The sequence below is a fragment of the Bos mutus genome, chromosome 3 (assembly GCF_027580195.1).
Source record: "Bos mutus isolate GX-2022 chromosome 3, NWIPB_WYAK_1.1, whole genome shotgun sequence".
Classification (NCBI taxonomy): Eukaryota; Metazoa; Chordata; class Mammalia; order Artiodactyla; family Bovidae; genus Bos; species Bos mutus.
In genome coordinates, this window is record NC_091619.1 from 58,659,035 (window position 1) to 58,731,123 (window position 72,089).

The following is a 72,089-nucleotide window of genomic DNA, read 5'->3' on the forward strand; positions in this document are numbered from 1 at the left end:
GAATATTCAGGGTTGATTTCCTTTAGGATTGACTGGTCTGATATCCTTGCAGTCCAAGGGACTCTCAAGAGTTTTCTCCACCTCCACAGTTCAGAAGCAACAATTCTTTGAGACTCAGCCTTCTTTAAGTTTACTCTGAACCTTAAAAAAAAATTATAGTTAAAGAAAAAGCATAAAATAAAAAGGAATATGGTGAATTTTTTTTGAAGAAGATAAAACAAAGTCACTTGAGAAATTAAAAAAAAATGGAAAACTATCTAAAAAAATACAAAATTCAACAAGAAACTCTGGAGAATATCCTGACCTCAGGATCTAGTCTAGGTTCCTATATGTTATTCACAGGATATTCTTTACTCTTGTCTCTTGCCTGCCTCTCTCCTAGTATCTCATTGTGGTACTGCTGATAGTTCCTTTCACCTTTTAGGCTGTTTCTTGAGCCTAAGCCTTTGCTCATTTCCTCCTATACATGAAATGCCACTCCTCACTAACTCCCATACCAGGCATGCATTCACCTATCTGCAAAGAAACGTACCTTGATTTCCATGCTATCCTTCCAACTCCCTAAACTCAGAAAGAATTATTCTCTCTAATACTCATATAATACCTCCTAATTACTGAACAACATACATTTATATAGCTATTTATTTATGAGATTGCTTCTTTTCCTGTGTGAGGAAGATCCCTTGAAGGAGGAAATGGCAACCCACTCCAGTACTCCTGCCTGGAAAATCCCATGGACAGAGGAGCCTGGTGGGCTACAGTCCATGGGGTCTCAAAGTGTCAAATATGACTCAGTGACTGAGCACACACACACCCCTTCTTAGACTCTGAGTTTACCATTATTATTACTTTTGGTTTCTTTAGACCTAGTGCTTGACACTAAGTAAATCCTCAAAATATTTGTGGAATAATGAATGAATATATCTATAGATACTAGGGATTCAGAGTCAGTATTTATGGGGCACGGCCATCCAAACTGACATGAACTACTTTTTCATCCTTATTTTGGCAGCTGAATTCCAGGGGTGATGACACAATGACATCTACATGAAATCACAGGTTAAAATATTTCATTTATGAACTCACATCAGTTCATGTTTTCCAAAATGTGAAATGGCAGTCTTTTGACCAAATCCATTACTTGCACATAGGATGGATCAAGTCTATGCATGTTGTGACTGGTGTCTCGCAATGATGATAGATCACATTGCCTAACAGGCTGTCACTTCCTGACATGATTTACAATTCACAGTAGAGACCACAAGGGAAGATGGACGGCCACTTGGGGACCACCTGTTATAGGTGAGGAATGCAGTATCATGTTCAGCTGTTATAAAATCACCTCATCAGGAGGATTTGGAAGCTAGTCAATAGGCAGTGGGTAAACAAATATGTCGGGCAAAGTAAACACCACCACATGATGGATTTCAGACATGGGAGTTCAAACAAAGCTAGGGGTTTCACACTGCTCCATTTTGTATTACTAGAACTATGCAGGGGACTGTGTCATTATGAAATCCTGCTGTAAGTTGAAATGAAGCCACAAAGATGAACACTATTTCCCAGGGCAGTAATATCAAGCCAATACCATTCTATACAGTATATATGATTCATTTGTTTCAAGGCTGTAAGGATTATGATTGAAAACAAAATGCATAGCAAATGTTCAAACAAACTGTGAACATGAACATGTTATTTATTCACAACCATACAGTATTATAATAAAACATTTTAAAAATTGTAGAAGGAACAATGTGCAACCTTATGGTTTTTTTGGTGTGGACTCTCACATTGCTGAGTAGAATTCCATGCAACCCAGTAGGGCTATCTATTTCAGATTTGTGGAGAGAACAGTAATGTCTTCCTAAAAGTTTGTTGAATGTCTCCAAAATGCAGAGTCTGGCTACACAAGGAACTGGAGCTTTTATTGGTGATAGCATGGAAGTTTAATTGTTCTTGCTCTGGTTTTTACAGATAATGCTTAAAGATGGCAGAGTAACAAAAAACCTTTTCTGCTCTGTTCTTTGAAACCAACTTAAAACCAAAACACAGAACCAAGAAGCAAAACGCAAGCTTTGGAACACTGCCAAAATGTTGGGAAATTTATATCTAAGTGAAATGAGGAAAGCAGCAGTAAGTGTGTACCTCCATGTTTGCAGGAAGTATGCAGAATCCAAAGGTAAACTGCACTTTCTGAAAGTTCAAATCAGCGCAAATCTCTGCAACACAAAGACTCAGTTGCTTTGTGAGATGTTTGTCCATCACTAACTTTATTGGTCACAATAGAATGATAGGGAAGGCAGAACTAAATAAAGTGACTACATATCAGCTTAGCAAAAAAATAAAGAAAAGAAGGGAAAACATGGCTGATGGGAAATCTTTTATCTAATTATTTAGTATACAAAAATAATATAAACTCCAAATCACCACTCAAAAGCTGGTGGCATATTTTGTTGAGAGAGAAATTTATGCTAGCCCAGAGAGTAATCAAAACTCTAGGACAATCATTAGTTGGGAAACATGTCAAGACAAAGGTTCAGAATTCAAGCTACTTAAAATATCTAACTCACTCCACTGGTGTCCTTTCTAACATGATTTCCTTGTGCATAGTTAGCTTGAGGGAAAAACAGCAAGTACAAAAAGAAAGCAAAAGAGTGAGGCACACAAGTTTCTGGAAGAAAAAATAGAAAAAAGGTAAAAACACATAAAAAATATTTTGTCATAAAACACATATAGATCAATGGAACAAAATAGAAAGCCCAGAGATAAATCCACGCACATATGGACACCTTATCTTTGACAAAGGAGGCAAGAATATACAATGGATTAAAGACAATCTCTTTAACAAGTGGTGCTGGGAAATCTGATGAACACTTGTAAAAGAATGAAACTAGAACACTTTCTAACACCATACACAAAAATACACTCAAAATGGATTGAAGATCTAAACGTAAGACCAGAAACTATAAAACTCCTAGAGGAGAACATAGGCAAAACACTCTCTGACATACATCACAGCAGGATCCTCTATGACTCACCTCCCAGAATATTGGAAATAAAAGCAAAAATAAACAAATGGGACCTAATTAAACTTAAAAGCTTCTGCACAACAAAGGAAACTATTAGCAAGGTGAAAAGGCAGCCTTCAGAATGGGAGAAAATAATAGCAAATGAAGCAACTGACAAACAGCTAATCTCAAAAATATACAAGCAACTCCTACAGCTCATCTCCAGAAAAATAAATGGCCCAATCAAAAAATGGGCCAAAGAACTAAATAGACATTTCTCCAAAGAAGATATACAGATGGCTAACAAACACATGAAAAGATGCTCAACATCACTCATTATCAGAGAAATGCAAATCAAAACCACTATGAGGTACCATTTCACACCAGTCAGAATGGCTGAGATCCAAAAGTCTACAAGCAATAAATGCTGGAGAGGGTGTGGAGAAAAGGGAACCCTCTTACACTGTTGGTGGGAATGCAAACTAGTACAGCCACTGTGGAGAACAGTGTGGAGATTCCTTAAAAAACTGGAAATAGAACTGCCTTATGATCCATCAATCCCACTGCTGGGCATACACACTGAGGAAACCAGAAGGGAAAGAGACACGTGTACCCCAATGTTCATTGCAGCACTGTTTATAATAGCCAGGACATGGAAGCAACCTAGATGTCCATCAGCAGATGAATGGATAAGAAAGCAGTGGTACATATACACAATGGAGTATTACTCAGCCATTAAAAAGAATACATTTGAATCAATTCTAATGAGATGGATGAAACTGGAACCTATTATACAGAGTGAAGTAAGCCAGAAAGAAAAACACCAATACAGTATACTAACGCATATATATGGAATTTAGAAAGATGCTAACAATAACCCTGTGTTCGAAATAGCAAAAGAGACACTGATGTATAGAACAGTCTTATGGACTCTGTTGCAGAGGGAGAGGGTGGGAAGATTTGGGAGAATGGCATTGAACCATGTATAATATCATGTATGAAACGAGTTGCCAGTCCAGGTTCGATGCTCGATACTGGATGCTTGGGGCTAGTGCACTGGGACGACCCAGAGGGATGGTATGGGGAGGGAGGAGGGAGGAGGGTTCAGGATGGGGAACACATGTATACCTGTGGTGGATTCATTTTGACATTTGGCAAAACTAATACAATATTGTAAAGTTAAAAAAAAAAAAACACATGACAATTATGAAAGTCTTTTCCCTGAGAATTAAAAGATAATCTAAAATACATAGTCCTCTGAAATGTACACAGTCAAGGTAACCATCAGAAAAATTTAATGATGGAAAATATACTTTCCAAATGATAACAATAAAACATGAACACACAAGAAACACAGACATATAGCAAAACAAATAAATAGCACTGAACTATAAAAATCATATCATTAAATAAAATGTGAGAGCTAATTTTTATATCAGTAAATGTAATTGTGATAAAATTTCTCATTAAAAATAAAAGACTCAATTAGAGTAAAAAAAACCACAAACCACAGGTGGTATATATGATAAAAACAAAAAGATAAAAACCCCAAATTATGCTTTGTTTGAAATTTTATGTTAAATAGCATCAAAATGCCCAAATTTCAGCAAATATAAGCAGTAAACAAAAATACAATAACAAGAAGAGGCTTTAATTAACCTCTTTCAGCCCTTAATAGATATAATTGAACAAAGATGTATTAAACAATGATAGATATATAAAACAAAGATAAAGTTATGTTTAGAGGAAATCAAACCTAATTCAAATAATTATTCTTAATATACAATAAAATTTATCCCTGTAATTAGAACAGAACCTTTTTCAACTGCCATTAAACATAATGTTTCATCCCACAAAAATACCTTAATAAATTCCAAGTAGATAATATATACACCACATTCTTAAATCATAACAAAATATTATCAGAAACCAATAGCAAATACAGTGTAGAAAACAAACCCTAAACTACAGGAAATTAAAATGCATATTAAATATAATATTGTAAAGTAATTAGCCTCCAATTAAAATAAATAAAGTAAAAAAAAATACATATTAAAACAACAGTTGGGTAAAGAATCAAAGTCACATTATAGAAAAAGTAAGAATATTAATTGTAAATCTCTGTAACTCTATCAGATCTTATAAAACAGGTGTAGTTTCAGTGCTCAAGTGTAATGCAGTAAATGCTTGTTATTAAATATATAAATGAATTAAAATTTTAGTATAAGTGAAATAAAGTCCAAAAGAGCACTAAATAATCAGAAAGAATATATGGAAGTATACAGGGTAAGACAATAAATTGGAACTATAGCAAACAAATATTTACTAAGGAAATATAGTAAACTAACATATAAAATGAAGAGTTGTTTTTTGGTATGTGAAACTTAATAACAAAAATACAATTATCCATTAGATAAGTTAACTATGAGTAAAAGGAATAAAGATACTCAAAATACAAACTGAAAATGGCTATTTGATCACAGAAAAATAATCACAAAATAATATATTTCTAAACTCTATGTAAATAATTTATAAAACCTGAATGAAAGAAATGATCTTTTGGGAAAATAAAAATTACCAAAACTGATACCAGAGGATTTATAAAATCTAAAAAGGCTTATTATTCTGGAAAAGACCACCAAACCATAAAGCTTCATAGGGAAGTTCTATGAGAATATTCATCAAGGAGAAGGAAAACTATTCTATTAGAGGGGAGAGAGAGCAAAAAGAGCATGAGAGAAAGGAAAAGCACCTTGATGCTAAGACTTAGGAGAGTAGACACACAAAAAACTAACTAATAGTACATATGAACAATGCCTCAAGAATCTTAAAACTTCATTGTCAAATAGAAGCCAAAAGCACTTTAGAAGAATCATCAATTCAGTTCAGTCACTCAGTCATGTCCGACTCTTTGCGATCCCATGAATTGCAGCACACCAGGCCTCCCTGTCCATCACCAACTCCCAGAGTTCACTCAAACTCACGTCCATCGAGTCAGTGATGCCATCCAGCTATCTCATCCTCTGTCGTCCCCTTCTCCTCCTGTCCCCAATCCCTCCAAGCATCAAAGTCTTTTCCAATGAGTCAACTCTTTGCACGAGGTGGCCAAAGTACTGGAGTTTCAGCTTCAGCATCATTCCTTCCAAAGAACACCCAGGGCTGATCTCCTTCAGGATGGACTGGTTGGATCTCCTTGCAGTCCAAGGGACTCTCAAGAGTCTTCTCTAACACCACAGTTCAAAAGCATCAATTCTTTGGTGTTCAGCTTTCTTTACAGTCCAACTCTCACGTCCATACATGACCACTGGAAAAACCATAGCCTTGATTAGACGGACCTTTGTTGGTAAAGTAATGTCTCTGCTTTTCAATATGCTATCTAGGTTGGTCATAACTTTCCTTCCAAGGAGTAAGTGTCTTTTAACCAACCAGTAACGCTGAAGTAGCTGAAGTTGAACGGTTCTATGAAGACCTACAAAACCTTTTAGAACTAACACCCAAAAAAGATGTCCTTTTCATTATAGGGGACTGGAATGCAAAAGTAGGAAGTCAAGAAACACCTGGAGTAACACGCAAATTTGGCCTTGGAAATTGGAATGAAGCAGGGCAAAGACTAATAGAGTTTTGCCAAGAGAACGCACTGGTCATAGAAAACACCCTCTTCCAACTACACAAGAGAAGACTCTACACATGGACATCACCAGATGGTCAACACCGATATCAGATTGATTATATTCTTTGCAGCCAAGGAAGGAGAAACTCTATCAGATCAGATCAGATAAGATCAGGCACTCAGTCATGTTGGACTCTTTGCGACCCCATGAATCGCAGCACGCCGGGCCTCCCTGTCCATCACCAACTCCCGGAGTTCACTGAGACTCACGTCCATTGAATCAGTGATGCCATCCAGCCATCTCATCCTCTGTCATCCCCTGTTCCTCCTGCCCCCAATCCCTCCCAGCATCAGAGTCTTTTCCAATGAGCCAACTCTTCGCATGAGGTGGCCAAAGTACTGGAGTTTCAACTTCAGCATCATTCCTTGCAAAGAAATCCCAAGGCTGATCTCCTTCAGAATGGACTGGTTGGATCTCCTTGTAATCCAAGGGACTCTCAAGAGTCTTCTCCAACACCACAGTTCAAAAGCATCAATTCTTCAGCACTCGGCCTTCCTCACAGACCATCTCTCACATCCATACATGACCACAGGAAAAACCATAGCCTTGACTAGACGAACCTTTGTTGGCAAAGTAATGTCTCTGCTTTTGAATATGCTATCTAGGTTGGTCATAACTTTCCTTCCAAGGAGTAAGCATCTTAATTTCATGGCTGCAGTCACCATCTGTAGTGATTTTGGAGCCCAGAAAAATAAAGTCTGACACTGTTTCCACTGTTTCCCCACCTATTTCCCATGAAGTGATGGGACCGGATGCCATGATCTTCATTTTCTGAATGTTGAGCTTTAAGCCCACTTTTTCACTCTCCTCTTTCACTTTCATCAAGAGGCTTTTGAGTTCCTCTTCACTTTCTGCCATAAGGGTGGTGTCATCTGCATATCTGAGGTGATTGGTATTTCTCCCAGCAATCTTGATTCCAGCTTGTGTTTCTTCCAGTCCAGGGTTTCTCATGATGTACTTTGCATATAAATAAGCAGGGTGACAATATACAGCCTTAATGTACTCCTTTTCCTATTTGAAACCAGTCTGTTGTTCCATGTCCAGTTCTAACTCTTGCTTCCTGACCTGCATACAGGTTTCTCAAGAGTCAGGTCAGGTGGTCTGGTAATCCCATCTCTTTCAGAATTTTCCACAGTTTATTGTGATCCACACAGTCAAAGGCTTTGGCATAGTCAATAAAGCAGAAATAGATGTTTTTCTGGACCTCTCTTGCTTTTTCCATGATCCAGCGGATGTTCACAATTTGATCTCTGGTTCCTTTGCCTTTTCTAAAACCAGCTTGAACATCTGGAAGTTCACAGTTCACATATTGCTGAAGCCTGGCTTGGAGAATTTTGAGCATTACTTTACTAGCAGGTGAGACGAGTGCAATTGTGCGGTAGTTTGAGCATTCTTTGGCATTGCCTTTCTTTGGGATTGGAATGAAAACTGACCTTTTCCAGTCCTGTGGCCACTGCTGAGTTTTCCAAATTTGCTGGCATATTGAGTGCAGCACTTTCATAGCATCATCTTTCAGGATTTGGAACAGCTCAACTGGAATTCCATCACCTCCACTAGCTTTGTTCAAAGTGATGCTTTCTAAGACCCACTTGACTTCACATTCCAGGATATCTGGCTCTAGGTCAGTCATCACACCATCGTGATTATCTCTGTCATGAAGATCTTTTTTGTACAGTTCTTCTGTGTATTCTTGCCACCTCTTCTTAATATCTTCTGCTTCTGTTAGGTCCATACCATTTCTGTCCTTTATCGAGCCCATCTTTGCATGAAATGTTCTTTTGGTATCTGATTTTCTTGAAGAGATCTCTAGTCTTTCCCATTCTGTTGTTTTCCTCTACTTCTTTGCATTGATTGCTGAAGAAGGCTTTCTTATCTCTTCTTGCTATTCTTTGGAACTCTGCATTCAGATGTTTATATCTTTTCTTTTCTCCTTTGCTTTTCGCTTCTCTTCTTTTCACAGCTATTTGTAAGTCCTCCCCAGACAGCCATTTTGCTTTTTTGCCTTTCTTTTCCATGGGGATGGTCTTGATCCCTGTCTCCTGTACAATGTCACGAACCTCATTCCATAGTTCATCAGGCACTCTGTCTATCAGATCTAGGCCCTTAAATCTATTTCTCACTTCTACTGTATAATCAATCATAAGGGATTTGATTTAGGTCATACCTGAATGGTCTAATGGTTTTCCCTACTTTCTTCAATTTCGGTCTGAATTTGACAATAAGGAGTTCATGGTCTGAGCCACAGTCAGCTCCTGGTCTTGTTTTTGCTGACTGTATTGAGCTTCTCCATCTTTGGCTGCAAAGAATATAATCAGTCTGATTTCGGTGTTGACCATCTGGTGATGTCCATGTGTAGAGTCTTCTCTTGTGTTGTTGGAAGAGGGTGTTTGCTATGACCAGTGCATTTTCTTGGCAAAACTCTATTAGTCTTTGCCCTGCTTCATTCCATATTCCAAGGCCAAATTTGCCTGTTACTCCAGGTGTTTCTTGACTTCCTACTTTTGCATTCCAGTCCCCTATAATGAAAAGGACATCTTTTTTGGGTGTTAGTTCTAAAAGGTTTTGTAGGTCTTCATAGAACCGTTCAACTTCAGCTTCTTCAGTGTTACTGGTTGGGGCATAGACTTGGATTACTGTGATATTGAATGTTTTGCCTTGGAAACGAACAGGGATCATTCTGTCATTTTTGAGATTGCATCCAAGTACTGCATTTCAGACTCTTTTGTTGACCATGATGGCTACTCCATTTCTTCTGAAGGATCCTGCCCGCAGTAGTAAATATAATGGTCATCTGAGTTAAATTCACCCGTTCCAGTCCATTTTAGTTTGCTGATTCCTAGAATGTCAACATTCACTCTTGCCATCTCATGTTTGACCACTTCCAATTTGCCTTGATTCACGGACCTGACATTCCAGGTTCCTTTGCAATATTGCTCTTTACAGCATCGGACCTGGCTTCTATCACCAGTCACATCCACAGCTGGGTATTGTTTTTGCTTTGGCTCCATCCCTTCCTTGTTTCTGGAGTTATTTCTCCACTGATCTCCAGTAGCATATTGGGCACCTACTGACCTGTGGAGTTCTCTTTCAGTATCCTATCATTTTGCCTTTTCATACTGTTCATGGGGTTCTCAACGCAAGAATACTGAAGTGGTTTGCCACTTCAGTAGAAAGACAAACTCTATATAATCAGCAAAAAACAAGACCTGGAGCTGACTGTGGCTCAGATCATGAGCTCCTTATTGCCAAAATCCTACTTAAATTGAAGAAAATAGGGAAAACCACTAGACCATTCAGTGGTCTAAATCAAATCAAATCCCTTATGATTATACAGCAGAAAGGAGAAAAGGAAAGATATAAGCATTTGAATACAGAGTTCCAAAGAATAGCAAGAAGAGATAAGAAAGCTTTCCTCAGTGATCAATGCAAAGAGATAGAGGAAAACAACAGAATGGGAAAGACTAGAGATCTCTTCAAGAAAATTAGAGATACCAAAGGAACACTTCATGCAAAGATGGGCTCGATAAAGGGCAGAAATGGTATGGACCTAAAAGAAGCAGAAGATATTAAGAAGAGGTGGCAAGAATACACAGAAGAACTGTACAAAAAAGATCTTCACAACCCAGATAATCACGATGGTGTGATCACTCACCTAGAACCAGACCTCCTGGAATGTGAAGTCAAGGAGGCCTTAGAAAGCATCACTACGAACAAAGCTAGTGGCGGTGATGGAATTCCAGTTGACCTATTTCAAATCCTGAAAGATGATGCTGTGAAAGAAGAATCATATATATGACCAAAAAATGGCTTTCCTTAGGAAAACAAGATAGTTCAATCATGGGAAATATTTACATCTAATATACAGTAAAAGAGAAAAAACCAGTTATTTCTAAAGACTATGAAGCATAATAAAATGCATTAAAATTTTTAAAATAAATTTTAAAATTATAATAAGATACTAGTTGACAATGAAAATATCAACAGACATAAATACACACAAAAACACAAGCCAGCATCACCCTTATTGATGAAACACTAGAAAAATTCCCACTAAAGTTCAGGACAAATACAAAATCCAGAATCATGATAGACCAGGTTAATAAATTCACATATTCAAATAGCAAGGAGTCATATCCTTATGCAGCAAAGATATCTGAAAAAATCCAACACCCATTCATGATAAAAATTCTCAAGCTAAAGACAGAGGTGAACTACCCTGACTTGAGAAAGACAGTCTATAAACATCTTGAAACTAGCATTATATTAATAATTAATAGTGGAAGATATAATGCTTTCCCTCTAAGACTGATGGAATATCCATTCCCATATCACCACTCTTGTACAAAAGAAATTATAATACAGGAAGTTCTAGCCAACAAAAATGAGGCAAAGAAAATAAATAAAAGACACACAGATAAGAAATGAAAAAATAAAACTGCTCTTATTGACAAGATTATCTATATGGAAAACCATGAGGAATCTACAAAATTAAAAGAGAATTCTAGAACTAATGTGATTTCAGTAAAGTCTCAGTATACAAGGCCAACACACAACAATCAATCTCATTTATTGTATTAACAATAATTATGTGAAAAGAAAAAAATATAAACCACAATACTGTTTGCAATGAAATTAATGACAATGAAATCCTTAAAAAAAACTTCAGAAAATATGTATAGGATCTCTGTCTTGAAAAATAGAGAATGCTGATGAAAGAAATCAGCGAAAACCTAAATAAATATACTGTGTCCAGGAAGGGAAGACTCAACAATGATAGATGTCATTTCTTTCCAGATTGATGTATAATTTCAATATAATTACTATAAAAATTCTAACAAAGATTTCATAATGTAGACAAGATCATTCTAAAAAATATGTAGAAATGCAAAAGAACTGAATATCCAAAATCACTTTGAGAAAGAATACCGTTTGATAAGGAACATCATTGGAAGACTCGATTTTATTATAAGTACATGTCAGAACGGTATTGTATTGGCAGGGGGACAACTACATGGATCAGTGGAACAAGATGGATAATTCAGAGTAGATGGACACTAATAGATCCAACTTATATTTGACAGAGATGCACAGGCAATTCAACTGAAAGAAGATAACTTGAGCAATTGTACCTCCATAGGCAAAAAAATGAACTTCAACCTAAACCTCACCCTTTATCCAAAAACTAACTTAAAATGGATAAAGATTTAAGTGTACAACATAAAACTAACAACAAAAAAAGAAACCTCTAGAAAAAAATTATAGGAGAAAATCCTCAGAATCTCTGGCTTGGTAAAGATTCTTAGACTTGACACCAAAAATTTGATTTATGAAAGGAAGAGTAAGTAAATTACATCATTCAAATTAAATTAAAAGGGACTCTCAAGAGTCTTCTCCCACACCACAAATCAAAGTCATCAATTTTTCAGTGCTCAGCTTTCTTTATAGTCCAACTCTTACAACCATACGTGAATACTGAAAAAACCATACCTTTATTTGATGGACTTTTGTTGGCAAAGTAATGTCTCTGCTTTTTAATATGCGTCTAGTGATTATAGCTTTTGAGCATTTTTTTCACTGAAGAGGATATAGACACATGAAAAGATGTTCAAAATCATTAACCACGAGGGAGATGCAAATTAAAACCATAATGAGATATCACTACAAACATTAAAATTCAAAAATAAAAATGTAACCAAAAATACTGTATGACTCAGCTCTGTTGAGCATTGTGAGTGTTTATCACAGAGAGTTGTAGAAACATGCTCATGCAAAATTCTGGACATAATTGCTTTATCAACTTGATTTGTAATAGATCCAAACTAAAAACAATTCAAATGCCTTTCAGTAGGTGATCATCCCCATACCGTAGACTATTATTCAGCAATATAAAACAAAGGACTGTTGACATATACTTGGAAGGATCTCAAGGGAATTATGCTGTGTGAAAAAAATCCGTTCTTATAAGACTGTATACTATATCAGTCAGTCAGTCAGTTCAGTCGCTCAGTCGTGTCCGACTCTTCAGGACCCCATGAATCGGAGCACACCAGGCCTCCCTGTCCATCACCAACTCCCGGAGTTCACTCAGACTCATGTCCATTGAGTCAGTGATGCCATCCAGCCATCTCATCCTCTATTGTCCCTTTCTCCTCCTATCCCCAATCCCTCCCAGCATCAGTGTCTTTTCCAGTGAGTCAACTCTTCGCATGAGGTGGCCAAAGTACTGGAATTTCAGCTTTAGCATCATTCCTTCCAAAGAAATCCCAGGGCTGATCTCCTTCACAATGGACTGGTTGGATGTCCTTGCAGTCCAAGGGACTCTAAAGAGTCTTCTCCAACACCACAGTTCAAAAGCATCAATTCTTTGGCACTCAGCCTTCTTCACAGTCCAATTCTCACATCCATACACGACCACAGGAAAAACCATAGCCTTGACTAGACGGACCTTTGGTTATTACAAGATAATGGGTATAATTCCTTGTTCATGCAGTATATCTTTTTGCTTATCTATGTTATACATAGTAGTTTATATCTGTTAATTTCATATCCCTAATTTATCTGTTTCCCCTTCTCTCCTCTTTTGTAACCACAAGTTTATTTTCGTATTTGTGAGTCTGTTTCTATAGATCCTGAAACTAACACAATAACATAAATAATCCATGTAAAAATGGAAGTTGCTCAGTCATGTCTGACTCTTTGAGACCCTGTGGACAATAGAGTCCATGGAATTCTTTAGGCCAGAATACTGGAGTGGGTAGCCTACCCCTTCTCCAGTGGATCTAAAAAACAATTTTAAAAACAGTTTTTTATGATAAAACTGATAAAAGAGATTTATGGTAAAACTCTTCTGTAGTGATGGTCACATAAATCTATACATGTGATACAATGATCCAATTGCATAGAATTAAATGATTGCCAGAAGAAATATCAGTAACCTCAGATACACAGATGACACCACCCTTATGGCAGAAAATGAAGACTAAAGAGCCTCTTAGTGGAAGTGAAAGAGGAGAGTGAAAAGTTGGCTTAAAACTCAACATTCAGAAAACTAAGATCATGGCATCTGGTCCCATTACTTCATGGCAAATAGATGGGAAAAAATGAAAACAGAGAGACTTTATTTTTTGGGGTTCCAAAATCACTGCAAATGGTGGCTGCAGCCCATGAAATTAAAAGATCCTTGCTCCTTGAAAGAAAAGCTATAACCAACCTAGATGCATATTAAAAAGCAGAGACATTACTTTGCCAACAAAAGTCCATCGAGTTAAAGGTATGGTTTTTTCAGTAGTCATGTATGGTTGCAAGAGTTGGACTATGAAGAAAGCTGAGCACCAAAAAATTGATGATTTTGATCTGTGGTGTTGAAGAAGACTCTTGAGAGTCCCTTGGACTGCAGGGAGATCCAGCCAGTCCATCCTAAAGGAAAATAGTTCTGAATATTCATTGGAAGGACTGATGCTGAAGCTGAAATTCCAGTACTTTGGCCACCTGATGAGAAGAGCTGACTCATTTGAAAAGACCCTGATGCTGGGAAAGATTGAGGGCAGAAGGAGAAGGGGACGACAGAGGATGAAATGGTTGGATGGCATCACAGACTCAATAGATGTGAGTTTGAGAAAGCTCCAGGAGCTAGTGTTGGACAGGGAAGCCTGGCGTGCTGCAGTCTACGGGGTTGCAAAGAGTTGGATATGACTGAGAGACTGAACTGAAACACATATTCGGGTAAATGTAAAAATGGTGATATCTGAATAAGGTTGATGAAGTTTATCTGTGTCAGCTTCCTAGCTGTGATACTGTGCTACAGCTATGAAAACTATTACCAGTGAGCGAAACTGAATGATATATATATATACAAAATGTTACATTTTATAGAAATGTATATGATCCCACAATAAACTCAAAGTAGAAAATTACCATGGCTAAAAGAATAAAATTGAAAAAAACAAGGTAAAGAAAAAAAAAACATGACAAGACATACGGCAATGGCTCATCATTTGTAACATACTCCTGTTTTAAAAAGTAGAGAATCAGGCCAAGATTATGGACTCATAGAAAGGGAAACATAAAATCCTTTTAAAAATGAGAAAATATGCTCATATTTTTTATAAGACCAGCACAATTCAAACTACAATGAAATATATTTTTAGAGAGATCAAAATGGTGTGATAATAAATGGCATTGGCAGGAGGTATGAGGACAAAAGCATTTTTCTGCACTGTAGGTCAGAATACAAATGGATGTAATTACTTTGAAGGCTACTTGGCAATAACTATCAAAATTAAAAATCCACTTGCCACTTAAAAGAAATTTCAATTCCATAAATTTGTATAACAGGTATACTAATTCATGTATAAAACACATTATAAGTATTGTATGTAATAAGGAAAGACTGGAAACTGCATAAATGTCCATTAACAGTCAGTGAGTCAATGAATTATTGCAGAACAATGCAATAAAATATGCCATTAAGAAAAATGAGGTAGGTTTGTTTATTCTAATAAGGAGTAATCTCCAAATTGCTGTATTAAAAGAAAGTCACAAGGTCGTGAATAGTGTAATAACGTACTCAACTGTGTAAAATTAAATGTACATAAAAATGGTATGTTTATACATAAACATATATATAACCTGGCATAAAAACACACATATACTTTCACATACACCTGTTTCTGGAAAGTTCACAAGATAATAGTGGCTGCCTTTAGGAAGGCAGCAGGTTTCTTTTTGAAAAGCTGTATACATTCTCTCTTAATGGCACTGTCCAGGTTGAAATAGTTGATGCATGTCTGTCGTCATTATTCATGTTTCCCCTCAGAGCCTAATATGTGCTTAGTACATTGTAGTGTGCAGTCAAAGCTGTGATTTTTCCAGTAGTCATGTACAGATGTGAGAGTTGGACCATAATGAAGGCTGAGCACTGAAGAATGGATGCTTTCAAATTGTGATGCTGGAGAAGACTCTTGAAAGTTCCTTCGACAGCAAGGTGATCAAACCAGTCCATCCTAATGGAAATCAGTCCTGAATACTCATTGAAGGACTGGTGCTGATGCTGAAGCTCCAATAGTTTGGCTATCTGAAGCGAAGAGCCGACTCATTGGAAAAGACCCTGATGCTGGGAAAGATTGAGGGCAAGAGGAGAAGGGGACAGCAGAGTGAGATGGTCAGATGGCACCATTAACACAATGGACATGAATGTGAGCAAACTCAGGGAGATGGTGAAGGACAGGGGAGTCTGGAATGCTGCAGTTAATGGGGTTGCAAAAAGCTGGACACGACTTATCGACTGAACAGCAACATTGTAGTGACTCAGTAAATATTCGTTAAGTTGAACAGTATTTTTGCTATTCACCCTCAAAGAATAACTTTTAACAATGCAGCCGTTAATTATTTTTATTTTTAGAAAGCACTGTAATATTCACGAACATTTTTGATCCATGGTCTTATTTGCTCCTCAAAGTTTTTCAACTTACAAAGGTAATTGTAAGTTTTGCTTATGTGCATGTTTAAATTATATCCTACAATTCAATGATGGGTTCCTCTACAACAATTGCAACCTTTTATATACTCTATGTTTACCTCTCGTTGCTTTTTCCTGCTTGCTTTACAGTTCTCTCTTCTGTATGCCTTTCACCCTTCTGAGCAGTTTTTCTCTTTACTTTTAGGCATTAATGACTTACCACTCTCTTATTGCCACTTTTAGGATTTATTGTTCTTTTTCTCTCTGTTTTCTTTTTATTTACAAAAACATTCTATTTTTTTAGCAACTGTACTTTAACTAGTTATCTTTGTGTCCTTCAGGTGTTCCTTTGAAATGTATTTAGAAAATATGTGTTGCAGTTTCTCCTGCCCACCCCCACCCCTACCCAGTTTCTTTAAAGCAACAATTCCTTCTCCAGCCCAAGAATTATTGGCTTAGGCCAGCAGTTTGTCATAAAATATTCTACATGACATCCATGCTTTGTCCTAGCTCTTCTATTTCCTGCAGACTCTTAAAGATCTTTTTTAATATCCTTATTCTCAAATCCATCAATTTCCTTGTTATAAGGGGAAAAGGCCTTTGCAATTATTCTATGTAATACTTTCCTGACTTCTTTTTTAAGGATCTCATCCTGTATTCCTCTTTCTGCTGCATTTAATATATTCTTTTGAAAAGTTGGCCTTTTCTGTTTAGCTCTATTTATTAGTATTATTTACATTTCTATTTTCATTTTCTGAGACTTTTCCCTTTCTCCTAAATTCTCTAAAAGTGGGGGTACTCCACTCCTCAAAAATATGATCACACTGTGCTTATTTCAGGAGTGATTAATTTTTTTCCCCTCAGTTTTTGATCTGTTTATGGTGAGTTAACAACTTTGTACTTTTATCAAGTTAATATATTAATTTCAAAATAATTTCCCAAGAAACAAACACATAAACAAAATCCACAACAAACCCCAAAAGCTCTTTGACAATTTGCAGTTTCTCTTTGCAACTTATCTGGATCTGTCTTTCTTTTTTATCTCTCTGGCTCAGTGCTCCAGACACCCTGACAACTCTGGAGGTTTCTAGAAATTCCTCTGTCTTTCTAGTCTCATTTGTTCTTTGGGTTTTCAAAAGTTTGCTTACACTTTTCTCATCATTTGTTTTCTGTTTCTTTAGGAATCATGACTGTTGATAAGATCTCTAAAAACTTCTGTTTCACTTGTGACCTGAGGTCTGGCTGCTATAATGGCCACGATGCTATACGGCAAACCACCTTAAAATGCAATGGTTTTTAAAACAAGCCTTTATTGTTTTAAAGACATGTTTCCACTCTGTCATGTGCCTGTAGGTCAGTAGAACATTTCTGTATTAAGCTGAGTGTTGGGCCAAACTTTGGCATTGATTTTGGGTTTGCTCCACATCTCATTTCTTTGAACCCATAATTGCTGGTCAAGCCCTTCACATAACGAGGCCCGAAAGGCCCATGCAAACAAATTTAAAGCCCCCTTCTCTCACTTTTCAATCACAGATATACCCTCTTTCCTCTGCTCCACTGCACAGGAAGGAGTGTAGAACTGAGAACAAGTATGCCATCCACCAAAGTTTTGTATGGTCCTCTCCTTTGGATACCTTCTCTCTATGCACCCCTTCTTCTTCTTTAAATAGAAAAAACCCTTATGTTACCCTTGAAGTTGTGGCATTCTACTCACAGTTTGATATTTGGCTCCTCATGGTTTAGTTAACTAGATACTTTTATTAATTTAAAGACACGAAAGGCTATGGTTTTTCCTGTGGTCATGTATGGATGTGAGAGTTGGACTGTGAAGAAGGCTGAGCACTGAAGAATTGATGCTTTTGAACTGTGGTGTTGGAGAAGACTCTTGAGAGTCCCTTGGACTGCAAGGAGACCCAACCAGTCCATTCTGAAAGAGATCAGCCGTGAGATTTCTTTGGAAGGAATGATGCTAAAGCTGAAACTCCAGTACTTTGGCCATCTCATGTGAAGAGTTGACTCATTGGAAAAGACTCTGATGCTGGGAGGGATTGGGGGCAGGAGGCGAAGGGGACGACAGAGGATGAGATGGCTGGATGGCATCACTGACTCAAGGGACATGAGTCTGAGTGAACTCCGGGAGTTGGTGATGGACAGGGAGGCCTGACATGCTGCGATTCATGAGGTCGCAGAGAGTCGGACACGACTGAGTGACTGAACTGAACTGAAGGTCTCTCTGGTGTACAACAATCAACAGATCTTGCTGAACAGAAATGCTGAAAACTTCACCCACTGGCTGTGGACTGAGCTCTTTAATTTGTTCATCTGGTAGCCCCAGTTCTATTCTTTAGGAGGAACTCCCTTATTTCTTTTCTTTGCTAGTCCCTGACTTTGCCCTGTGGAAGAGTCTTCTTTTCCTATCATCCTGTGGCCCCATCTGAAGTGGACATTCAGGGGCATCTATTTTCTAAGGCTAGCACCTATACAACAAACCACTTCTTGTTAGTATGGGTTTAGGATCCAGTGGATTATTTGGGGATGGTAAATTGCCCTCAAAAATGTGGTATGCTTTCAACACAGTGGCATTTCGGTTATTTTAAATGTGAGTACACAGAGTCAAAGTTCTTGGATAAATGGAATTTTTAAGCTCAAAGCCTCTGGTCTTTTATTTATAGAGCTCCGTGCTTTGCCCATCCAAATAATTCTCAGCCTGCTGCTGTCTGCTGCATTGAAAACATCTGAAATAATGCAGTATCTTTGCCAGCAGGCTCACAACTTCTGTATGGTGAGGCACCAGTCATATTTATTGCTAAGACTGGGATTTGCAGACACTTCTTTTAACTGTTTCAATTTGGGGTATAAGCACTTGGCCTTTTCTACCCTTTTTAAATTTCCACACTGTCAGTCAGCTGAGATTATAGGTTGTAGGCAAAGAGTATTTCCCTCAACAAAGATGCCTCTCTTTCTAATTGAACTCTTAAGTCTGGCCCACTAGTTCCACCTTGAATTTATCATTCTTTCAGGATTTTGCTGACAACCCATGTCAACATTCTGCATATATTTTACCAATTCTCCTAATATCACATGTATCAACGTATGGCAGGTGCTAGTAATGATGATGGTTCTGAGATTTTCAGTTTTCATTAGTTGAGTCATTATTTTGCACTTACCTGGTTCTTTGTCCAATCCAGTTTCTATTTGTTGAAGCACCTCACTTCTAGGTTCTAAATCAGTTGGATTAAGGTTGGAATCAATCTAATCAGAAAAAAAAATAGTGGAAATGATAGTCGCTTAGCCAACACAGAAGTTAATTTCTCTCTCTTGCGAAAGATAAGTTTGAAGATAAACCAACTGAAATTACCCTGGCACCACCAGAATGCTATCAGGGTCCAACCTTTCTTCTTCCTGTTACTTTTCTTTTTAGCATGAAGCTTCCTTCTTTGAGATAACTTCATAGTTTAAAATGACTGTTGTCACTTTAGATGTCACTTCTGTGGTAACAGGAAGAGTTGGAGAGAGGTCAAACTATCTCTCTATCTTAAATCAATTAACTTAATTAACTCTGAAAAGTAGCCTTTTCAGAGACCTCTGTAAAATCATAAGCTTATATCTCACTGGCAGGACATAAACATATAATTTCACCTTGCTACAAGAGATTATGGGAAATGTAGTATTTTATTTGTGCATTGAATACAACCGGGCTTTGACTATTAAGGAAGAAGATGATCATAGGTATTGCTGCTGCTAAGTCGCTTCAGTCTTGTCCGACTCTGTGCGACCCCATAGACAGCAGCCCACCAGGCTCCCCCGTCCCTGGGATTCTCCAGGCAAAAGTACTGGAGTGGGTTGCCATTTCCATCTCCAATGCATGAAAGTGAAAAGTGAAAGTGAAGTCACTCAGTCATGTCTGACTCTTAGCAACCCCATGGACTGCAGCCTACCAGGCTCCTCCCTCCATGGGATTTTCCAGGCAAGAGCACTGGAGTGGGGTGCCATCGCCTTCTCCGGATAATAGGTATTAGAGTTCTGCAATTAACAATCTCTACCAGCAAATTTTACATGAGATTTTCATTTTCCTTTAAAAAATATATTCTGTTAAGATTCTGTATCTTGAAAGAACAGAAAACATTCTCAACTTTTTATCATCCTTATATCATCAGTTCAGTTCTGTTCAGTCACTCAGTCATGTCTAACTCTTTGTGACCTCATGAACTGCAGCACGCCAGGCCTCCCTGTCCATCACCAACTCCTGGAGTTCACTCAAACTCACATCCATCGAGTCAGTGATGCCATCCAGCCATCTCATCCTCTGTCGTCCCCTTCTCTTCCTGCCCCCAATCCCTCCCAGCATCAGAGTCTTTTCCAATAAGTCAACTCTTCGCATGAGGTGGCCAAAGTATTGGAGTTTCAGCTTTAGCATCAGTCCTTCCAATGAACATCCAGGGCTGATCTCCTTTAGGATGGACTTGTTGGATCTCCTTGCAGTCCAAGGGACTTTCAAGAGTCTTCTCAAACACCAAAATTCAAAAGCATCAATTCTTAGGTGCTCAGCTTTCTTCACAGTGCAACTCTCACATCCTTACATGACCACTGGAAAAACTAGCATTGATGGATGGACCTTTGTTGGCAAAGTATCTCTGCTTTTTAATATGCTGTCTACATTGGTCATAACTTTGCTTCCAAGGAGTAAGCGTCTTTTAATTTCATGGCTGCAATCACCATCTGCAGTGATTTTGGAGCCCCCCAAAATAAAGTCTGACACTGTCTCCACTGTTTCCCCATCTATTTGCCATGAAGTTATGGGACCAGATGCCATGACCTTCGTTTTCTGAATGTTGAACTTTTAGCCAACTTTTTCACTCTCCTCTTTCACTTTCATCAAGAGGCGTTTTAGTTCCTCTTCACTTTCTGCCATAAGGGTGGTGTCATCTGCATATCTGAGGTTATTGATATTTCTCCCGGCAATCTTGATTCCAGTTGTGCTTCTTACAGCCCAGCATTTCTCATGATATACTATGTGTATAAGTTAAATAAGCAAGGTGACAATACACAGCCTTGATGTACTCCTTTTCCTATTTGGAACCAGTCTGTTGTTCCATGTCCAGTTCTAACTCTTGCTTCCTGACCTGCATACAGGTTTCTCAAGAGGCAGGTCAGGTGGTCTGGTATTCCCATCATTTTCAGAATTTTCCACAGTTTATTGTGATCCACACAGTCAAAGGCTTTGGCATAGTCAATAAAGCAGAAATAGATGTTTTTCTGGAACTCTCTTGCTGTTTTGATGATCCAGCAGATGTTGGCAATTTGATCTCTGGTTCCTCTGCCTTTTCTAAAACCAGCTTGAACATCAGAAAGTTCACAGTTCATGTATTGTTGAAGCCTGGCTTGGAGAATTTTGAGCATTACTTTACTAGCATGTGAGATGAGTGCAACTGTGCAGTAGTTTGAGCATTCTTTGGCATTGCCTTTCTTTGGGACTGGAATGAAAACTGACCTTTTCCAGTCCTGTGGCCACTGCTGAGTTTTCCAAATTTGCTGGCATATTGAGTGCAGCACTTTCACAGCATCATCTTTCAGGATTTGAAATAGCTCAACTGGAATTCCATCACCTCCATTAGCTTTGTTCGTAGTGATGCTTTCTAAGGCCCACTTGACTTCACATTCCACGATGTCTGGCTCTAGGTGAATGAGCACACCATCATGATTATCTGGGTTGTGAAGCTCCTTTTTGTACAGTTCTTCTGTGTATTCTTGCCACCTCTTCTTAATATCTTCTGCTTCATCCAATTATAGCAGCAGTTAACTTATCCTCCATATGCCTTTGCCATATTCCCAACCTTCGTAAAAATTAATTTTGGTCACTGCTCTAGTCTTACGTAAAAAGACAATATTTTTCTTTATATAGCACAGCAATAATTCTTTTCATGGATCTTGTCAATCTGACTGGTTCACTTCCTTTCCTTTTAAGAACACTCCAGACTACTACTCTATTTTTCTAAATATTTTTTTAAATTGGAATTGATTTTAGAGATCATCTAATTTAACCCTCTCATTTTGTGGATGATGATGCTGAGGCCTGGAAAAGGTACATTAAGCCACTTAGGTCACAAAGCAAGGGATAAACAGTCTTTATTCTTACATTCTTGACTTTATTTGCAATCAAATTTGTCCACATATTAATTTGGGGGTCTTTTCCTCTTTCAAATTCCCTTCTATCTTTTTCAGTTAGTCAGTCAAAGTCTCCTTCCAGCCATTCTTCTTATATGCAGGAGATATGTCATGACTCCAAATGATGTTTCCTTCTCAAATTTCTCTCATGGGTTGGGATGGAACATAGTATATTCATAAATCTGATATTTCCTCTCACTCAGGAAATCATGTATACCATCATATATCTTCCACTTCAAATCTCATATATCTTTGAATATTTACATTTGTGTGGTTGGCAAGTCTTCTTCCTTTAGGAGGTTTTTTTTTTTTTTTTTTTTTTTTTGGTCAGTTTAAAGAGTTCTAAATCAACCTCTTATCTATGCAAAAGTAATTTCCCCACTTAGTCCTTCTTCTGAAATTAATTGCATTTTCCCACTCTCTCATTCATTCAATTTGTTGATAAAGTTAACATTTGCAGAGTCTATGACACTTGGTACTGAGAAATCTTATGACTTAAAGTGGGAGTATGCAATACAAATAATATGAAACATGCATTTAGCTGGATTCTAAGAGGTTTCCTTTCAACCCTACAGTCTGTTTCCCTACTGTGATTTTCCTCCTACTGCTTCTTTTTATCACAAGAACACAGCAAGTAGTAAGCAGCCATACATGCCTTTTGTGTTGTGCTTAAGCTAAAACTCTGCTATGATACAATCCCTTTCTGCTTTCTTCTTTATCCTTCAGCATCTAATTTATAGCAGATAAATGATTTGAGGCAGTTGTTTCATAGGGAGAGAGGAAGTTTGGTTTCCCTATGCATCACAGAATGAATTAGGACTAACCACATGCATACTTATAGGTTATGTTTTTGGTAATGTTGCTACTGCAATTTTGTTTATTTATATTAAATTCACTTGACCTTGCTCACACATACTTTCATTTTTGCATATATCTCTTGAAGGATATACTTGAGCTTGAACCTCTCCAGCCATTTTCACTTTCCTAATTCTTTCTCCTTCCCAAGCCCCACTCCCTATCCCTTTTTCCCCACATGGCATTGACTATATTTGAACTTCTCTATTGGTTTCCACAATAGACATCATTGTGAATCCCCCCCTCCCCATGTGTTCAATTGTGTCCAACTCTGCAACCCCATGGACTGTATCCCACGAGGCTCCCCTGCCCATGGAATTTTCTAGGCAAGAATACTGGAGTGGGTTGCCATTTTCTACTCCAAGAGATCTTCCCAACCCAGAGATCAAACCCACGTCTCTTACATCTCCTGCACTGGCAGGCAGATTCTTTACCACTAGCACCACCTGAATGCAGCCCAATATGATGACCAGGACTTAGTAAATGGAAATTGTTCTTATCTTGATTGAGTGATGGTCACATACTTCTGCATGATGGATATGACTGGCATGGAATGAGCTAACCAAAGTGTAAGATATTGATATGGTGAGTTAAAAACTATCCAACAAATTCTTAGTGAACCAAAGCAAATAAGTTTAAAGTCTTCCTAATTGGCTTAGACAAAATGAATGATTACTCTTGTAAACTTCACACCATTCACATAACACTGTTCCTCTTTTAATACAGAAGAAGACAGGAGAAGGACAGAAGAAGAGGTGAGGAGTTTGCAATAAGACACGTTTGAGTAGAAGTTCTGACTCTATCAGCAACCATTATGTGAAACTGGCAGGTTACATGAGCCCTTTGGAGCTCAGTTTCTTTTGGGTGTGAATAGGGAAATATAATACCTACCAATTGAAGTAATCATATTCAACTTGCCTGGTGCACAGTAAAATGCTCAAAAGTTAGTTCTATTTTTTTGTCGCACTCATTGGTTACTAAACCATTAGCATTTATTGGATAAGTTTTTATATAAAATATGTATATATAAATATATTTTCTTTCCCAATCCATTCATAAAAATCTTACTAATTGTTTTTCAGTTATATTTTTAAGAGTTCATATGGAAACATAATCTTTCCCACTTTTCACACACACACACACACACACACACAAAGACTTCAAGGAAAGAGAACATAAACTGTAATTTTGAACAAGAAAACAGCTTTTAGCCTGGATAAAACCTATTGCAAGTCATACCTTCTTCCCTGAAAGTCTGATATAAAATATACTGCTTCCTGGTAGTAAAAAATTGATGTGACTTTATTTTGAATAAGCTTTAAAGAAGAAAAACCACATTTTTCAGCATTTTCTCATCTTACCTGTATAAAATGGCAACTGATTTAGGTAAAAGCTCTTCAGGAACTGGTCTTTTAAACTTAGCGCTAATAAACTAAATGTCAATGTGATAAAAAAAAAAAAAAAGAATCCTTACTAAAGAAAAAGAAAAAAAAAAATCTACTTCTTGCCAATTCTGAAAAATGTGCTTTGCTTCAGTTCCGAGAGGCTATATTGTATGCTCTTGGGATCCACTCACTCACTTGTTTTTGCATGAATTTCCAGGGAGAGTTTGAGTGGAACAGCCACAGCGTTTCTCTTAGTGCGTGTGTATGTGTGCTCAGTCACTCAGTCATGTCTAACTCTCCATGGACTGTAGCCCACAATGGAATTTTCCCAGCAAGAATACTGGATGGGTTACCATTACCTCCTCTAGGGAATTTTCCCAACCCAGGGATTGAACCCACTTCAGTGTCTCCTTTATTGCAGGTGGATTCTTTACCACTTGAGCTACCTGGAAATCCTGTTTCTCTCCGTAGATGGTGGCAAGGAGGCAATAGCATTTGTGTTGATTTTAGCTTTTTATTGTGTTAATTTACCTCTTTATGAGGTAACATTTTACAAACAATGATGCAACATCTTGTAATCAAAGGTCAAAATTTGACTCTACATGTACAGTGTAATAAAGATATGTCTGGAGAAAATACCTGCTTTACTGTATAACTATTCCAGATACTTCTCAAGCCCTCTGTTGCTGAACAGAGCTCCTGACCTCCTCTCAGTGACTCAATATTTTGCTATTACTGGTCCCACTGTCATAACACCCATATTTACATTCTTACTTTCTGGAACATTTTCTGTGCTCTGATTTGACCAGGAATCTTGTCTGGTTATTTCCTCTTCCTGGAACTTTCTGCATCCTGTTCTTTTGCAAGAGATACTTGGTCAAAGTCTCAGATTAAATGCCAGAGAAAGCTACCAGATCTCTACACCCCCATTAGGTTATGTGCCTAGAGATGTAGACTTAAAAAAATATTTGCAAAACCTAAAAGTTGAGAGTTATGTTTTATTTGGCAGGGAATTTTAGGACTTCAAATCTGGGAGGCAGTATCTCAAGTAAACCTGAGAGAAATGCTCCAGGTTATATAGATGTTTTGCAACAAAGGGAAAGTAGTCTGAACACTGCAAGATTATTGTAAATTAAAGAAAACCAGATATCTCCAGTAAAGGAATTTAGCTCTTTGCTTTTTGGGGGGAAGATGCAAGAATTTGGGCTCACTGAATTCCTTTGATATGCATCTCAGCTACCTGGGGCCAATATACAGATTTTCACATCCTGAGTTTCCTCAAGGCTCACCCGGGGACTGGCTGCAGGGAGTGGTTGTAGTTTGATGGCTTCTAGATAGCAGGTATTCTTTTCCTTCCTGATCCTTTTCCTCAGGGCTCTCCAGCTAGCCTTGGAGGGCTGCATCCTTTACTTCCTGGTGGCAGGAAATATTCCATTTCTCACAGAATGTCCACAGCTCATTCATTTTATAACCAAGACCTGCTTTATCATTTTGGAGGAGGGCATGGCAACCCATTCCAGTATTCTTGCCTGGAGAATCCCATGCACAGAGAAGCCTGGTGGGCTACAGGCCTTGGGACCAGAGAGTCTGACACTACTGAAGTGACTTAGCACAGCACACATGCTTTTTCATTGGCAGGTCCTTGTGTAAAATGAAAATACAGGGCCCCAGAAGCATCAGGGGAAATCAATCTCCCTTTCGCATGAGCTGCCATCTCCACACAAGGTGGACAGGTAGCCTGCAAACAACTGGATTCTTTGCCCTTGAACACGTCCTAATGGAGGGTGGATGTGAAGCACCTTGAGCCTGTTAGAATCTCCATAGAGGGCAGCAGTGATTTGGGGCATCAGAGAAAAGAAAGCTGGGAACTAAGAATCTTCCTAGGGAGGTGCGAGAAGCAGTGAGGCATCAAACTGCAGATGAACTGGCACAAACCCTATTGTCCCCTTGGACTTAATTTACACAACATCAAATCCAAGGTAAAAGTATTAAACCACTGCAGAGCTTTAAACTTCGGGAGCTTGGCTGTCTGAGCACATGACCCTGTGTCACTGTACTGGCCTCATTCCTATGAAGCTGGCTCTGTTTATAATTTATCCTACTTTATTTTTATTCCCATTGAATTGAATCCCCCCTCTTCCCACCCACTCCCGCCCCAGACTGTAAGCTGCGTAAGAACAGGAACCATATCTACAATAAACACTTAAGAATATTTGTAGAGTGAGTAAATGGATTAATGAAGCCCTCTGGTATTTAGTTCTTGCCCCTAATCCAGCTAAGATGTATTAGGGCCCTGCACTTCCTCTTTCCTCTTTGTTTATGCCAGCTGTCTTTAATTCTGTTTCCCCACTCAGAACACCAATGCTCTAGTTCAGGTGCTCATAGCTTTTTTTGGAGACAACTGGAAAACACTTATAATGGGTTTACTACCTTTTAGTATGGGCTTCCCCAGTGACTCAGCAGTAAAAGAATATGCCTGCAGTGCAGGAGACACAGGAGTCACGGGTTGATCTTCCTTTGGGTAGGGAAGATCCCTTGAAGAAGGAAATGACAATGAACTCCAAATTCTTGCCTGGAAAATCCCATGGACAGAGGAGCCTGGTGAGCTACAGTCCGTGGGGTGGCAAAGAGTCGGACCACTTAGGGACTAAACACACACACACACACCCCCCTTCAGCGTCATTTTCTCAACTATAGATATGTTCATTCAACTTTTCTGCTTAGAAAACTTGTTGGCCACTATTGTCTGGTGGTTGAAATCCTGACCTCTTGTGATATTCCAAATCTTCCATAACATATCCTGATGTATTTTGTTGGATTTTTCTTACCACTTCTGCTTTGTATGGAAACATACTTGTTCTCCCAATTCCAGACTTGAAAACTGATGGCCTGTTGCCTCTCAGGTGAAATCTATTTGAATTCTACTTAGGTTAGAAGTAAGTGTCTCCCTCTCCTCTGTAATTCAAGAGTCCTTCCTTATACAAGAACACTGACAGAATAAATGGTCAAGTTGAACTATAACCATTTTACTCTGGAAATTTAATTTCTATTGTTAAAGATCAACTTTTTGAAAGCTGTTTAACAGTGTCAAATTCAATTAATATTCTCAGTTCAGTCACTCAGTTGTGTCTGACTCTTTGTGACCCCTTGGACTGCAGCATGCCAGGCTTTCCTGTCCATCACCAACTCCCAAAGCTTACCCAAACTCATGTGCATCGAATCAATGATACCATCTTACCATCTCATCCTCTGTCATCCCCTTCTCCTCCTGCCTTCAATCTTTCCCAGCATCAGGGTCTTCTCCAATGAATCAGTTCTTCACATCAGGTGGCCAAAGGATTGGAGTTTCAGCTTCAGCATCAGTCCTTCCAATGAATATTCAGGACTGATTTCCTTTAGGATGGACTGGTTGGATCTCCTTGCAGTCCAAGGGACTTTCAAGAGCCTTCTCCAACACCACACGTCACAAGAATCAATTCTTAAGTGCTCAGTTTTCTTTAAAGTCCAACTCTCACATCCATACATGACTACTGGAAAAGCCATAGCTTTAACTAGATGGACTTCCATTGGCAAAGTAATGTCTCTCCTTTTTAATATGCTGTCTGGGTTGGTCATAGCTTTCCTTCCAAAGAGCAAGCATCTTTTAATTTCATGGCTGCAATCAGTGATTTTGGAGCCCAAGAAAATGAAGTCTGTCACTGTTGTCATTGTTTCCCCATCTATTTGCCATGAAGTGATGGGACCAGATGTAGTTTTGGAGTTTAACAAGTTATATACTAGTATTTTTATATTCCAAGATCTATATTAGTTCTCAAAGAAACAAACAAGCAAGAAAATTGTCATGAACACCTTCCCCTCAACACACATGCACACACACACACACACGAGTACATAATCTAATAGAAAAGATAGTTAAGTAAACATAAAATCAAATGCCATATTAGAAGCACTGAATGAGACACAAGAAAAAAGATATCTTTGGCAGTTTTTGTATTTCTGGGGTTAGGAAAATCATGATGGTGAGGTGACTAGAAACTGAAAATTTTGAATATTTTGGAAAGACAGTTTCTAGAACAGATATTACTATGAAATAGTTTTGAGTCCTTTAGTTTAAGAATTTCATTTATTTTGAATTTTTTACAGAGATAAAAATAATAAAAGGAAGTTATGAAGAGGTGAATTATGAATCAAAGAGAAGATCTTTCGAAAAATGAGAGTGTTGAAAAACAGAATAGATTTCCTTGGATGTGAGAACTTCCTCATTGCTGGAATTTTTCACAAGTGAAACAAGAATATTTATGATGAAATTACTTGGTATAGCAGACAGTTGCTCAGCAGACACTGTTGTTGAACATCAGAAAATAGGAATTGTATTCCTGGCACTTCATTTTCCTGATCATTTGACATAGGTGCTGACCTTTTCCTCTTAAGAAAAATGGAGACATTTTTCTGCTTCAGAGAGTTGTGGTGAGAATTAAATGGGATAAAGTAGTTTATGGTACTTTCAAATTATAACTACTATGAAATATGTTATTATAAATTTATGTTAATAGGAAAAATAATAATCACATGCATGATTTCAGTCTCTGTGTGTAGTTCTAGAAGACAATGATTATTTTCTGTTTCTTCCGTATAAGAAAAGAAAAGCTTCAGATTACAAGTGACCATCCCATAGAGACATAGCTGGTCAAAGAGTGGCAGAGCAGAAGTCGTGACTTCTCCCATAGGGCAAGAAGTGTGTCCCCTGTAGTGCACTGCTTTATGAAGAAACAGAGTTTATGACTGCGTACAGTTCCCCAGGTACTTTGGACTGAAGTCATTCAGGTAATAATAGACTCTGTGTAGACATCTTTCTCTAAGTGATATGCTTATGTGATTTTTCCCTCAAGGTACTAGGATAGAAATCACAAATGTTGGCCAGGTCCACCTTTTTTAATAAGCAATACCTTTCTTTAATAAACATTCACAGGGCATTTTTTAAAATAGGAGCTTTAAGAAGACACAACAGGAGATTAATCAAGAAGAGCTGAATATGAAATGTAGGACAACTATTACTAATTTTGAAGCCAATTCAGTTCAGTTCAGTCGCTCAGTCGTCTCCGACTCTTTGCAACCCTGTGAATCGCAGCATGCCAAGCCTCCCTGTCCATCACCAACTCCCAGAGTTCCCTCAGACTCACATCCATTGAGTCAGTGATGCCATCCAGCCATCTCATCCTCTGTCGTCCCCTTCTCCTCCTGCCCCCAATCCCTCCCAGCATCAGAGTCTTTTCCAATGAGTCAACTCTTCGCATGACAGGGCCGAAGTCCTGGAGTTTCAGCTTTAGCATCATTCCTTCCAAAGAAATCCCAGGGCTGATCTCCTTCACAATGGACTGGTTGGATCTCCTTGCAGTCCAAGGGACTCTCAAGAGTCTTCTCCAACACCACAGTTCAAAAGCATCAATTCTTCAGTGCTCAGCCTTCTTCACAGTCCAACTCTCACATCCATACATGACCACAGGAAAAACCATAGCCTTGACTAGACGGACCTTTGTTGGCAAAGTAATATCTCTGCTTTTGAATATGCTATCTAGGTTGGACACAACTTTCCTTCCAAGGAGTAAGCGTCTTTTAATTTCATGGCTGCAGTCACCATCTGCAGTGATCTTGGAGCCCAGAAAAATAAAGTCTGACACTGTTTCCACTGTTTCCCCATCTATTTCCCATGAAGTGATGGGACCAGATGCCATGATCTTTGTTTTCTGAATGTTGAGCTTTAAGCCAACTTTTTCACTCTCCACTTTCACTTTCAATAAGAGGCTTTTGAGTTCCTCTTCACTTTCTGCCATAAGGGTGGTGTCATCTGCATATCTGAGGTTATTGATATTTCTCCTGGCAATCTTGATTCCAGCTTGTGTTTCTTCCAGTCCAGCGTTTCTCATGATGTTCTCTTCATATAAGTTAAATAAGCAGGGTGACGATATACAGCCTTGATGTACTCCTTTTCCTATTTGGAACCAGTCTGTTGTTCCATGTCCAGTTCTAACTGTTGCTTCCTGACCTGCATACAGATTTCTCAAGAGGCAGGTCAGGTGGTCTGGTATTCCCATCTCTTCCAGAATTTTCCACAGTCTATTGTGATCCACACAGTCAAAGGCTTTGACATAGTCAAAAAAGCAGAAATAGATGTTTTTCTGGACCTCTCTTGCTTTTTCCATGATCCAGCGGATGTTGGCAATTTGATCTCTGGTTCCTCTGCCTTTTCTAAAATTGAAGCCAATTACCATCCCCCATTTTTTGATGACTGGTGAGATTGTCTCTCTGCTCTTGCCTTTTTCATCCACTCTCCCTGTTCTGCATATTCTCTTATTTAAATGTGCTAGTTCTCCATCCCATGGTGGCACAGGATGAACCAACATTTTATTTGTGACAAGGAGTCATACTCTTTACAGGATGTTCTCAGCAGTGATTCACTGTTAAGTTGCATAAATATAGAAGCTTTCTGCCTAAACTATTTGCAACTTAGAAACTATTCTGATGTTTATTCTTAACTGCTGTAACATAAATATTACAAGGAAGGAAATGTAGGAGATGTGACTCATTTTGTTCTTTACGAAAACCCCATGCTCTTTCTGAGAATTTTCTGAGACTTCAATTACAGGGTTTTTATGGTTTTCCTTACATTTAAGGGTAGAAATGAATATCTTCTAGGCTGGGTGCTACGCTATATACTCTGTACTATTATTTAAATGTTCCTTCTGTCTTTGACCCGTTTCTTACCACCCAGAACGCTGCTTACACACACCCATTTACAGAATTGGGGATTAAAAGCTCTTTTGCTGCTACAAAATGTTTTCTCAACATAATCTTGCTGTTTAACTATTTGAAGACCGCCAAACACGAGTTCATCTTTTATATATTTAATCTCATAAATATACAACAGAAAAATTGAGAAAGTGGTTGCATACAATTAATCCTTTGAAAAATGCTGCCTTTGATTTTCTTTTCCTGTTAAAAGCTCACTAGCTAAGTAGTTTGTGAATATTTTTGCATTCTTTTCATCTGTCAAAATATACAATTTTAAAGCACTTATGAATTTTTTAATCACATGGAGTTTTAATGCTAACTCTGTGCTGGTGTGCGGTAGCATGAGAATTGGGTCAGTGATGAAGTTTTAGCCCCACCTACAATTCAAAATCTCAATAAATAAGGAAAACGCCCTTCCCCAAGAAGATATGGCAGGACCCTCGATTCCTTTAAATAAATATAAATTATTTATTTATATTATATATATAAACTTATATATATAAATTTATATAAATTATATTTATATAAAATAAATATATTTATTTAAAGTAGTACTCTTGCATGGAAAATCCCATGGACGGAGAAGCCTGGTGGGCCGCAGTCCATGGGGTCGCTAAGAGTCGGACACGACTGAGCGACTTCACTTTCACTTTCTACTTTCATGCATTGGAGAAGGAAATGGCAACCCACTCCAGTGTTCTTGCTTGGAGAATCCTAGGGACGGGGGAGCCTGGTGGGCTGCCGTCTATGGGGTCGCACAGAGTCGGACAGGACTGAAGCGACTTAGCAGCAGCAGCAGAGCTTATTAATCAATTGGAAAAGGAGATATACATATATTTTGTAGCAATAAATGTAGTCATTGCCTTTGACTTTAGAGTAGAAAAGAGGAAAAACAAAAATTCTTCTATTTTAATTAACGTGGAAGAAAAAGACTAAAAATGGCCCCAAGCTCAGCCATTTATTTCTCTTTTCTTTTCTGAAAGCATCTGACCGTGAAGAAAAAAGCCCACTTTCTCCTGTAGGCGGCGGTGCTGTACATCCGTCACAGTTTTCACTTTCATGCTCAGGGGCCGTTGCAAGCACTATCCACTTATATTCCATTACAATTGATTGAATATTATACATCAAAAAGTGGAGAGAAAATGTTTAAGATTTTATGAATGCAAGAGAAATGATTAGAGCTCACAAAAGCTTTGAATTCTGAAGCTTGGCTTCTATCTTGTTCTTACATAAGCATCTTTGATCTTCTTTGCACCCGGCTTTTTAGATGACTTTTATGTGGTCTTATAATTGTTTTATTATTTTAGGAGAATTAGTCATGTCCACTTTTTTTTTTCTTTAGAGGTTATTTTTAAAAGAAAATTTCCACTCCATTACAAGTCAGGGGATTTCTCAGACCAAATAGAATTAATGGTTACTCTTCTCTGTGTTATAAGGAATAGAAGTTTGAAGACCCAGGTTTTAACTTTGAGTCTTCCATAAAGTAATTTGAACTTCGACAATAAATTCATCTGATATGCTTCATTTTTTTTTTCCTTTCTTTCTACACAGGGCTACTTGTCATCTCTTTCAGGATTAATGCAGTTAATCAGTTTAGAAGAGCTGAAAACTGTTTTATAAGTATGAGGCCTTATTCATATAAAAATCCAAGTTTTAGGGTTAGATTTATAATAAACATTCTATAATAAGCAAGAAGACATTGCACAAAGGACACAGCCTTTTACATTGTATTGTCTTTCCATTAGTAACCATCCCCAGCTGTGCGGTCCTGTGCAGCGGCAGGTTGCTGAGGCTGTGCAAACTTTTCCTGTGGGAACCCCTCAAGTGTAATCTCTCAACATCGAGGCACGGTTAGGAAACATCTGGAAATCTTGATTTCTGCACATAAGCCAACCATTGGGAAATTTCCAAATGATATAAGTTTAGTTATTGTGGTTCTACCATCACTGATTTACTATTTGATAAATAAATTTTGAGCACTTTCTCGAAGACAGACAAGACACTGCTTGACACACTGGAGACACAGTGACAGGCAAGAGAGCAGATCCTGCTACTTGGAAATGGAAACAGACACCAAGAGAAATTTTGGTGATGCAAGTAGCAATTTCCCAGAAAATCAATAGTAGGCTCTATTTGTAATACAAAAGAACATTATCTTCCCCCTCACTTATCTTCTTTCCCTCCAGCTGCATACCTGAGCTAGAGTTTTCATTCTGTTCTCACTTTCACTTCTTCTGACTGGTGTGATGTAGTTAGCACAGCTAGGGCACTCTGCATCACCTCCATCCTGACTGCTGACATATTTTGTCCTGTGTCTTTTGTGCTCCTTGCGTCAATGCATTTAAGGTATTTTTTTTTTCCCCTAAAGCATTAACCATGAAAACAAGTTCAATAAAGGCTCTTATAAGTCCTATAGTAAGAAAAAACTCTCTTTAACTCAGTTTAAAGAAGGGTTTTCCAAAATTATTTGGCCATGAACTGTGCTTCCCCATTCCCCTAACACTGTCTCTTGATATTGTCAGAGTATCACTTTATAGGAATTGCTTCATTTAACAATCTTTACAAACACCTGCTGGCTTCTTTCCTATAATTCTCTCTCATGAGCTGGGTCTTGGTGAAAAAAAAAAAAAAAAATTGAACCAAGACTATTTTTCCTCCTTAGGAATGAGTTTTCAAATTAAAAAAAAAATTATAGAGCAGAAATATAACTATTTGTTTTAATTACTGAAAGTTGAGAATTATAATGTATCATTTTGTCTTTTAAGATTAGCATATTTATTTAAAATAAATTGAGAGCAGAACTAGATAGATCAGTAATCACTATAGTATTCTAATATGCTGACAATATGAGGGAAAAAAAAGATTCATTGTATGAGAAAGCTAGTTGAATAGCAGCTATAGAATTATATAGCTAGTTGAATCTAATAATATTTCTAAAATTTTTGAAGATACTCCTTGAAATAAAATATTGCTACTTATCACACAAAGCTCTTGTGGGATATTAAGATAAGGTGTTTAATTTGTGAGTTTATTCCATTTTCTTCTTTTGTTTTAACTCTTCTGAGGAATAATTGACAAATATAATTGTATATTTGTAAAGTGTACAGCATGGCAATATGATATATATATATACACACATATATATATACATATATATATATATATATATACACACACACACACATTTTGAAATGATTACCAAGATCAAGATAATTAACTTTTGTGGTGAGATACTTGAGATCTAATCTCAGAAACTTTAAGATAAGGTGTTTAATTTGTGAGTTTATTCCATTTTCTTCTTTTTTTTTTAACTCTTCTGAGGAATAATTGACAAATATAATTGTATATTTGTAAAAGTGTACAGCATGGCAATATGATATATATATATATATACACACACATATATATGTGTATATATATATATATATATACATACTTTTGTGGTGAGATACTTGAGATCTAATCTATCTATCTATCTATATATATATATATATACATATGTGTATATATATACAATCTCAATATATATATACATATATACACATATGTATATATATACACATATATATATATACATATATACACACACACACACATTTTGAAATGATTACCAAGATCAAGATAATTAACTTTTGTGGTGAGATACTTGAGATCTAATCTCAGAAACTTTCAGGTAGACAGTACAGTATTTTTAACTATAGCAATCATTCTGCATATTAGCACCTTAGAACTTATTTTTCTTATAACATAAAATTTGTTCCCTTTGATCTATATCTCCCCTTTTCTCCCTTCTCCCAGTCCTGACAACCACCAGTCTAGTCTCTGATTTTATGAAATCAGCTTCTTCTATTTAAGATTCCACATATAAGTGATACCATACAATATTTGTCTTTCTTTATCTGGCTTATTTCATTTGGTATAATGATGCCCTCAGGTTCACTATGTTGTTTATAAATGGAAGAATTTCTTTTTATGGCTGAATAGTATTTCTTTGTATATATGCCACATTTTCTTCTTCCATTATCCACTGAACGATATTTATTTTTCATTCATCTATTTTTTCTCATTTGCTTTAATAAAAGTTCTATAAAAATTTCCTGATCAGGTTTTCAATTCAGTGAGGTTTTTACACAGTATTGTGAATAGATTTTACCCAAGTCTTTTCTGGTGTGTGGTTTGATTTTTTAACAAAAAACTGCTTGCAAAACTGTGAGACTTTTGATGAAATCTATTCTCTCAATAGTAGATGAGGAGGCAGTCCTCCATAGGAACTGGCATCCAAGTCCCACTCATCCCTTACTCTTCCTTAACACTGCTTTTCCTCCAGCTCTACCTTTTTGGGACCTTTTATTTTTCACTCTAGACATCTCTCTGGGAAATCTAGCTTCCCATGACTTCAAGAGATATTTACTTAGGATGGACTCTAAAAAGTGTATCTATAAATAAGATGTTTCCCTTGAGCTCAAGGTCTAAATATCCACCTGGGCATGACCCTTCCCTATGCCACAATCAGCTCAATCACAACATATTGAAATTGAATCCTTCATATGTTACCTTCAGTCCAGTTTAGTTCAGTTGCTCAGTCGTGTCTGACTCTTTGTGACCCCATGAATCGCAGCATCCCAGGCCTCCCTGTCCATCACCAACTCCCGGAGTTCACTCAGACTCACATCCATCGAGTCAGTGATGACATCCAGCCATCTCATCCTCTGTCGTCTCCTTCTCCTCCTGCCCCCAATCCCTCCCAGCATCAGAGTCTTTTCCAATGAGTCAACTCTTCACATGAGATGGCCAAAGTACTGGAGTTTCAGCTTTAGCATCATTCCTTCCAAAGAAATCCCAGGGCTGATCTCCTTCAGAATGGACTGGTTGGATCTCCTTGCAGTCCAAGGGACTCTCAAGAGTCTTCTCCAACACCACAGTTCAAAAGCATCAATTCTTCGGCGCTCAGCCTTCTTCACAGTGCAACTCTCACATCCATACAGACCACTGGTAAAACCATAGCCTTGACTAGACGGACCTTTGTTGGCAAAGTAATATCTCTGCTTTTCAATATGCTATCCAGGTTGGTCATAACTTTCCTTTTAAGGAGTAAGCGTCTTTTAATTTCATGGCTGCAGGCACCATCTACAGTGATCTTGGAGCCCAAAAAAATAAAGTCCGACACTGTTTCCACTGTTTCCCCATCTATTTCCCATGAAGTGATGGGACCGGATGCTTTGATCTTCGTTTTCTGAATGTTGAGCTTTAAGCCAACTTTTTCACTCTCCACTTTCACTTTCAATAAGAGGCTTTTTAGTTCCTCTTCACTTTCTGCCATAAAGGTGGTGTCATCTGCATATCTGAGGTTATTGATATTTCTTCCAGCAATCTTGATTCCAGCTTGTGTTTCTTCCAGCCCAGCGTTTCTCATGATGTACTCTGCATATAAGTTAAATAAGCAGGGTGACAATATACAGCCTTGATGTACTCCTTTTCCTATTTGGAACTAGTCTGTTGTTCCATGTCCAGTTCTAACTGTTGCTTCCTGACCTGCATACAGGTTTCTCAAGAGGCAGGTCAGGTGGTCTGGTTAACCCGCCCTAATACTAAGCAAACAATATAGACCAGACTTTATCTCTTTCACTTTGTCTTTTATAGTTCTATCCCAGCACGTACAATGTTTCATTCTTATCTGTTCAGTAGCAGTCTTCCTTTATTTTGTCTTAACCTTCTCAAGAGTGGTGATTATAAAGATATCTTTTTATCCTTTTTTATCCTTATGAATATAGTTTTCTCCTCAGAGCATAGCATAAGACCTGGTACATAGAAAGTTCTTGATGTATATTTGGACTTAGTGGGTGAGTCCAAGCAAAGAGATGAAACCATTTTATATGGAAAGTGCAACACTATGGCCTGGGGATGGTATTATCATGAGGAGATATATCTTCAAATATGGAGTCTCCAAATCCAGAGGAAAATGTTGGATCTTAGTTATATTATAAAGGTGGATGCCAGTGAGGTTGATAGTCTCCCATCAAATATGAGTCAGGCTGCTATAATAAACTTGCCAGAGTTTTGCCTCTCCTGACCTTGGCTTCTATTAGTGTCTATTAACTCTGTGTAGTGACCTTCTCTCTTAGAGACTGAAACTTCATAGAGGGCAGAAATTCCAGCACAGTTATTTTTTGTGTCCACGGCTCTTGGCTTAATGCCTAGAACATAATAAATACTCAGTAAATAATGTCATATAAGTAAATGGCCTCATTAGTAGAACTTCTTGAATCTCACATTTCTGATATATAACATAGGGTTCATAATAACCACCTCAGTGGTTATTTAATGATTAGATGGGAATGTGTAAGTAAAACAACAATTGTGATGCTTGAATGGAAAGTGAGATAAACATATGTCACTTTCTTCAAATATTTGTCACTCTAAGACCAGAATTTTTTTCCTGAAGTTTGGAAGAAAATAAAGGAAATAAAGGAAAAACAAAAGGAAGAAGGGAATGATCATATGTTTTGATGGCATGCCAAATATTTGTGCTTTCATATGTTTGTTTCAGGACATAAGCCACTTTCCAGACAAGAAACTGATGCTTCATGAAATTAAGTGACCTGCACAAAATCAAATACCATAGTTAAAAGTAGTAGCAGTAGGATTGAAAACTATAGCTTCTGACACTGACTCATGAGCTCGTTTCACTGTAAGGAGATGGAATATAAATGTCTTCAAGGATAGTGGGTATATAGGTTCATTCATGGAGAGTGTGAAGGAGAATGTTTGGCTTTACGTAAGATAAGCTGATTATACTAATTGTGCAAAGAACTTTCAAACACAACCAAGACTTTTCAAAGAAGTTAACATTAATTAATACTTGATAAATCTCCTCCTTGCAACTTGTTTTTAAATGTTCCTATTCTCCCAAGTGGGATTCCCTGGTGGTCCAGTGGTTAATACCCTGAGATCCCAATGGAGGGAGCATGGGTTTGATCCCTGGTTGGGAAACTAAGATCCCACATGCTGTGTGTCTACTACTGCGGGCAGGAATCCCTCAGAAGAAACGGAGTAGCGATCATGGTCAACAAAAGAGTCTGAAATGCAGTACTTGGATACAATCTCAAAAATAACAGAATGATCTCTGTTCATTTCCAAGGCAAACCATTCAATAACATAGTAATCCAAGTCTATGCCCCAACCCGTAATGCTGAAAAAGCTGAAGTTGAATGGTTCTATGAAGACCTACAAGACCTTTTAGAACTAACAACCAACAAATATGTCCTTTTCATTATAGGGGACTGGAATGCAAAAGTAGGAAGTCAAGAAACACTTGGAGTAACAGGCAAATTTGGCCTTGGAATACGGAATGTGAAGCAGGGCAAAGACTAATAGAGTTTTGCCAAGAAAATGCACTGGTCACAGCAAACACCCTCTTCCAACAACACAAGAGAAGACTCTACACATGGACATCACCAAATGGTCAACACCGAAATCAGACTGATTATATTCTTTGCAGCCAAAGATGGAGAAGCTCAATACAGTCAGCAAAAACAAGACCAGGAGCTGACTGTGGCTCAGACCATGAACTCCTTATTGCCAAATTCAGACTGAAATTGAAGAAAGTAGGGAAAACCACTAGACCATTCATGTATGACCTAAATCAAATCCCTTATGATTATACAGTAGAAGTGAGAAATAGACTTAAGGGCCTAGATCTGATAGACAGAGTGCCTGATGAACTATGGAATGAGGTTCGTGACATTGTACAGGAGTCAGGGATCAAGACCATCCCCATGGAAAAGAAAGGCAAAAAAGCAAAATGGCTGCCTGGGGAGGCCTTACAAATAGCTGTGAAAAAAAGAGAAGTGAAAAGCAAAGGAGAAAAGGAAAGATATAAGCATCTGACTGCAGAGTTCCAAAGAATAGCAAGAAGAGATAAGAAAGCCTTCTTCAGCGATCAATGCAAAGAAATAGAGGAAAACAACAGAATGGGAAAGACTAGAGATCTCTTCAAGAAAATCAGAGATACCAAAGGAACATTTCATGCAAAGATGGGCTCAATAAAGGACAGAAATGGTATGGACCTAACAGAAGCAGAAGATATTAAGAAGAGATGGCAAGAATACACAGAAGAACTGTACAAAAAAGATCTTCACGACACAGATAATCACGATGGTGTGATCACTGACCTAGAGCCAGACATCCTGGAATGTGAAGTCAAGTGGGCCTTAGAAAGCATCACTACTAACAAAGCTAGTGGAGGTGATAGAATTCCAGTTGAGCTATTTCAAATCCTGAAAGATGATGCTGTGAAAGTGCTGCACTCAATATGCCAGCAAATTTGGAAAACTCAGCAGTGGCCACAGGACTGGAAAAGGTCAGTTTTCATTCCAATCCCAAAGAAAGGCAATGCCAAAGAATGCTCAAACTACTGCACAATTGCACTCATCTCACATGCTAGTAAAGTAATGCTCAAAATTCTCCAAGCCAGGCTTCAGCAACATGTGAACCATGAACTTCCTGATGTTCAAGCTGGTTTTAGAAAAGGCAGAGGAACCAGAGAACAAATTGCCAACATATGCTGGATCATGGAAAAAGCAAGAGAGTTCCAGAAAAACATCTATTTCTGCTTTATTGACTGTGCCAAAGCCTTTGACTGTGTGGATCACAATAGACTGTGGAAAATTCTTCAAGAGATGGGAATACCAGACCACCTGACCTGCCTCTTGAGGAATCTGTATGCAGGTCAGGAAGCAACAGTTAGATCTGGACATGGAACAACAGACTGGTTCCAAATAGGAAAAGGAGTACGTCAAGGCTGTATATCATCACCCTGCTTATTTAACTTATATGCAGAGTACATCATGAGAAATGCTGGACTGGAAGAAACACAAGCTGGAATCAAGATTGCCGGGAGAAATATCAATAACCTCAGATATGCAGATGACACCACCCTTATGGCAGAAAGTGAAGAGGAACTCAAAAGCCTCTTATTGAAAGTGAAAGTGGAGAGTGAAAAAGTTGGCTTAAAGCTCAACATTCAGAAAACGAAGATCAAAGGATCTGGTCCCATCACTTCATGGGAAATAGATGGGGAAACAGTGGAAACAGTGTCAGACTTTATTTTTCTGGGCTCCAAGATCACTGCAGATGGTGACTGCAGCCATGAAATTAAAAGACACTTACTTCTTGGAAGGAAAGTTGTGTCCAACCTAGATAGCATATTGAAAAGCAGAGATATTACTTTGCCAACAAAGGTCCATCTAGTCAAGGCTATGGTTTTTCCTGTGGTCGTGTATGGATGTGAGAGTTGCACTGTGAAGAAGGCTGAGCGCCGAAGAATTGATGCTTTTGAACTGTGGTGTTGGAGAAGACTCTTGAGAGTCCCTTGGACTGCAAGGAGATCCAACCAGTCCATTCTGAAGGAGATCAGCCCTGGGATTTCTTTGGAAGGAATGATGCTAAAGCTGAAACTCCAGGACTTTGGCCACCTCATGGGAAGAGTTGACTCATTGGAAAAGACTCTGATGCTGGGAGGGATTAGGGGCAGGAGGAGAAGGGGATGACAGAGGATGAGATGGCTGGATGGCATCACTGACTCGATGAACGTGGGTCTGGGTGAACTCCGGGAGTTGGTGATGGACAGGGAGGCCTGGCGTGCTGCGATTCATGTGGTTGCAAAGAGTTGGACACAACTGAGTGACTGATCTGATCTTATCTGATTCTCCCAAGTTGGCTCCGTGGTAAAAAATCTGCCTGCAAGTAGCAGACACAGGACACACAGGACAGATGAGCCTGGTGGGCTACAGCCCATGGGGTCACAAAGGGTCAGACACAACCAAACAACCACACTACTTTCAATTATCTAGCTGAGCTTTATAAAATATATCTTTCTAATATTAATCACTAGAAGAAAAGGGTATTATGAAGAAGTAGTGTCAATATGTAAAATCCCTGCTCTTGGGTCTGTGCCTGAAAACCAGCATATTTTTTCCCAATTTAAGGAGATTTTCATTCTATTTCCTTGCATGTTATCAATTCCATTTTTGTGGATGATGGAAAATTGCTCTTTAGTTATTCTCATTCTTACTCCTGTCTTCCCTTCTCCATCTCAGACTTGCTCTCAGGTCTTTTAAGTCTTTCTTCTTGATTTCATTCTTCTCCACTAACAAATTTGGCAGAGCAGCTTAGAAACTGTCTGGGAGCACAAAACCAACATATTTAAATTTAAATGTTTACTGCAGTGTGGAGATTATAGCTACATCCATGCTCAAAGATGACAAGGATGTTACATTCAAAATATCTTAAGGGAAGCTTAAGGGGATTTTAATGTATTGCCTTTCTTCACATAGGTCCAAAAGGCTTAAACCTATGTAATGTCCCAGGTTAAACTGCATGATGGACTAGTACTGTTAGCATATAAAACAGAGTCACATTTGATATTTTACAGTCTAAATGCCCATACTGTCACACATGAGGTTTTCTTGAATGCTCTGATGAATAATAATTTAACCATGCATTATCTAGACCAAGAAACAACCCTTTCCTTTCTAATTCTTAAAGGAGACTTAGATTCTCATGTGGTAAAAACTACATCATATGTCTTTGGATGAATGAAATATGAGTATTTAGCATTTTAAAGGGCAATTAAAACCTTAAAAGAAACATATATCATTCTCTTAGAGGATAAAATTAGCAATGAAAGTATTAAATTTCCTAGAAATACTTATGTGGTGTATGTTTTTTATTATCTTAATGTAGTTTGAATATAAGAAGTGGTTTGGGGTAGCATAAATGTAAAATTATATTGACTATGCAATCAATAATAAATCATCAGCAGTCACAAAAATACTGTTGAATGCATGTCATGATGTAGACATGGTCTCTGTTTCATTTAAGGATGGAAACAAGTATCACTTAAATAGAACACAACAAACTGTAAGCCCCATGAAAGAAAGATTGATTTTTTTCATCATCTCCCTCAGTTTATAGCCTCACAGTAACTTGGATTTTGGGGTAGAGTTTAAAAGCCTTCAAGAGTTAGATTGTCCATTTAAAAACAGGCTCTTCCAGTTAATGAGAGCATGATCCTGGGGAAGTTGCTTAACTTTCTTGTGCTTTCATTTTCTTCAGGGCTATTGGGAGATTGGAAGTGAGAAATAGATTTATGGGACTAGATCTGATAGACAGAGTGACTGAAGAACTATGGACAGAGGTTCGTGACATTGTACAAGAGACAGGGATGAAGGCCATCCCCAAGAAAAAGAAATGCAAAAAGGCAAAATGGCTGTCTGAGGAGTCCTTACAAGTAGCTGTGAAAAGAAGAGAAGTGAAAAGCAAAGGAGAAAAGGAAAGACAGATGATAAAGTGTCTGCCTACAATGCGGGAGACATGGGTTCGATCCCTGGGTTGGGAAGATCCCCTGGAGAAGGAAATGGCAGCCCACTCCAGTATTCATTCCTGGAAAAACCCCATGGACTGAGGAGCCTGGTGGGCTACAGTCCATGGGGTCACAAATAGTCAGACACAACTGAGTGACTTAACTCACTTCACTCACTCACTCATACCCATTTGGTGCAGAGTTCCAAAAAATAACAAGAAGAGATAAGAAACCTTCCTCAGTGATCAGTGCAAAGAAATAGAGGAAAAAAATAGAATGGGAAAGACTAGAGATCTCTTCAAGAAAATTAGAGATACCAAAGGAACATTTCATGCAAAGATGAGCTCGATAAAGGACAGAAATGGTATGGACCTAACAGAAGCAGAAGATATTAAGAGGCGGCAAGAATACACAGAAGAACTATACAAAAAAGATCTTGATGACCCAGATAATTATGATGGTGGATCACTCACCTAGAGCCAGACATCCTGGAATGCAAAGTCAAGTGAGCCTTAGGAAGCATCACTATAAACAAAGATAGTGGAGGTTATGGAATTTCAGTTGAGTGATTTCAAATCCTAAAAGATGATGCTGTGAAAGTGCTGCACTCAATATGCCAGCAAATTTGGAAAACTCAGCAGTGGCCACAGGACTGGAAAAGGTCAGTTTTCATTCCAATCCCAAAGAAAGGCAATGCCAAAGAATGCTCAAACTACTGCACAATTGCACTCATCTCACATGCTAGTAAAGTAATGCTCAAAATTCTCCAAGCCAGGCTTCAGCAATATGTGAACCATGAACTTCCTGATGTTCAAGCTGGTTTTAGAAAAGGCAGAGGAACCAGAGACCAAATTGCCAACATCTGCTGGATCATCAAAAAAGCAAGATAGTTCTGGAAAAACATCTATTTCTGCTTTATGGACTATACCAAAGCCTTTGACTGTGTGGATCACAATCAACTGTGGAAAATTCTGAAAGAGATGGGAATAACAGACCACCTGACATGCCCCTTGAGAAACCTGTATGCAGGTAAGGAAGTAACAGTTAGATCTGGACATGGAACAACAGACTGGTTACAAACAGGAAAAGGAGTATGTCAAGGTTGTATTGTCATGCTGCTTATTTAACTTATATGCAGAGTACATCATGAGAAACTCCAGGCCAGAAGAAGCACAAGCTGGAATCAAGATTGCTGGGAGAAATATCAATAACCTCAGGTATGCAGATGACACCACTATTATGGAAGAAAGTGAAGAAGAACTAGAGAGCTTCGTGATGAAAGTGAAAGAGGAGAGTAGAAAAAGTTGGCTTAAAGCTCAACATTCAGAAAATGAAGATCAAAGCATCTGGTCCCATCACTTCACGGCAAATGGATGAGGAAAGAGTGGAAACAATGGCTGACTTTATTTCTGGGGCTCCAAAATCACTGCAGATGGTGACTCCAGCCATGAAATTAGAAGACTCTTGCTTCTTGGAAGAAACGTTATGACCAACCTAGAGAGCATATTAAAATGCAGAGACATTACTTGCCAACAAAGATTCATCTAGTCAAAGCTATGGTTTTTTCCAGTTGCCATGTATGGGTGTGAGTTGGACCATAAAGAAAGCTGAGCACTGAAGAATTGATGCTTTTGAACTGTGGTGTTGGAGAAGACTCTTGAGAGTACCTCGAACAGCAAGGAGATCCAACCAGTCCATCCTGAAGGAAATAATTCCTGAATATTCATTGGAAGGACTTATGTTAAAGCTGAAACTCCAATACTTTGGTCACCTGATGGAAAGAGCTGATTCGTTTGAAAAAATCCTGATGCTGGGAAAGATTGAAGGCAGGAGAAGAAGGGAACAACAAAGGATGAGATCTGGTGTCACTGACTCAATGGAGATGAGTTTGAGTAAACTCTGGGAGTTGATGATGGACAGGGAAGCCTGATATGCTATGGTCCATGGGGTTACAAAGAGTCAGACACAACTGAGTGACTGAACTGAACTGAACTGAGTAGTACCTAGTTCCTCTGCAGATTAAAGGAGGTAATATATTGAGTGCTTATAACAATGCTCTACACATAGTAAGGCGTGAATAAATGTTCACTGATACTGTTGACGTATCTACAGTTGTCATAATCTTTAGTATTAATGACACAATGTCTTGCAATTAACTGATGGCAAAAAATGATGAAAAATAGATTAATGAATTGAGCTCAAAGTCCATTGTTGTTTTTTTCTCTTCTAAAACAAACCAAAAAGAACAACAACAAAAAAAGAAACACTCCCACTGCAAAAGTAGTGAATAAACTATTCTTGTTCTCTTTGTCAGCAAATATTCTGGTGAGAAGAGAAATGCTGTCATCCCTTGTCTCATCCTAGCTCTACTCCAGCTTGAACAAGGGAAGATGTGGCTGGCGGGCTATCAGCTACCTTGCCCTCACTGTAGTCCAAAGACTGAGGTGTGGGGACCATAATCGATCATCCAGCCACCTTGCAAAATTTGCCTTTTCTTTCTTTTCCTCCTGATGTCTGTATTTCTTGAACAGTTTATCAGTTAAGTTGCCTTTTGTAGTAAATAAAACGATGTCAAACTTAAACTGGCTAAAACTACATAGATATTTATTGGCCTTTCAACAAGAAGTCTAAAGAGCATGTAATTCAGGGTGGCTTCTTCTGGTGATGAATCATCTTTCCTTTCAGTTTCCTTGGCTCTGCCCTTTCCTGAATGCTGGCCTTATCCTAAGTTGGTGGACAATTTCTGACCTCGCATCTGTCCAGGGCAAGATACGGAAAAACAGTATAAACTCTTTCTGAATTTGTCATTTACTAGTGAGAAAATATTTCCCAGATTCCCCCCAAATTCCCATTTGCATTTGACTGGCCTGAACAATTCCTCTGGCTGAGGGATGAGATCTTGAGGGATGACCATTATTGATTTAGGCTAATGATGGTTTACCATGTGACCTGGTCCTGTGCTGTGCTTAGTTGCTCAGTCATGTCCAACTCTTTGGGACCCCATGGACTGTAGCCCCAAAGGCTTCTCTGTCCATGGGTATTCTCCAGATAAGAATACTGGAGTGGGTAGCCTATCCCTTCTCCAGAGGATCTTCCCAACCCAGGAATCAAACTGGGGTCTCCTGTATTGCAGGTGGATTCTTTACCCACTGAACTACCAGGAAAGCCCCATTTGGCCTGGACTGTATGCTAAAGTAGTGCTTCCCCGGTGGCTAGTGGCAAAGAACCTGCCTGCCATTGCAGGAGGCTTAAGACACGTGGGTTTGATCCCTGGACCAGGAAGATCCCCTGGAGAAGGAAATGGCAGCCCCATTCCAGAATTCCTGCTTGGAGAATCCTGTGGACAGAGGAGTTTTGTGGACTACAGTTCACGGGGTCTCAAAGAGTTGGACACGACTTAACTTAGCAGACAAAGTACCCGAAACTGCTGAATTGTGTGTATTGGATATTAAAGAGTCTAAGAGGAAACTGGAGCTAAAACTTCAATACTTTGGCCACCCGATGTGAAGAACTGACTCATTTGAAAAGACCCTGATGCTGGGAAAGATTGAAGGTGGGAGGAGAAAAGGACAGAGGATGAAGATGGTTGGATGCCATCACTGACTCAATGGACATGAGTTTGAGCAAGCTCCGGGAGATGGTGAAAGACAGGGAAGCCTGGTGTGCTGCAGTCCATGGGGTCACAAAGAGTCACACGGGTCTGACTGAGTCAACCGAACCGAACTGAACTGAAGAGGAAACTACAATTCATCCATTGGCATGTACCTTCAGAAACTTAAAGCAGATCTCCATTTGAGGAAGTGAGATGTTTCTCATTTGTGGTATATCCTCAAAAGGATTCCCTGAAATTCTCCCTAATTTGGATCTACCTTGAGCTAAACTGAACATATATCTTGGATTTAGCAACTGATTTTGAGCAGGATTGTTGGCATTATTTCAGAAGTAATGTTCAACATCTATCCTGAAACACTTAGCTAGATGTTCCATTAGATTAAAAAGACTGAACACAGTTTTTCTGGTTCCTTGGGTTTGGTTTCCTGAGGACTTCTGTATCTTCTTTATTTTCACTTTAATCCCCAGAGTTGCCCATATATTATAGTTCTTTTTCATTTTTACTTTCTCTCACTGCTACATTTCCCTATTAGTCCCAAAACTACTCTCTAATTTATACCAGATATTCTAACTTATCCTTTGAACTCACACTGGTTTATCATCAATAATAGGTTTATATTATCAAGTTTAATAAGACATTAGGTGTACCTGTCTTTAATAATTTTGGAGATGGAAACTGCACGATTTTTGTTGCCAGATAAATTGTTAGGCATTAGTTACACAATTATGAACTAAATATGTGTGATTATTGAAATGTACACACATACATAAAATTAACAACAACAACAGCAACCACAACAAAAAACAGATATGGACCCTGAGCCTCAAGGAGCTCACATTTTAACAGCTAGTCAGACCTTAAATAAGAAAACACATTGACTCATGTTGTACGGTAGAAATCAACACAATATTATAAAGCAATTATTCTCCAATTAAAATATTTTAAAAATTCACAATGTAATGATAAACTCAAAAAAGAATAAGAAAACACTCATACACACACATAAGCTGCAGTAAATCCTAAGAAGGAAAAGAATAGGATACTATAATATAAACTAGAAAGAGATGGGTGATAAACAAATTTAGATTGGATTGCCACAGAAGGTTTCCCTGGGAACTGACATTTACAGTAACATGTGAAGGATGAAAAGAAGCTTGATTATGAAGAGATGAGGAAAGAACCTTGAAGTTGGAAGATACAGCATGTATGATTATTAGCAAAGGCATCTTCTGGGGCTGAATGAGTGTGGTCCACAAGATAAGAATAAAGAGGTTAGCAGGGCCAGATCTTTAAGGAACTTGGAAGTGAGTTAAGGAGAGTGGGTTTATTATAAGGAAATAGGAAACCTCTGAAGGGTTATGAGCCATACAGTGACATCCTCAATGTTAAAAATTTAAAAGCTCACTATAGATGTTTTCTAGAGAACAAAATAGAGGGGGTACAAACAGAAGAGACAACTTGTTTGGTAAGAGACAACTCTTCTCAAATTTCAAGCCAAAGAAAACAGTGTAGTGACTAGAGTCGTAAGAGTGAGAAAAAAAAGAAAAAAGTGAATTAGTGATATACATGGGAGGCAATAATGACTCACAACTGAATGGTTCCATATAGACCTTGAAGAAATGAAATAAAGAAGGACTCCTGCATTACTGATGTGAATAACTATGGGGAGATAGTTCCCCCAAGATGAGAAAATTGAGTGAGAGAAAGGTGTGGAGATTGGGTTTAGTTTTAATCAAGTGTAATCCAAGGATAGCTGTCAAGAAAGCACTCAGACATAAAGTTGGGTGCTCAAAAGAGGAATCTTAGCTAGAATTTGGGGAACCATAAGCAAATAGGTGGTATTTAAAGCTGTGAAACTGGATGAGGCTGATTAGAGATAGGAGGGAACAGAGAAGAGATGGGAAGATGAGTAAAGGGAGAGCTCTGGGAAGTCCCTTCATTTACAGGTCAAGTGCAGGCAATGGTGCTGCAGATAGAGAGTGAGGAGGTGCAGTTACAGGGTGGTGGGGATGGATCTAAGAGAGTGTGACATCATGGAAGCTGATAATTCAGGAAAAGAGGAGTGAATTTTCCCGAGTGATTTAAATGACACAGCATGCACACATAAGAAGTCTAGTAAGATGAGAATTAAAAATAATTTTGAGACTCGTTATGTTGTAAGTCATTTGTGGTTTAGCCCAAAGAATTTTATTGGGTAGTAAGGAAGATGCCAATTGAATTGTTGAAAGGTGATAGGTAAGAAAAAATTGGAGACATTGATTGTAGATAACATTTGTGTTTATGGAAATCACTTTTCCTTATTTTAGGGGAAAAAAGGTTAATAATAATGTGATTAAAATCATGCTGGAGAAAGCAGAGTTTATTAAATCATACAATCTTATGATGAGTTCTAAATATTTTTTCCATTAGGGACTCTGTTCTCTCCTGTTGTCTCACATTCCTCCTCCAACAAAAAAGATATACATCAGAATTACCATATGGTGAGAAGAAGCAGGCAAATAGAAAGATGCTTATAAAAACAAAATAAAACCCTGGAGAGACAATATGAGTGAAAAGGAAAGAGACAGATGGATAAGCTTACAGAGAAGAATTAGCCCTTAGCCTCTGCAAAATCAATAAATGTTGCTTGGTTATTGACAAGAAAGGGGACTCGGAGAGCAAAAGAAGCATATGGGTGGTTTGCATTCCTATGTGCTCAGTTGCTAAGTCAGGTCCGACTCTGTGCGACTCTATAGACTCTATCCATAGGATTCTCCAGGCATGAATACTGGAGTGTGTTGCCATGCCCTCCTCCAGGGGATCTTCCCGACCCAGGGATCGAACCCATGTCTTTTGCATCTCATGCATTGGCAGGCAAGTTCTTTACCACTAGCGCCACCTGTGAAGCCCACATGGATGGTGGGATAGAGGCCTTTCTTTAAAACAGCTGCTGCTGCCACCATCAGGCAGCTGTTCAAGTCCATAGCTCAGAACTTTCTGATCCCCTTACAGATCTCCTTGGAGGTCCAAGCTTACACCCACCTGTAGTCTTAGAAGAGATATCATATGTGATTTATATTGTATTGAGCAAGAAATTCTTCAATCACTGAGAAGGCCAAAAGAAAACTTTGCCTATGCATTGTGTAAATGGAGTTTATACTCTACTCTTTCCACACCCTGGGCTTTGGTGATCCTCCAAGCTGGATAGTAATATGTGGTTAGAATTGTAGCCATTCCAGCTAAAGGAGGAAACCATATTTTAAAAATTTATAAAGGAAATATTCTCTCATCTCCTCAGTGGGTTTAGAATATTTAAGATTAGGTTAGACTCTGGTGGTATGCTAAATTCCATTCACGTCTATTGAAAATACTTTTCTTATATAGGCACAGTTTGAGATACTACTACTTCTATGTCCTGTTGAAGAAACCTCTATACTTCTTATTTAAATCATGTAATAACAAGTTTTCCTCTCACCCCCAAGGAACTAAAATATTACGCAAATTAACTTCACTTTTAAAAACAAAGATATTGGTTTATTAATCACTTAAGTGTGTCCTGGATAGGGGCAAGTATATAAAACATGTATCTCTATATCTGGACTTTCCACTGGCTCAATAGTGAAGAATCCACCTGACATTGCAGGAGATGCAGGTTTCAGTCCTGGGTCAGGAAGATCCCCTAAAGAAGGAAATTCCAACCCACTCCAGTATTCTTGCCTGGACAATCCCATGGACAGAGGAGGAGCCTGGTGGGCTATAGTCCAGGGGTTGATAAAAGAGTTGGACATGACTTAGCAACTAAACAACAATCTCGACATCATGGATTCAATCAGTTTCATTAGTAACCAGACATCTTGCTTAGGAAGGATGAACTTGGTGGGCTGCTTCTTTCTGGTTGTGGAAAAGGACAGTTAGCCACTTAGCCCCACAAAAGGAAATATTCCTGAAGATAGAACGTTGCCTGTCCTCTGGGTAGGGTTGTTTATTTTGATACTTGAAAGAAAATGACACTAAATACATATCTGTTGTCAACACTAATATGACAACACGAATAGTGTTTCATGCATTACTAAAATATCACCAGCAACATTGATATTTTGTAACAAGACATCCAGAATTAAATAAAAAAACATTGAAAATAAACGTGTTACATCTCCACATAAACATTTTATAAACATTTCACCACATGAATCTGGCATTACTTGGTGGAGGAGGACCTGAGTGTCATGCAGAGGGTCAATGGCCTGCAGGAAATGAATGAAAAAGATGCTGGATGAGGCTGAGCTGAGGATGTCAGAGTTGTGAGGGGGTGACTAGAAGGCAGAGATGCATAAGGGTGAGAACACAGAAAAAACAGTCAGAAAAGGTAAACAAAACTGCTGATGAATGTCTGAAACAACAGTATTAAACATAAGAAAATACTACCAGTTCGATTCCTAAAAGCAACACTACGTATTGAAGGTCAGTATTACATTTAATAAAGAAGTCAGGAGAAACACTGGTGAACATTTGCCTTTTGCTTTCTTTTATTCAGGATTCATAGAAGACCACCCAGAAAAATCCTTTTGAGTCAGAGTCTATAATTGCTAGGTTTCATCTTTACTTATTGCTTCTGACAAATAAAAACATATGTTAACATGCTCTCATTTCAATGCTAGCATTCAGCACTAATGATTTAATTACCAAGGCATGCAATCTCTGTACACATTTATTCTATTCATTTCCTGCATTAAGTCAATCTTCCATGGCCCAGGCTTATTCGGAAAGTGACAGTGAAAGGCAAGGAACTAATCCAAAACACAGAGTTTCATCTGGGAGAGTTGAACCAAGTAGAGAACAAAAGTTGAGAAAGATGGGATGAATTTACTCTATGTACATTTACGGAGCACTATCCTGAACATGAGGAAAACAAATATAAAATAAGGGCAGTTTTTAGCATCAAGGAACTTACTGTTTCATAGGGCGTACAGTGACTATTGTAAACAATTAAATCAGGTGTGACAAGTAGGAAAAGAGTGAGAACAGAGAGCTATGGAAACTGGGAAGAGTTTTATTTAAGATGGGTGAGAAGAAGGGAGAAGTCATGAAAAGAGCAGAGAGAATGAATCACGAGCAGAGGCAGAAGTGTGAAAATCTTCTAGTCACAGAGCTGAGATAGTCAATTCCTAGGTAAGTTGATAAGAGGTCTGGGATCCCGAGAAGGAGAGAGGGGTCTGGAGTTCTCAGGAGGAGAAAAGGACAAACACTTTTTTCTACATTGCTTTGTTTTAGCCAATATAACAATGTACTCTTATTCTGCTTGAGGACATGTTTCTCCTTCTTAAGAACCTTCTGACTAAACCTGTCATCTTAAAATGTATATTGTGGGAGTGAGTCTGGTAGGACCTTTCTATTGTTAGTTCTAATCTTGTTAATTTAAAATATATGTTGTGGGAGTGGATCTGGTAAATGTACATAAGGCCTGGATAAGACTAGTGAGTGAGGGGCACTCTCCGTTCCCCTTCTGATGTCTATGTCACAAGCTTCCTCTGTCCCTTTTTTCACTTTAATAAAACTCTGCTACACAAAAGCTCTTGAGTGATCAAGACTGGTCCCTGGTCCCAAAGCTAAATCTTTGGAGATCACGAATCCAACATCAATCACTGTAAGCTATCAGAGCCATGGACAGTGGCTTGAAGTTGAAGACAACAAGACAGTTTCAGAGAAGCAAGATTAGATGTTCACAAGACAAGATTCAGCATGGAATCTGATTCAGGCAACAGCAGTGAGGTGGGAATGGAAAGCAAAACAAGAGCAAGACCATTATGAGTCTCTTTGTGGGGGAGGGAAAGGTTGGACTTTAATTGAAAACCATGCAGAATCACTGGACAAAAATAAAAGGAGAGTCATGTAAACATAATTGCATTCTAGAAATTGCCTCTGACTATATTAAGAAGAGGGCTTCCCTGGTGGTAAAGAATCTGACTGCAATGCAGGAGACCTAGGTTTGATCTCTGAGTTGGGAAGATCCCCTGGAGGAGGGAATGGCAATCCACTTCAGTATTCTCCTATGAAGAATTCCATGGACAGAGGAGCCTGGTAGACTACTGTTTATGGAGTAGCAAAGAGTTGGACACTACTGAGTGATTAATCAGATCAGATCAGATCAGATCAGTTGCTCAGTCGTGTCCGACTCTTTGCAGCCCCATGAATTGCAGCACGCCAGGCCTCCCTGTCCATCACCAACTCCCTGGAGTTCACTCAGACTCATGTCCATCGAGTCAGTGATGCCATCCAGCCATCTCATCCTCTGTCATCCCCTTCTCCTCCTGCCCCCAATCCCTCCCAGCATCAGAGTCTTTTCCAATGAGTCAACTCTTAGCATGAGGTGGCCAAAGTCCTAGAGTTTCAGCTTTAGCATCATTCCTTCCAAAGAAATCCCAGGGCTGATCTCCTTCAGAATGGACTGGTTGGATCTCCTTGAAGTCCAAGGGACTCTCAAGAGTCTTCTCCAACACCACAGTTCAAAAGCATCAATTCTTCAGCACTCAGCTTTCTTCACAGTCCAATTCTCACATCCATACATGACCACTGGAAAAACCATAGCCTTGACTAGACAAACCTTTGTTGGCAAAGTAATGTCTCTGCTTTTGAATATGCTATCTAGGTTGGACACAACTTTCCTTCCAAGGAGTAAGTGTCTTTTAATTTCATGGCTGCAGTCACCATCTGCAGTGATTTTGGAGCCCAGAAAAATAAAATCTGACACTGTTTCCACTGTTTCCCCATCTATTTCCCATGAAGTGATGGGACCGGATGCCATGATCTTCATTTTCTGAATGTTGACCTTTAAGCCAACATTTTCACTCTCCACTTTCACTTTCACCAAGATGCTTTTTAGTTCCTCTTCACTTTCTTCCATAAGGGTGGTGTCATCTGCATATCTGAGGTTATTGATATTTCTCCCAGCAATCTTGATTCTAGCCTGTGTTTCTTCCAGTCCAGTGTTTCTCATGATGTACTCTGCATATAAGTTAAATAAACAGGGTGACCATATACAGCCTTGACGAACTCCTTTTCCTATTTGGAACCAGTCTGTTGTTCCATGTCCAGTTCTAACTGTTGCTTCCTGACCTGCATACAAATTTCTCAAGAGGCAGATCAGGTGGTCTGGTATTCCCATCTCTTTCAGAATTTTCCACAGTTTATTGAGTGATTAATACACACACATATTAAGGAGACTAGAGCAGAAGAAGTGAGTTGAGGGGAGTTATAATGACATTGTAGTACTGGGAGAAAAAATAAAATTAAGAAGTTAGAGTTAAAACAACTCAATGTTGTGGGAAATGAAGTAGACTCAGATTTCTGGTGTGCCAGTGCTTAGAAAAGAGCTATTTCTTGAGCTAGGACACATTAATTCCTCCATTTAGTTAAAATTCACCGTGTACCCGGCACTAGTCTGAGTGTTAGGGACAGAGCAATAAGAACAAGGTCTTTAGCTCATGAATCTTCAGCACCAGCAATGAAAGTGGAATCACATTGGTGGCAGGGAGGAAGCTCATTAGTTTCCTCTTGACACATTGAGGGAGGTGTGTGGGAAAGCACCCAGGCAAGGCTTAAAAGGGAGGTAAAGATGGTGGTGGGAGATACTGACACAGAGTAAATAGCATAGAAGAGATTCTTGAAAACATGAGAGTGAACTGGAACACTCATGGGAATGGGTGAAGCAGGACACATGGAAGAATATCCAAAAGTTAGTAAAAATCCCACTGCACTGTGTGTGCTAAGGCATTTTAAACATGTCCAACTCTTTGAGACCTCATGGACTCTAGCCCACCAGGCTCCTCTGTCCATGAGATTCTCTAGCTAAGAATACTGGAGTGGGTTGCCATGCCATCCTACAGGGGATCTTTCAGACCCAGGGATCAAACCCAAGTGTCTTATGTCTCCTGCATTGGCAGGCAAGTTCTTTACCACCAGCACCACCTGGGAAACCCCCAAATTCTGGGCATTAAATGTAAAAATCATTCCATTTGTTTGTTTTAAGGTATGTTTTCAAAGTGGTTAGCAATCAATGGTTTAGAGTTAGAAGAAAGAAAGAAAGAAAGTGTGCTCAGTCATGTCCAAATCTTTGCGACCCCATGGACTGTAGCCTACCAGGCTCCTCTGTCCATGGGATTTTCCAGGCAAGAGTACTGGAGTGGATTGCCATTTCCTTCTCCAGGGGATCTTCCTGACCCAGGGATCGAACCCAGGTCTCCAGCATTGTAGACAGATGCTTTACTGCCTGAGCCACCAGGGAAGCACCATAGAAGAGAGTTAGAAGAGAAATATAAAAATAACTTTCAGCTACACATTCAAAGGGATAAATATAGGGAGAGGGAACAAAATAAGAAAGTGAATAAAGCAGCAAAATAATTACAAAAAAAATAAAATTATTACATTAAGTGGTCAAATGAGTAGAGTCTTAAGAAAGAAGAAATGATTGATAATTTCAAATTCTGTAGAAGTCAAGAAAGATAAGGAGTTAAATAGCTGATTAAAAAGATGAGGTTACTGGTTAGGAAGCAATAGTTAGAACTGGACATGAAACAATAGACTGGTTCCAATAGGGAAAGGAGTACATAAAGGCTGTATATTGTCACCCTGCTTATTTAACTTATACGCAGAGTACATCACAAGAAACACTGGGCTGGATGAAGCACAAGCTGGAATCAAGATTGCCAGGAGAAATATCAATAACCTCAGATATGCAGATGACACCACCCTTACGGCAGGAATTGAAGAAGAACTAAAGAGCCTCTTGATGAAAATAAAAGAGGAGAGTGAAAAAGTTGGCTTAAAGCTCAATATTCAGAAGACTAAGATCATGGCATCCGGTCCCATCACTTTATGGCAAATAGATGGGGAAACAGTGGAAACAGTGACAGACTTTGTTTCTGGGGGCTCCAAAATCACTGCAGATGGTGATTGCAGCCATGAAATTAAAAGACCCTTGCTCCTTGGAAGAAAAGTTATGACCAACTTAGAGAGTATATTAAAAAGCAGAGACATTACTTCGCCAACAAAGGGTCATCTTGTCAAAGCTATGGTTTTTCCAGTGGTTATGTATGGATGTGAGAGTTGGACTATAAAGAAAGCTGAGCGCTGAAAAATTGATGCTTTTGAACTGTGGTGTTGGAGAAGACTCTTGAGAGTCCCTTGGACTGCAGTCCATCCTAAAGGAAATCAGTCCTGAATATTCATTGGAAGGACTGATGCTGAAGCTGAAACTCCAAAACTTTGGCCACCTGATGTGAAGAACTGACTCATTTGAAAAAACCCTGATGCGGGGAAAGATTGGAGGTGGGAGGAGAAGGGGACAACAGAGGATGAGATGGTTGGATGGCATTACTGACTCAATGGAGATGAATTTTAGTAAACTCCAGGAGCTGGTGATAGACAGGGAGGCCTGACATGCTGCAGTCCATGGGGTTGCAAAGAGTCAGACACGATTGAGTGACTGAACTGAACTGAACTGGTTCCCTTGGTGAAAACAGATTTCTTGGAAGGATGGATGAAAACTATATCAGTAAGTTGAAGTTAAGTGGAAGATAAGAAGATGGCAGCAATGTGTGTACTCAACATTTTAAAGAAATTAGGGTGTAAGTAAAATAAGAGAAAGGGGAGCAGAGAGATAAACACACAAGTTAGAAGAGGTTTGTTTATTTGTTATAATTAGGAGAGGCTTGACTATGTCTAAATATTAACAAGAAAGAGCAGGATACAAGGAGATATTGGAAATCCTAGAGGATAACTGATAGACCCATGTCTTTGAGGATTCAGGAGGGAACAGGAGCCTGGACGTAACATTATGGAGGAATGTGGATACAACTTCTATGTTGGAAGAGGAGGAGGAAGAGATGTTTGCAGCTACCGATGGCTTTATAGATTTAGGGTCAGGACACAGATCTAGTTCCCATATTATAGTCTCCATTTTCTCATAAAATGGGTAGAGGGGTGATGGGATTCAGGATTTGAATTGCAGTCACATGACATATATACAGTGGTAAAGGGGTATATTCACTGTAAGTGATAAAAGCTTATTTATGTCTGGAAACCCAGTGTTAGTGGCATCAATTTGCTCTCCAGTTTTCAACAGCATGTTTGTTGAAAGATGGTGTGTTCTAGGTTTTTGAATATAAAATTAGGGGATATCTGAATTGAAGACATCAATCTTAGCTGTACATTGATTAGAGTGAAGGACCATAAGTTTTAAGCTATTAATAAAGGGACAAAGAAGAGTACAGAGTGAATGAATGATTAGGAGAGGATCAGGGAGCCAATCATGCATCCATGGGCTCAGAGTGCAGAACAATGTCATAAAGTAAGAGTAGAAATGTGAGTGTTGTGGGGAAAGATGGTGGAGTCATGGGAGGATTGAAGTAAGGCTGAGATAGAAGGTGAAGGGAAAGGCCTTAGAAAACTAAGTATATGGGAGAATTTAACTGCTTTAACATAGGAATCTCAAAGGAGACTGTTACAGAGTTGGAAGAGAGCTAGGATTTGAAGAAAGGAAGCTCAGTGCACAGTAGGGATTATGATCACAGATTAAGTTAGACTGTTGGAGGGGTTTGATTCTGGGTATGATATAAGATGACAGAGATGTGAAGCATCTCAGTTTCTCAGATGACTATTATGTGGGCACACAATCGCTGAGCAAGAGCTTGTTGTAAATCCATGCTGTCTTAATTGCCAGTTCTGGTCTATTTCCAAGTTTGTCTTTGTATGTTTTTTAAAAATGTATTTATATTTTCTGTTTCAGTATTTATTACAATAAGGAAAATGCATTTCTTTGAAAAGGGAAATCATAAAACTAGTTAAAAGTTTTTTCCTCTAGTTTTCTAAATAAGGATATTGATATTTTTAAAAAACAATTAAATGCAACTTCCTCCCTCCAAATCCACTTTCAAGAGAATTAATTATCCAGTAAAGAAACTAAGAAGGAAAGAAGTTCCTTCAAACAGTATATATATCAAAAAGAGCTGACAGCCTTCTAAAGGTTTTTATTTTAAACAGAACAATTGGTTTTAATAATCGAATTGCTTTATAAAAGTTTATGGGAAAATGTTTTGTAGACTTCCAGGTAACTGTTAGGGTATGATCTGAAACTCAATTTATAATGACAAACAGTATTGAAACAGAGAAAAGTTAGTGATGTGTGTGCTGGAAACTGGAGATGGATGACTTTCTTATGGAACACACTTCAAGACACATCTCCTATATATGGGGCCCCCAAAAGCTGGAGCAGAAGACTGAACAGGACACCTCCTACTACAAGGCAACTGCTTCACCTAAGGTTAATTGCATAATCCTGGCCACTTTGCCTACACTGCATGTTCATCTTGGGTATTTTGTTGATCAAAGATAATTACCAATACTCTAAAGATGATGTTAGTAGTTCTTATTTCTCTGGGTGTACTTGTGTGTATGGGGCTTCTCTAGTGGCTCAGATGGTTAAAAAAGGAGAATGTGCCTGCCAATGCAGGAGATAAAGAGATGGGAGTTCTATCCCTGGATCAGGAAGATCCCCTGGAGGAGGGCATGGCAACCCACTCCAGTGTTCTTGCCTGGAGAATCCCATGGACAGAGGAGATGGGCAGACTACAGTCCACAGAGTTGCACAAAGTTGGACATGACTGACCACACTTGCACATATGTGTGTATATGTGTATAAACCACATATGTCTATGTTAGTACATGTTGTTGGGATGGAGCTGACAGTAACTACATTAAAAATATTGAATTCAGTTGTAAATGACAGAAAACCCAATGTAACAACCAAAACAAGATTGGAATTCATTTTTTCAAGCTGGTTTTAGAAAAGGCGGAGGAACTAAAGATCAAATTGCCAACATCCACTGGATCATCAAAAAAGCAAGAGAGTTCCAGAAAAACATCTCTTTCTGCTTTATTTATAATGCCAAAGCCTTTGACTGTGTGGATCACAATAAACGGTGGAAAATTCTAAAAGAGATGGGAATACCAGACCACCTGACCTGCCTCTTGAGAAACCTATACGCAGACCAGGAAACAACAGTTAGAACTGGACATGGAACAACAGACTGGTTCCAAATAGGAAAAGGAGTACCTCAAGGCTGTATATTGTCACCCTGTTTATTTAACTTATATGCAGAGTACATCATGAGAAACACTGGGCTGGAAGAAGCACAAGCTGGAATCAAGATTGCCAGGAGAAATATCAATAACCTCAGATATGCAGATGACACCACCCTTATGGCAGAAAGTGAAGAGGAACTAAAAAGCCTCTTGATGAAAGTGAAAGAGGAGAGTGAAAAAGTTGGCTTAAAGCTCAACATTCAGAAAACAAAGATCATGGCATCTGGTCCCATCACTTCATGGCAAATAGATGGGGAAACAGTGGAAACAATGTCAGACTTTATTTTTTTGGGCTCCAAAATCATTGCAGATGGTGACTGCAGCCATGAAATTAAAAGACGCTTACTCCTTGGAAGGAAAAGTATGACCAACCTAGATAACATATTCAAAAGCAGAGACATTACTTTGCCAACAAAGGTCCGTCTAGTCAAGGCTATGGTTTTTCCACTGGTCATATATGGATGTGAGAGTTGGACTGTGAAGAAAGCTGAGTGCTGAAGAATTGATGCTTCTGAACTGTGGTGTTGGAGAAGACTCTTGTGAGTCCCTTGGACTGCAAGGAGATCCAACCATCCCAGAGATCAGCCCTGGGATTTCTTTGGAAGGAATGATGCTAAAGCTGAAACTCCAGTACTTTGGCCACCTCATGCGAAGAGTTGACTCACTGGAAAAGACTCTGATGCTGGGAGGGATTGGGGGCAGGAGGAAAAGGGGACGACAGAGGATGAGATGGCTGGATGGCATCACTGACTCGATGGACGTGAGTCTGAATGAACTCTGGGAGTTGATGATGGACGGGGAGGCCTGGTGTGCTGCGATTCATGGGGTCGCAAAGAGTCGGACATGACTGAGCGACTGAACTAACTAACTAACTAAGACTGAAGAGAGACTGGGACTGGTACTATGCCCTTTGGTGTTACAGTTCTAGGCTCCATCATTTTTGTAGCTGTACCATCACATTGCTTCAAGTTCACTTCCCTGAGGTGGCATGCACCATATTTTACTTGCTGTTGATCAGACCACAACCATAACTGCACACATAACTTCAGAGCTTGGAAATGAAGCAATGAGGCCAATCCAAGACTTTCTTTATAAGGGAAGAAAAGGAGAATGGATATTCAGTGAAACTAGCAATATCTGCCATACCGGAGTAGGCCAGAAAAGAACTGAATCCTTTTGGTTGCCATGACTTGTTCAGAGATAGGTTCATGTCCAAATCCTGTGTACTACAAAGTGTAACAGAGATTGTAACAGTAATGGAAAATACGCTAAACCAAGCAGATATGATTTTCAAAATATTTATTTATTTGGCTGCCCAGGTCTTAGATGCAACACACAGAATCTCCAGTTGCATCATGCAGGATCTTTTATTTACAACATGTGAACTCTTAGTCATGTGTTAAGGTATCTAGTTCCCTGATCAGGGACTGAATCCATGTCCTCTGAAATAAGAATACAGAGTCTTAGCCTCTGAACCATCAGGGAAGTTCCTCAAGCAGACATGATTAAATTTTGGGCAACTCTCTTCTTTTAGACTTGATTGTAGATCAACATTAACATGGACCTGTTGGGAGGTTACCTTAAGAGTAAAATCAAAGAAGAAAACAGAACCAAGTGATGGAGAGATTGGAGACTGACAGCATCTGAACCTGGAATAGAGCCATGCCTGAAGTTTGACTAGCCCTGGTTATTGCAAATTAAGTGAGTTGATAACATTTTGTTGGATTTTTAATACATAGGTTGGAAAGCTTACTGATGAAAAGAGAGGGCAGGGGATAAGGGAAGTACTAAAGAAAGATAACACTTGGATTCTATTTTATTGTCATGGATCAGCTCTACTTTAATACTGTATCTAGTACATGTAAGGATGATACACTACATTCACAAAAATAAAAGAATGAAAGGACAAATGAGTTCACATCCAGATACAATCTGGGTGAGTTTTAGAGCATTAAGAGAACTAAAGCCTCCTAAAACTTTTCAGAAAGAAAAAAAAAAAAAAGAAGAAGAATTGTCCTTAAAGGAATGAAAAGAAGACTTGCATCAGAATTCTTGTCAGAATACTGAATATTAGAAGAGAATAGAGAAATGCCTATAGCATTGAAGGAAAATAAATTTCAATCTTGAAATTAATAAACACAAAATATTGTAACCAAGTGTGAAAGAATTATTTTTATATGTTTAAAAGTCTAGAAATTTTACCACAATTTTCAGTTTATAACTATGTCCAGTAGCTAGCAACAGAGATCAGAAATGGCAATTACTCAAATGGTATATGATGTCTCTCTTTCTATAAGATATATTTGCAGCCAGTAGCTGTATGTTTTCAATTCAGTTGATTTCAGCTGCTCAGTCGTGTTTGACTCTTTGCAATCCCATGGACTGCAGCATGCCAGGCCTCTCGGTCCTTTACCAAGTCCCTGACTTTATTCAAACTCATGTCCATTGAATCGGTGATGCCATTCAATCGTCCCATCCTCTGTTGTCCCCTTTGCCTCCCACCTTCAATCTTTCCCAGCATCAGGGTCTTTTCAAATGAATCAGCTCTTTACATCAGGTGGCCAAAGTATTGGAGTTTCAGCTTCAGCATAAGTCCTTCCAAAGAATATTCAGGACTGATTTCCTTTAGGATGGACTGGTTGGGTCTCCTTGCAGAACAAGGAAGTCTCATGAGTCTTCTCCAATACCACAGTTCAAAAGCATCAATTCTTCGGCACTCAGCTGTCTTCACAGTCCAACTCTCACATCCATACATGACTACTGGAAAAACCATAGCCTTGACTAGACGGCCCTTTGTTGACAAAATAATGTCTTTGCTTTTTAATATGCTTTCTAGGTTGGTCATAACTTTTCTTCCAAGGAGCAAGGGAATTTCTTGGCTGCAATCACCATCTGCAGTGATTTTGGAGCCCCAAAAAATAAAGTCTGAAACTATTTCCCCATCTCTTTGTCATGAAGTGATGGGACCAGATGCCATGATCTTAGTTTGCTAAATGTTGAGTTTTAAGCCAACTTTTTCACTCTCCTCTTTCAATTTCATCAAGAGGCTCTTTAGTTCTTAGTTTCTGCCATAAGGGTGGTGTCATCTGCATATCTGAGGTTATTGATATTTCTTCCAGCAATCTTGATTCCACCTTGTGCTTCATCCAGCCCAGCGTTTCTCATGATGTACTGTGCATTATAAGTTAAATAAGCAGGGTGACAATATACAGCCTTGATGTACTCCTTTCCATATTGGAACCAGTCTGTTGTTCCATGTCCAGTTCTAACTATTGCTTCCTGACCCACATACAGATTTCTCAAGAAGCAGGTCAGGTGGTCTAGTATTCCCATCTCTTTCAGAATTTTCCACAGTTTGTCATGATCCACATAGTCAAAAGCTTTGGCATAGTCAATAAAGCAGAAATAGATGTTTTTCTTCAACTCTCTTGCTTTTTCGATGCTCCAATGAATGTTGACAATTTGATCTCTGGTTCCTCTGCCTTTTCTAAAACCAGCTTGAACATCTGGAGTTTCATGATTCACCTACTGTTGAAGCCTGGCTTAGAGAATTTTGAGCATTACTTTACTAGTGTATGAGATGAGTTCAATTGTGTGGTAGTTTGAGCATTCTTGGTATTGCCTTTCTTTGGGATTGGAATAAAAACTGACCTTTTCCAGTCCTGTGGCCACTGCTGAGTTTTCCAAATTTGCTGGCATATTAAGTGCAGCATTTTAACAGCATCATCTTCTAGGATTTGAAATAGCTCAATTGGAATTCCATCACCTCCCCTAGCTTTGTTCATTGTGATGCTTCCTAAGGCCCACTTGACTTCACATTCCAGGATGTCTGGCTCTAGGTGAGTGTGAGTGATCACACCATCTTGATTTTCTGGGTCGTGAAGATCTTTTTTGTACAGTTCTTCTGTGTATTCTTGCCACCTCTTCTTAATATCTTCTACTTCTGTCAGGTCCATACCATTTCTGTCCTTTATTGTCCCCATCTTTGCATGAAATGTTCCCTTGGTATCTCTACTTTCCTTGAAGAGATCTCTAGTCTTTCCCATTTTTTTGTATTTCTCTATTTCTTTGCATTGATCACTGAGCCACAGTCAGCTCCTGGTCTTGTTTTTGCTGACTGTATAGAGCTTCTCCATCTTGGGCTGCAAAGAATAAAATCAATCTGATTTGGAATTGACCATCTGGTGATGTCCATGTGTAGAGTCTTCTCTTGTGTTGTTGGAAGAGGGTGTTTGCTATGACCAGTCTGTTAGTCTTTGCCCTACTTCATTCTGTACTCCAAGGCCTAATTTGCCTGTTACTCCAAGTGTTTCTTGACTTCCTACTTTTGCATTCCAGTTCCCTATAATGAAAAGGACATCTTTTTGGGTATTAGTTCTAGAAGTTCTTGTCAGTCTTCATAGAACCATTCAACTTCAGCTCCTTCAGCATTACTGGTTGGGGACTTAGATTACTGTGGTATCGAATGGTTTGCCTTGAAAAGGAACAGAGATCATTCTGTCATTTTTGAGATTGCATCCAAGTACTGCATTTCAGACTCTTGTTGACTATGAAGGCTACTCCATTTTGCTAAGGGATCTTGCCCACAGTAGAAGATATAATGGTCATCTGAATTAAATTCACCCATTCTAGTCCATTTTCGTTTGCTGATTCCTAGAATGTTAATGTCAGTGACCTAACATTCCAGGTTCCTATGCAATATTGTTCTTTACAGCATTGGACTTTCTTCTTTCACCAGTCACATTCACAACTGGGTATTCTTTTTGTTTTGGCTGTCTCTCTTCATTCTTTCTGGAATTATTTCTCCATGGTATCCAGTAGCATATTGGGCACCTACCGACCTGGGGAGTTCATCTTTCAGTGTCTTATCTTTTTGCCTTTTCATACTGTTCATGGGCTTCTCAAGATAAGAATACTGAAGTGGTTTGCCATTCCCTTCTCCAGTGGACCACATTTTGTCAGAACTCTCCACCATGATCTGTCCTTTTTGGGTGGCCCTACATGGCATGGCTCATAATTTCATTGAGTTAGACAAGGCTGTGGTCCATGTGATCAGATTGGTTAGTTTTCCAGGATTGTGGTTTTCAGTCTGTCTTCCCTCTGATGGAGAAGGATAAAAGGCTTCTGGAAGCATCCTAATGGGAGAGACTGAATGAGGGGGAAGCTGGGTCTTCTTCTGATGGGTGGGGCCATGCTCAGTAAATCTTTAATCCAATTTTCTGTTGATGGGTGGAGCTGTGGTCCCTCCCTATTATTTACCTGGGGCCAAACTATGGTGGAGGTAATGAAGATAATGGCAACCTCCTTTAAAAGGTCCCAGACACTCAGTGCCCCCAACCCTGCAGCAGGCCACCACTGACCCATGCCTCTGCTGGAGACTCCTGGACACTCCTGAGCAAGTCTCTTGTGGGGTCACTGCTCCTTTTTCCTGGGTCCTGGTGCATACAAGGTTCTGTTTGTGCCCTCCAAAAGTCTATCTCCCAGTCCTGTGTAAGTTCTGGCACCTCTGTGGTGGGGTTAATGGTGACCTCCTCCAAGAGGGCTTATGCCATACCCAAGTTTGCTGCACCCAGAGCCCCTGCCCGGCAGCAGTCCACTGCTGACCCAGACCTTCACAGGAGACCCTCAAACACAGTTCTGTCTCAGTCTCTGTGGGGACTCTGGGTCCTGGTGTGCACAAGGTTTATTTGAGCCCTCTGAGCATCTCTGATGGGAATGGGGTTTTATTCTAAATGTGAATTCACCCCTCCTACCATCTGAGTGAACTCCGGAAGTTGGTGATGGACAGGGAGGCCTGGCGTGCTGCGATTCATGGGGTCGCAAAGAGTCGGACACGACTGAGCGACTGAACTGAACTGAACTGAACCATCTTGCTGGGGCTTCTCCTTTCCCTTGGACATGGGGTATCTCCTCAAAGTTGGTCCAGTGCTGTGCAGCCACTGCTTCAGCACCTACCGTCTTGTTGGGACTTCTCTCACCTTGACGTGGGGTATCTTCTCATGGGTGCTCCAGCGCAGTGCAGCTGTAGCTGTACATTTTAATTATAATTTATTGTAACAGGGCTGGTTTAACAGTTCTATGTTGTAAACAAGTACCTGGCTCTCCTCTGTCTTTTTTATTCAGTGCTTGGCTTCCATTCTCAAGATTGCTTCCTGTTTCAAATGACTACTGGAGTTCCTCTTCTCACTTCTGCATTCCTGTTAGAAGTAGGTACATCTATGTTTACAGAGAATGTGTATGTGTGCTAAGTCACTTTAGTTGTGTCCAACTCTTTGTGACCCTATGGACCATAGTCCTCCAGGCTCCTCTGTCCATAGGATTCTCCAGGCTTTCCTCATAGCTCAGTTGGTAAAGAATCTGCCTGCAATGCAGAAGACCCCAGTTCAATTCCTGGGTCAGGAAGATCTGCTGGAGAAAGGATAGGCTATCCATGCTAGTATTCTTGGGCTTCTCCTGTGGCTCAGCTGTGTACCTGGTTTCAATCCCTGGGTTGGGAAGATCCCCTGGAGAAGGGAAAGGCCACCCATTCCAGTATTCTTCCCTAGAGAATTCCATGGACTGTATAGAATTCCATGAGGTTGCAAAGAGTCAGACACGACTGAGCAACTTTCACTTTTACCTCTAGAGGATCTTCCCAACCTAGGGATCGAACCTGCGTCTCATTATGTCTCCTGAATTGGCAGGTGGATTCTTTACCACTAGCACCACCTGGGAAGCCCATAGAATGCTTAGCAGCTATTTTTACCCATCTAGGAAGATTTCCCTGAATTACATCCAATAATGCCTCCCTAAGTTATCAGACCCATCTGGCTTCAAGGTGGGTCATTTTATTTGGGTACTTTTCAGTCTGAAAAAAAGTTGAACTCTGTTCCTAAGTAAGAGAAGAATAGATATTGAGGAAGCAAGTAGGTAACCCTACCCCATTAACTAATGAGCAGCATGCTAAGTCACTTCAGCCGTGTCCATCTCTTTATGAACCTATGAACCATAGCCCATCAGGCTCCTCTGACCATGGGATTCTCCAGGCAAGAAAACTGAAGTAGGTTGTCATGCCTCCTCTGAGAGATCTTCCCAACCCAGGGATCAAACCTGTATCTCTTATGTCTTCTGCATTGACAGGCGGGTTCTTTACCACTAGCACCAACTGGGAAGTCCAACTACCAAATCTCAGCCACACCTCCCAAATCTCATTTTGTAAAGTTGAATTTGTATCCCAGCAAAGTGAGAGAGTAGATTAAGAAATAAAAATAGAACATAAGAACAGTGAAACAGCAATGAAGGGAAATCTCAGAATGATAATGGTCTATCAGGTATACAGTGCTTTAAGAGATGGAGGGACTATGGGAAGGAGATCTCTAAAGATAAAATATCACTTGAAAAGAATTGTATGATTAAGAAAATGGAACAAATTTGAGACATGATAAAACATGATATTCAAACTGAAAGGAAAGGCAATATTTAGTTCCAACAGTTTCAAACAACTGTTGGAATAGAAAAGAATTTATCTTTGTCTTGATGCTGTTAATTTCTAAGTGGCTCAGGTGTTATGGTATTTTCACATAGAAAATGAATATAATCCTAGCACTTATTTATAATAATTTAATAATGCTTATATGGTTTTCAACTTTAGTCACTCCAAAGACTCATTGTGTAAGTATATAAACATTATATAAACATATAAATATGAATAGTGTAAGAATTAGTTGTGGATGCAGAATGAATGTACGTATTAACAAAAAAGCCAGTATAAATGAAAATTATAGCACACAGACAATGGAAAATGGAAGGGCAGAGGAACTGTGGAAAGAAATATAGGGTTACAAATATTTAAAATACTAAATATAAATCTAATAGCAAATAGAAGAATCACAGCAAGCACTGAGACGAGAAGTGAAGAAGTTTAAAGCAAAGCTTTTTTGTTGTTATTTTAGTGAATCAATCAATACTTATTTGGAGTGTTTAAATCAAGAGACAGAGATATAAGTAAAGTTTTGAAGGTAACAGAAGGTATTTCAAGTTGCTCCTGGGGAGTGGGACTAGGGTGAGGAAGTATAGAAATTACGACAAGCCAAGCTGATTATTCGATTTATTCACACATGCATGCATTATTTAAGTAACTATAAATATTACAAAAACAAAAGTTACAAAACAGCAATACAGGAAGCCTTCAAGTTTTGCTTAGGAGTCTTAGAAAGCACAAATCCCAGCAGGGAAGCAAGGGCTGGTTTCTAGTGCACTCCGGGCTCGTTTCTGATGCAGTGGGCACCACTAGGGGACCGGGCACAGGCACAGCAGGAACCCGCTCCAGCCAAACATCAACCTGGCTCCAGAAAATTAACCTCTGGTGAAGCAGCTACACTGAGTAGAGAAGGGAGGGAGCATAGCCATGTTCCTCTGCCAGCACTAAGCTCAACTTGACCTCTGTCCTCTCAGGTTTTTGCATAACTTAATTATACATGTAAATTTAGGTCCACCAACTCTTTTAGCATACTCTCTATGAGAGAGAGGGTATGCTAAAAGTCATATAACCATAACCGAATTTTTTTTAATGGAAAAAGTATAATTTCTGTGACCTGTAAAAGAGAAAACTAAATGTATGCAAACAGCCTTAATGATTATTACATTAGCAAGTGGGAAAGCAATTTTGATGAAAATTACCAGTAGAATGATAATTCAGAAAATCAAATGACTAATTAGAAAGACAAATAGTAATCACCTTTAAGTGTGGCAGAAATATTCAAATGCGTAGACAATAAAAATGACTATATATTTAAGACCAGAGACACTAGATCAAAGGAAAGATGTAATATTTCTTATTGAACAAAAGAGGAAAAACAGTGAAGAAGCTTTCTGGGTGTGAGGAAGGCCTAGGTATACAGATCAAAATGCTTACTTAGCATTTGGAAAAACTAATTAAAAATACCTAGATTAAAAACTAGTATTTTTAAATTAATTAATTTATTTTAATTGGAGGCTAATTACTTTACAACATTGTAGTGGTTTTGCCATACATTTACATGAATCAGCCATGGGTGTACATGTGTCCCCCATCCTGAACCTCCCTCTCACCTCCCTCTCCATCCCATCCCTCAAGGTCATCCCAGTGCACCGGCCCTGAACGCCCCATCTCATGCATTGAACCTGAACTGGCGATCTGTTTCACATACGATAATATACATGTTTCAATGCTATTTTCTCAAATCATCCCACCCTCACCTTTTCCCACAGAGTCCAAAATCTGTTCTTTACATCTGTTTTGCTGTCTCACATATTAAGGTCATCGTTACCATCTTTCTAAATTCCATACATATGCGTTAGTATACAGTATTGGTGTTTTTCTTTCTGACTTACTTCACTCTGTATAATAGGCTCCAGTTTCATCCACCTCATTAGAACTGATTCAAATGCATTCTTTCTTAATAGCTGAGTAATACTCCATTGTGTTTATGTACCACAGCTTTCTTGTCCATTCATCTGCCAATGGACATCTAGGTTGCTTCCATTTCTTAGCTATTGTAAACCGTGCTGCAATGAACATTGGGGTACACATGTCTCTTTCAATTCTGATTTCCTTGGTGTATATGCCCAGCAGTGGGATTGCTGGGCCGTATGGCAGTTCAATTTCCAATTTTTTAAGGAATCTCCACACTGTTCTCCATAGTGGCTGTACTAGTTTGCATTCCCACCAACAGTGTAAGAGGGTTCCCTTTTCTCCACACCCTCTCCAGAATTTATTGTTTGTAGACATTTTGATAGCAGCCATTCTGACCGGCGTGAGATGGTACCTGGTTTTTATTTGCATCTCTCTGATAATGAGTGATGTTGAGCATCTTTTCATGTTTGTTAGCCATCTGTATGTCTTTTAAACCTCAAGAATAATAAAAGAAGTCTGGGTATCCAGAAAGAGTATTTTCTAAAAATTTTCTTGAAATTGAAATATAACCTACATTAAAAAAAAAAAAAGTTGTAGTTGAGTAACTCAGTGAATTTATCCCATGAGAGTACAGTTGTGTGACCATTACTCAGGCCAAGAAATGTAACATTTCCTGTAAAGACATTCCCATGCAATGCTCCTCCCCAAAGGTAAGCACTATTCTAAATTTTAAACCTATCCGAGCTTTGCCTGAGTTTATACTTGGAGGTTCTCTAACCTAACTGTTTTTCTATCATTAAGCTGTTGAGATTTCAACATGTTGCTCTGTTGTATTTGTAGTAGATTAAGATTCACTGCTGTATATAATTTTATTGTGTGATTTTAATTTTTTTGTTTATGCTAGTGTTGAGAATGTTGATAGAGTAATTTCAAACTGTCTACTCTTAACAATAATGATTCTAGAAACATTCTCATATACGATTTTTGCTGCACGCACACACGTATTTCTTCTGGGTGTGAAATTGTGAAATTTGGTGCTTCACTATCACCTTTATTAGAGGTCATCTTTGATTCCACGTTTGACATTGCAGTCCTCCTCCCTTTTTTTAGAACTCACATTCTCTGTGCTTTTTTTTTTTTCTCCTTAGCACTCAACCTTTGTCTATGCTCTATTCATTTATTTTGTTTATGGTCTATAGTTTGTTCATTGAAACATAAGTTCTACTAAGGCTGAGATTTGTGCATTTTGTTAATGGTTGTTTTCCTGATATACAGAAGAGGTGCTCCAAGTTTTTTGCTGAATAAATTATTTTTATATAATTGCTAGTGAGGCTCAATATCATTTTACATGTTTAGGTCATACTTGTACTGTTTTTCTGTTCATTGCCTGTTTATAGCTTTTGCTGCTTCTACTTCAGTATTTTATATTTGCATTTTTAAAATTTGAAAATTTTAATTTGTGCCTGTTATATGTGTTGCAAAATTTTTTCTAGTTTGCTATAGGTCTTTTGACTTTGTTTATGGTAATTTTGTAAATATATATTTTATTTCTATGTAGTATGTGTTACCTATTTTTTAATGCCTCTAGATTTTATGTCCAATTTAAAAAGGTCTTTCTCATTTCAATATTATAAGTAAGTCCACAGTGCTTTCTTTCTAGAACTATTATGCTTACTTTAAATCTTTCCACCATCAAAATGTATTTTATTACAAGGAATGAGATAAGGACTAGCTTTAATTTTATCCAACAAGATTTATAGAATTATACTTGTGTTCCCCAATAATCTGAGATGGATTCATCATCATAAAATAAATATTGAATTAAATTTTCTTTTTAATCTGTTTTATTATTTGTCTAATTTATCTCTAGTGCCCATATAGATATATTTATTCATCTTCACAATTAAAATTTCAAAATTATATATATATATATATATATATATATATATATATGACATATGTGGCTGTGAGGAGATACCCCTCATCCAAGGTAAGGAGCAGCAGCTGCAATTTGCTGGAGTAGCCATGAAGAGATACCCCACATCCAAGTTAAGAGAAACCTAGGTAAGATGGTAGGTGTTGCGAGAGGCATCAGAGGGCAGACACACAAACCATAATCACAGAAAACCAGTCAATCTAATCACACTAGGACCACAGCCTTGTCTACTCAATGAAACTAAGCCATGCCCTGTGGGGCCACCCAGGAGGGGCAGGTCATGGTGGAGAGGCCTGACAGAATGTGGTCCACTGGAGAAGGGAATGGCAAACCACTTCAGTATTCTTGCCTTGAGAAGCCCATGAACAGTATGAAAAGGCAAAATGATACAATACTGAAAGAGGAACTCCCCAGGATCAGTAGGTGCCCAATATGCTACTGGAGATCAGTGGAGAAATAACTCCAGAAAGAATGAAGGGATGGAGCCAAAGCAAAAAACAATACCCAGTTGTGGATGTGACTGGTGATAGAAGCAAGGTCTGATGCTGTAAAGAGCAATATTGCAAAGGAACCTGGAATGTTAGGTCCATGAATCAAGGCAAATTGGAAGTGGTCAAACAGGAGATGGTAAGAGTGAACGTCGACATTCTAGGAATCTGCAACTAAGATGGACTGGAATGGGTGAATTTAACTCAGATGACCATTATATCTACTACTGCGGGCAGGAATCCCTCAGAAGAAATGGAGTAGCCATCATGGTCAACAAAAGAGTGTGAAATTCAGTACTTGGATGCATCTCAAAAGCGACAGAATGATCTCTATTCCTTTCCAAGGCAAACCATTCAGTATCACAGTAATCCAAGTCTATGCCCCAACCAGTAACACTGAAGAAACTGAAGTTGAAGGGTTCTATGAAGACCTACAAGACCTTTTAGAACAAACACCCAAAAAAGATGTCCTTTTCATTATAGGGGACTGGAATGCAAAAGTAAGAAGTCAAGAAACACCAGGGGTAACAGGTAAATTTGGCCTTGGAATACGGAATGAATCAGGGCAAAGACTAATAGAGTTTTGCCAAGAAAGTGCACTGGTCACAGCAAACACCCTCTTCCAACAATACAAGAGAAGACTCTACACATGGACATCAACAGATGGTCAACACCGAAATCAGATTGATTATATTCTTTGCAGCCAAAGATGGAGAAGCTCTATACAGTCAGCAAAAACAAGACCAGGAGCTGACTGTGGCTCAGATCATGAGCTCCTTATTGCCAAATTCACTGAAATTGAAAAAAGTAGGGAAAACCACTAGACCATTCAGGTATGACCGAAATCAAATCCCTTATGATTATACAGTGGAAGTGAGAAATAGATTTAAGGGACTAGATCTGATAGAGTGCCTGATGAACTATGGACTGAGGTTCATCACATTGTACAGGAGACAGGAATCAAGACCATCATGATGAAAAATAAATGTAAAAAACCAAAATGGCTGTCTGGAGAGGCCTTACAAATAGCTGTGAAAAGAAGAGAAGGGAAAAGCAAAGGAGAAAAGGAAAGATATACCCATTTGAATGCAGAGTTCCAAAGAATAGCAAGGTGAGAAAAGAAAACCTTCCTCAGCAATCAGTGCAAAGAAATAGAGGAAAACAACAGGATGGGAAAGACTAGAGAGCTCTTCAAGAAAATTAGAGATACCAAGGGAACATTTGATGCAAAGATGGGCTTGATAAAGGAAAGAAATGGTATGGACCTAACAGAAGCAGAAGATATTAAGAAGAGGTGGCAAGAATACACAGAAGAACTATACAAAAAAGGTCTTCACAACCAAGATAATGACCATGGTGTGCTCATTCACCTAGAGCCAGACCTCCTGGAATGTGAAGTCGAGTGGGCCTTAGAAAGCATCACTACAAACAAAGCTAGTGGAGGTGATGGAATTCCAGTAGATCTATTTCAAATTCTGGAAGATGATGCTGTGAAAGTGCTGCACTCAATATGCCAGCAAATTTGGAAAACTCAGCAGTGGCCACAGGACTGGAAAAGGTCAGTTTTAATCCCAATCCCAAAGAAAGGCAATGCCAAAGAATGCTCAAACTACCTCACAATTGCAATCATCTCACATGCTAGTAAAGTAATGCTCAAAATTTTCCAAGCCAGGCTTCATCAATATGTGAATCGTGAACTTCCAGATGTTCAAGCTGGTTTTAGAAAAGGCAGAGAAACCAGAGATCAAATTGCCAACATCCTCTGGATCTTGGAAAGAGCAAAAGAGTTCCAGCAAAACATCTATTTCTGTTTCGTTGACTATGCCAAAGCCTTTGACTGTGTGGATCCCAATAAACTGTGGAAAATTCT